The sequence below is a fragment of the Melanotaenia boesemani genome, chromosome 13 (genome assembly GCF_017639745.1).
Source record: "Melanotaenia boesemani isolate fMelBoe1 chromosome 13, fMelBoe1.pri, whole genome shotgun sequence".
NCBI classification, from domain to species: Eukaryota; Metazoa; Chordata; class Actinopteri; order Atheriniformes; family Melanotaeniidae; genus Melanotaenia; species Melanotaenia boesemani.
Window position 1 is genome coordinate 20,482,618 of NC_055694.1, and position 57,362 is coordinate 20,539,979.

The 57,362-nt window shown below is 36.9% G+C and overlaps 3 protein-coding genes across 3 annotated transcripts; 2 read left to right on the top strand and 1 right to left on the bottom strand.

The window, feature by feature from the left end:
- Nucleotides 1-1,113: 1,113 nt before the first annotated feature.
- Nucleotides 1,114-5,738, top strand: LOC121651084 (taste receptor type 1 member 1-like). The gene is made up of 6 exons (XM_042002959.1): nucleotides 1,114-1,295; nucleotides 1,429-1,726; nucleotides 1,841-2,563; nucleotides 3,272-3,478; nucleotides 3,771-3,891; nucleotides 4,320-5,738. Exons 1-6 carry the CDS (start codon nucleotides 1,114-1,116, stop codon nucleotides 5,240-5,242), a joined length of 2,454 nt encoding a protein of 817 aa, XP_041858893.1. The 3' UTR covers nucleotides 5,243-5,738.
- A 6,102-nt stretch (nucleotides 5,739-11,840) lies between these two features.
- On the top strand, nucleotides 11,841-12,887 carry her3 (hairy-related 3). Its single transcript, XM_042004629.1, has 4 exons — nucleotides 11,841-11,894; nucleotides 11,976-12,071; nucleotides 12,211-12,292; nucleotides 12,415-12,887. The coding sequence occupies exons 1-4, from the start codon at nucleotides 11,841-11,843 to the stop codon at nucleotides 12,885-12,887; spliced, it is 705 nt and encodes a 234-aa protein (XP_041860563.1).
- A 3,108-nt stretch (nucleotides 12,888-15,995) lies between these two features.
- LOC121652115 (probable G-protein coupled receptor 153) lies at nucleotides 15,996-56,361 on the bottom strand. Its single transcript, XM_042004698.1, has 6 exons — nucleotides 55,938-56,361; nucleotides 36,001-36,603; nucleotides 26,927-27,356; nucleotides 23,061-23,250; nucleotides 20,361-20,545; nucleotides 15,996-18,388 (listed from the first exon to the last, which is right to left on the bottom strand). The coding sequence occupies exons 2-6, from the start codon at nucleotides 36,372-36,374 to the stop codon at nucleotides 17,549-17,551; spliced, it is 2,019 nt and encodes a 672-aa protein (XP_041860632.1). The 5' UTR covers nucleotides 36,375-36,603; nucleotides 55,938-56,361; the 3' UTR covers nucleotides 15,996-17,548.
- Between the last annotated feature and the right edge of the window lie 1,001 nt (nucleotides 56,362-57,362).

Below are 57,362 nucleotides of genomic sequence, written 5' to 3' on the forward strand. Positions count from 1 at the left end.
GTCTAACTAAAAACTGCTTCTTTTGCACCACTTTGCTATGTAACATTGTCCAGTGGCTGCTAAATCTTTTATGTCGTTTGTAGTCAAAGACTTTCATTTATTTTTCTACCCATTCCAAAGCAGTTCTCTAAAAAGTTCCATCAGAATATGGATCCACCACAACGAAACAAATTACTGATGGAAATGATGCAGCAGACGGACCGAATGCTCCGTATCCGTCTTTTGCGAAGAGCATAAATGGGCCTTTAGTCCACCTGATTCTTTCTTTAGCATTTGTCACAGCCACTGTAAGTTTTCTTGTTTGGAAGAGGATGGAGGAATAAGAGTAATTCAGTGGGTTCATTCCTCAATGTTATTCTCTAGATTTCACTATATGCCAAAGGTTCCCATCTAATCTTTTTTACGTTTTGTTCAGGTTTTTAAATCAAAGATAGTCCATTTGAATTCTTGTGAAAGCCGTAATTCCTGAAAATCATTATAACTGCATTAAGCCAGTATTTTAGTTGTGTTGTTGTGACAAAAGGAAGAAAATCTGTAACATGCAACATGATGATACTATAAAACTTAATAGAGGCATTAATGTTGCTTGTTTGTGGTGGTTGTTGAACTTTGTGCTGCACTTAACACTTTATTGGGCAAATAACCATATTTGTACAGAGAAAATGCCCCTGCATGGTAGTCCATGAAATCACAGAACCACACCATCAAAGATCAGGCTACATCCCAACTACTTCATTAAGATCGGTCTTCAGCATCAAAAATTAGAAAAATCTTAATACTGACCAGTTACAACTGTATAACTTTTATTTTAGAGTAAAGTAGCCAAATTTTAAAGTCTTGAAATATCCTCCAAAATTAAAATAACACTCTTTTCTATTGTTGAACATTTCCAAGTATTTCAGTGAGTGCCGGATAAAGGGTTACAATGCCTTTGCATACTGATTTGTGAAAACTCTTCCAACCGTTTCTTGGTAGTATTTGTCAGGTGTCATGATTTCCCTCATGCATGGAAATGACAGAGGCTTAACCGACATTAGTGTGTCATAACTAAAAACATGCAGAGGTAATTCTCATTTGAGTACACATCAGACTGGTACAAGGGGGGCCACAACAATGAAACCCTGTCTTGCTTCTCTTTGTCTGTTAGGAGCTTCGCTTCATGCTTTGAGTCAGTGCACTGCAACAAGCTGTAAGTTTTATCTGGAGGGGGATTATTCGATAGGTGGCCTTTTTGACATTCACTACATAGAAGACCCCGTTTATCATGACAGACCCGAAGTCATCGACTGCTCCAGGTGAGTTTTATAATCGTAATGCTGCATGACAAAAGTTGCCATTTACCATTTAGTGTGACTTGTTTTTAGACTTCTTAGTTTAGACTTTTTAGTTCTTAGACTTCATCCTGTTCTTTTATCTTCCTATCTTTAGTCAACGCTTCAGTCTCTCAAACTACCGAAGGTTTGAGTTGATGAGATTCTCTGTAGAGGAAATCAATAACTCTACCAACCTGCTACCAAATGTTTCTCTTGGCTATGAGTTGTTTGACCACTGTTCAGATACACTCAGCTTCCCAGAAATTTTCAAACTCATCTCGGTCAACGGCTTGATTCATCCTTGGGCTAAACCATACAAGGATCTGTCTAAAGTGATAGCAGTGGTTGGTCCTTTCACAAGCACTCAGTCCCTGACTGTAGCCCCACTTTTCATGGTGAATCTCATTCCTGTGGTAAGTCTTCAACAGACAAGCAGTTGTATTGAGTACAGTATGTTTCATTGTCAGCAGTTTTTATTGTTGACTGTCCCTGATGGTGATGATAATCAAGAATTTCTCTGTTAACAGGTCAGTTATGGATCTTCATCTTCTGCACTTTCAGATAAAATTAAATTCCCATCTTTCTTGAGAACAGTGCATTCCAATAGAGATCTCATAGAAGTGATTGTTACTATTGTGCAACACTTCAAGTGGAATTGGGTTGCCTTCCTTAACAGTGATAATGATTATGGCAACGATGGCCGGGATTTGTTCATTAAGAGGATCAAGGACACTAAGATTTGCCTGGCATACACAACAGGACTTAGTGCCAAAACCAATTACTCTCAGGTGTTCAGAAATATAGAGCGAGATAAAATATATGTAATTATTGTTTTTGCTCCTGAACTGGCTGCTGAAACTCTCATTGGGTCAGCAATTCAACTGAATATCACCAATAAGGTGTGGATAGCAGGTGACTCATGGTCCTTAAGCAAAAGACTGCAGAAGATTAAAAGAATAAAAACTATTGGAACTGTACTTGGGGTGTCTCAGCCAATAGTGTCAATACCTGGTTTCAGTGATTTTTTGCATTCTTCTAAAAGCCACGTTCAGTGTGGCGATGATGTGGAAGGCAATTTTTGCGGTCAGGTTTGCAACTGCAGTCACTGGAGTGCTGAGGAAGTCCTTGATGCCAACCCATCTTACACTTTCGCTGTTTATTCTGCCGTATACGCCATCGCTCACGCCTTACACAGGACCATGCAATGTGGAGCAGGTGGATGTAAAAATCTTACAGTGTACCAAAACAAGGTAAATACACAATGAATAAAGATTTGTTTTAATTCACCTTAATTAGGATTTAGCTTGAAATTTTTGATTGCCTTCAGCTTGTTGGCAGCTGGAGGATTTACCTTTTCTTTTTTTTAACTTGTAGAAATAAATAGGTTTAGGGTCATTTGTTATTAAGTAGACTGGGGTAGGAGTGGCCAGTGAGGATGCAGGGCATCCAGTCATTTTATAAATAATAGGTAAATTATATTTCTGTATAATGGTCAGTCTGCAGCAACTTAACCAGGGTTTTTCCATCTCAGTCTTCTTGTTTTTTTTTTTAATTGTTCATTTTTTTCTTTAAGAAAGATGAATAATGTAAAAAAAAAATTAACAACAGAGCCATCAAACAATTATACATGAAGCAACAGGACATGGTTTAAAAAATGTATCCACCATCCATGTATGTGTTGTCTTTTTCTGTGGCAAACGTTTGTGGGTGTCTAGCCTGTTTCAAACCCTCAAAGAAACAGAATAAAAAAATAAATATGCCACATTTAGCAGACTTTAAGAAAAAAGGACAATTTGGTGTATAAATATTGTAAAACACATTTTGATTGATGTGAGATGTTACTTTTATAGAAAGAAAACATGCACTTTTGACTATACTTCAGCTGTTGTGTCATAATTATGTTTAAATCAAACTGAGACAATGAAAGTCGTAATGTAAGGTTTATGTATTTACATCAGGTTCTGGAAGAGCTGCTGAAATCCAATTTTACACTGTTGAATCAGACCATTCAGTTTGACGAGAATGGAAACATCAAGTTTGGTTTTTATACAGTCGTCTTCTGGAACCAGAGTGGTAAAGCACAGAACGTTGGATTTTATAACTTTCACCCAAAAGCCGATTTCTTCATCAACAGCACCAAAATTATGTGGTACGCAGATGGAAAAGTAAGTGTGTTTATGAGTGCCTGGTTAAACATTTTAAGACATTTACCATTTTTTATCATTTAACATTTTGTTCAGATTTTCCTGTCCCAATGAAGCATGTCTATCTGTCTATATCCATTTAAAGATACGTCTGGTTGAGTAGTTCAAATTACAGCATCAAGATATCAGTCAACCTCATAAACATTATGCTCAAAACCATAGTTTATATATATATATATATATATACATATTAAAAAAGTCACTCATTACTGCTTGCCCAGGTGTTTTTATTGTTGTCATTTGCCATGTACAGGTGCCTACTTCATTATGTTCATCAGCGTGTCCTGAAGGCTATGTAAGAAAGCAAAAAGGACTCCATGTGTGCTGCTATAATTGTGAAATCTGTCCAAGTGGAACTTATGTCAATATTACTGGTAAGTGATTATAAAGGCGTGAAAGAACTTAATGAAACCGTTCTGACCCCGAACAGAGATAAAGAATCTAAATCTACATCTCAGCTACTTAGCTAAAATGGTTTTCTGCCTAACTTTTTAAAAAAGAAAGTAGTACTGATCACTTGTACTAACCTTGTAATATCCTCCAATATTATCAGAACACTTTTTTTCTGTGATTGAAAATTTAAATATACAAGTATTTCAATGAGTGTTCGATAAAGAGTTAACAGCAAAAGAAACTGGTTTCTTGTCAGTTTTCCTTTTTGTTATTTTGCATCACAGAAAAACAAAGAATGGAGCATGTAGATTTTTTTTTTTTTTTTTTTTTTTGCTGCTGTGCTGCATCTTTTTTAGACAGAGAGGGTTTTAACTTTTCTGATTAACTTTACTGATACTTCTTCTAACAGAGAATCCCTTCAAGTGCATTAACTGTATGGACACAGAGTGGTCTACAGCGGGAAGCACATCATGCAGTCTGCGGCTGGTGGAGTACATACCATTCACAGCCACTGGTGCTATAGTGATCATGGTTGGGACTTGTGTCTTGGTGGGCCTCAGTCTGGCCGTGTCTGTTCTCTTTGCCATCAACTACAACACGCCTGTTGTCAGATCTGCTGGAGGACCAATGTGCTTCTTGATTTTAATCTGCCTCGGTGTGTGTAGTTTTAGTGTGTTTTTTTACTTTGGTCAGCCAACACCTGTTTCTTGTGTCTTGAGATATTTCCCGTTTATTTTGTTCTACACTGTTTGTCTGGCATGTTTTGTTGTGCGTTCCTTTCAAATTGTTTGCATTTTCAAAATGGCTGCAAAGATCCCCAAGTTCCACAGCTGGTGGATGAAATATCACGGACAATGGCTACTTATCGCTGGGGCATTTGTCACTCAGGCTGTCTTCCTGATTAGCATTTTTTATGATCCCCCCAAACCTTACAATGAAACTTCATGGTACCCAGAGCAAATCGTACTTTTCTGTGGCATAAATCTTGGAGCAGCTTGTGCTCTGATTTTGCCTTTGTTATTGTGCTGTCTTTGCTTTATTTTCTCTTACATGGGAAAAGATCTCCCAAAAAACTACAATGAGGCCAAAGCGATAACTTTCTGCCTCCTCTTGCTGATCTTCACCTGGATCATCTTTGTCACTGTGTTCATGCTTTATCGTGGAAAGAACATCCAAACTTTTAATGGGCTGGCTGTTCTCTCCAGTCTCTACTCCTTTCTGTTGTGGTACTTCCTGCCAAAATGTTACATCATTATTTTTCAGCCCCACAAAAACACACAGCAGTACTTCCAAGGTCTCATTCAGAATTATACCAAAACAATCAGTCAGTAGCTTCTCACACTAAAAATGTCTAGATACTGTGTTTTTCTAAATAATTTAATATTTTTGTAGATGAATAATGTTTATCTTTTCAAATCTAGCTAATATTTTAATAGGTTTCAAAAAGATTTCCTAAATATTAATATTAGGGTGGATGATGATCACACTTGTCTCATAGGGTCAGAAAAGACTGGAAAAAAGGAACATGGAAAGGGACAGCGTCTTCATTAAGCTTTTTTAAAATGCACCAAATAATGGGCTCGACAGTTAGATGAGAAACTACTGCACTTACATCAACATTAAGTTTAGAATATTGCTAGACAAAGTTTACATGTAAATCTAGTTATAGTTCTTATTTTAAAGAATATGAACCTTTAGTAACAGTAAAATGATAATGGCATGTTAAGTTATATGTGGTTTTTAATTGTGTTGTCGTTGTATTTGGCTGTCTGTGAAATATTAAAATTGAAGTTGTGTGTATTTTTATAGCCATGAAATGTGTAGTGAATTTCCACACAGTTAACTCTGTACTTATTTTGATTATTTTACTGTTCATGTAAAGCTGCTTTAAAAATAAGCGCTTCAACAATGAAAAAAGTAAAACTATAACATCGTGTTTTGTCTTTAATTTGAAGCTGCTGTAAAAACTAATCTCACCACATGATGGCATCACTTCACTGACTGCACAACATCACCTTTGGCTTTATTTGCCTGCCACGTCAATGCACAAAGGAAAGCTTGATCACACATTTCTTCTCCTTTAATTCCATATTCTGCATGGGGATGTTAAGCATTAAAATGACAAAACTGGATAATATTAAAATAAGGTCAGACACCACAGAGTAAATAAATTGTGGCATGCTGGGTAAATCCAGCTTAAATAAATATGATAAATTCAGGATAAGTTCTTGAAGAGAACCAAGAAATAGATGTCCAGTTCACCTTATTCAAGCTCTTATGATTACCATGATCTGGGTGGCTGAGAATCTATACCAACATCTTGTATATAGTCGGGATGGTGAGTGCAAGTTTTTTTGTTGTTGTTTTTTGTTCAGCTAACACAAAAGTCAGCCATTCTTTTCTGTTAACTCTATTTTGATACATTGAATTTGTCCTTTAAACATTGAGATAAGCCCAAACACGTGGTTCTGAGTGAAGATTGTAATATTATTATATTGTTAGTTATTATAACCCTTTGTCTTTGCCTGAGGTCGTTCCACGAACGCAGCTCAGCCTTATTTGATCCAGATGGATTCAAAACAGACGTGTATTGTCTTTACTTAGTGCACGCACTCACATCTAACATGCACAATGAATGAATGAAAAGATGATTAAATGAACGACACTAAAGGCTAAATTAGAGCGCTGTTCTTCTCATCAGCGGATGCAACACTGTTGATAGAGCTGTACGAAGAATGCAAACATATTTTCACCAAAAAATAGACAAAGCTGCAACTACTAAGAGAATTAGGGAGGTGGTAGACTATAACAGAAAATGCCCACAGACCAATGCATTGGGTGTGTGTGGTCCATGTTCAGGTATTTCACCCTGTAAATAACGCAGAAGTTTGGTGAGCCAACGACTAGAGAACCAATGATTCAAATCACCGGGTTGACAAAGAAGTGACTGGAGCTGTAAAATTAATATGAATTAACCTCATATTAACAACACTTAAGGAAAGTAGGCCATCGGTGTCCTGCAGGCTGTAGAAGTTTCCCTGCTACAACACACCTGACTCAGACTCAGGGTGCTGAACTACTCTTATTACTTGTTCATAGAATATATACGAAAAGGTGTGCACATCATTTCGTATATTTCCAGCAACGCGAGAGGTCAGTGCGCTGACGAAGCCTGCGTATTCGTTAATGTCATACACAAATTTGACAGTTTTGCATGGGACACCCAAATGGCTCGCAGCGGTCCTGAAGCAGCCCCAAAAATTTTTAACGTTTTCCTTCTAACAAAACATTTTTGTATGACCGACCCTGCCAGATATGATAATACACACGGTTGCCATTTTATTTAAAGGCACAAGCACGTGAGGCAGACTTCATCTGAGAAACAAAGCTTTTCATTATCAAGTGTTCAGAAGTTAAAACACAACAGAAGGGAATGCAGCCGTGAGATTACCTTGCGTTTGCAGTCACTTAATAGTAGCTATGTTTAATATGCTTTTCAAGCTTTTGTTCCGATTATTGCATATTAAATTAATCTCGTGTGCTTGAGTCGAAAGAGAGCAGCAACGGATCATTTCTCTCTCCATTTGAAAGTCAAGCTTTCACGCCGTGCACGCTCAGCAGGGTTGGTGAGCGCCAAGAAATCAAACGGAAAGAGCCTGGCAGTGGGGGGTTTGTTGTAATTCTAGAGGGTAAATTGCCATTTTGTTGAAGCCTTTCAGTTTCCAGGCAAGGGAAAAGGGAGGATGGACCGTGAAACTAGGAACGAATTGGCAAAACGTACCACTTAGCGTGGCATATGGCGCGCTTAGAGAGCGAAACGCTGACACCAACAAATTGACAATTTCATACCAATTTCAGAGTTAGATTCGCCACACACGATGTCATAAAGAGTTCATGTCCCTCTGTGGGATTTCAGGAGCTTGACGTTGTTTTCTTAAGGAAAGAAATAAACACATTATAAAGTCATAAATCTTTTAGGATTAAAAATCATGTAAATATTTAAAAAGGGCGACTTGTTAAGACTTAAATTCCAGAGAGATGTTTAGATAGTTATGTGCCTTTAAAACTCACCTTTAAAGCATGTGTCAAGTAGCCTATGTAATTCAGCTCTGCTCATGGCACACATATTTCTGTTATACAAAATATGGAGCGAGGAAAATCGGAGGAACGCCCCGCGGCTTTTCACTTGAAGCTTTTAATTTTCCACTTTGGCCAGATAAAGGGAGAACCCTGGGAAAACTTGGTCAGCAACTGGTGCATCTTTTTACATCCAAAACAAAAACAAAACTCACTTTAAATGGAGGCCATTGCGTTTGGTGGCCGTATATGATGCAATTTAAATTAGTCTCAGACCGTCGGGGTGCTGGACATAAGAAATCTGACATCCTGTTTGGTCTGTTGATCATTACTCCATTTTTAGAACTTCATAACTTTTAATTTTAATTATTCGCATTTAATTAGCGACAGGCCCCTTCATCACTTCTATGACTTATTTGTGTCTTTTCAGAAGTAATAACTTAAGATGTAATTTACTATACTATAAATGATCTAACCTGTTAACTCATAGCACTACAAATACTAAGTTAAGACAGACAACTTTCAGATCAAAAATTTGTAGTCTAAATTGACTGTAGTATTGAAAAGGGGGTAAGGGGGGAGTTGGCGAACTGCTGCCACTAAACAAAAAGTTTAGTTTTTCGTTAAATTAATGTATTTTAATCTCACTCAAACGCATAATTTCCACGTTCCAGTCATATGACTTGTTTTACGCACGACTAGTGACAGTACGACAACTGCTTCTTGGTTATTATCATTCAAATCTTGCTCTAGTCGTTCAGAATAAATGGCAGATGTTTTGTAATTCAAGGCGCATCAATAGCCATGCGCTTTCGTCTTTAACAAAGGCGCACTCCTTTTGTTAGGCTCTTGTGTCTTTCAGTCCGGTTCTCAACAAAGGCTTCATCCTCCAGCGAGTTATAAAGTTACTTTCCAGTCAGTTCATTTCGGCCCTTGAGAAAACCTTAAGCGATGTTAATGTGCGCCTCTGGTCTTTTCATGCTGTAACCCCGGCACACAGGCGAACGGCGGTCATTGTGCTGCCAAACCAAAGTAAGCAGTCTTTAAATAACCCGAGGACCAGTCTATAGAAATTCATGACACTATTTCTATTTGATGTTTGATCAGAGCTTCGCCAACACGTCCGTCGCGTGGCTTTTCACCAAATCCTGTCAATATTTCTGATGTTTTTCCTGGTGCACCTATCCACTTACCTGTTTGTTGTTACTGTGGCCTTGTTGCGCACAATGAGCGTTTTGGTCACACTAGTGCTGCCTCGGATCCAGCTGAATGGAAGGCGGTACATCGATTTGCTCCGCTCACGCTGAGCCAAATTACGGTCTAGTGTTTGCATATTTTGGCATGAAAACATAAACTGAACAACATTTATAGTGACCGAAATTAATGCAGCCTAATCTATACGCTACCATTCGTTGTTGTCCATTGTTATTGGTAGAGAAAATGTAGCCTTCATAGTGTTTTTTTCACTCTGGAAGTCAGCTGAACAGAGAATACCCGCTGTATTTCTGGCTTTATTATTTTATTTGTGTTAGGTGTTCGCCTAACCATTGGCCTGCAAATGAGTCACTTTTCTTTTAGAAGGACCAGAGTTTATTGCAGTAATTGCATAATTGCCTCACTAATCGTTGTTAACAAGTTCCCCAATAGTCCAATTATTACAGCAACATTGTTGGGACCCTCCGGTGGGAATCCATGACAAAGGCCTGGTAGTGTTAATGAATGACCTGGGGGCTGAAAAGTGAAAGTTGGGAGAAGGCGCGCTCCCTTTTTGAAACATACAGTTAACTTGTTATTTAATGGCACTTGCATTATAATGTCCATTTAAAACAAGTTCCGTGCTGCGCTATTCTTATGGATAGGTGATGGCATAAAGTTGTACGCATTCATTACGGCAGAACACATGTTGGCATTGCGCATTCAGTGTGGAAATGTCAGCTCTTGATTCCTTTGATTCCAAAGAGCCAACACTAATTGAAATTATGGCGCGTAATCAGCGGTGAAATCTCCCCTCTGTGACTCAGAATACCAAAACAGTTGTTGAGGTACGACGATTCCACGCTGAAATCAACCCTCCACGGTCTTGTGATAAAAACCAAGCGTGAAAACCCAGATAATGTGGTGGACAGATAGGACAAAAGACACCAGAAAGACCACTTACACCAGAGCATCCCGGTCAGATTTCATACCAATTAAATTCTCCTGGTTGTGGCATCATAAACATGGCAGGCAATTTTTCGGTATTTACGCAAATTGTTTCCTGACAAAAGTCTGACAATTCCGTCAACCAAGGTCTGTTGAAATTATCATTGAATTAGTTCTGGAAGCAGGATGTATTTAGTCCCAACAATAGAAAACACGATTTTACACCATTTCTCTGCTAATTAAGTAATTTAAACCGTTGCTAGTTTGAAAACCAAACATTTAGAAAAAAAACACCCCATACGAGGTCTGTGTTATTTATTCAGCAGTGGAGGGAATCTCGTGATGCCCACTGCTCACAAAGAAAATGAAGAGAAAAGATCAATGGCATTTCCATAATCTAGGCTTCTTTCATGTGCCTTCTCTCTGGCTGAACACAAAATATTCCCCCTAGCTTAGTCACTTAATGGATTGTATGGATCAGGCCAGAAAAGCAACTTAAGGATAACTTTAAAAACATTTGTCTTTAAAGATGCACAATCTAAACACTTTTCTTTTTACTGAGACGCCAAAACAAACCTGAGCACATGTAAATTATATTAATTAGATCGATTTAACACTTTTAGGTTCTCATTTCTGCGTTAAAGCTGTGGATATACGTTTAATTCACCTCTAGTTTGGCATTTTCAGATGATTATACGATTCTCAGTGGACTGCATGGAGATTGAAGTCAACGCATTGTTTCAGCTGCTATAGCTTTCCCAAGCTTTAACCCTTTTCAGGGACCAGTGTGGAAAATCGGGAGGCGAGGAACCAAGGACAGGGGGCGGCCCGCGATTCTCCTCGGTGCCTCACTGAGCTTGGTATGAAGACAAAAACTGCAAGCACAATAGATAGAGATTCCCAAAAGAGAAAATGTGCTTTTAAATGGTGTTAACATATTTGTATATTTTACACTAGTAAAGGTTTCATTTTTGGTGTATGATGTTGCACAATTTGTCATACAGAAGCTTGTTTGGTTGTTAACATGCTGGTACAAAAAAACTTTTACCATCACTGGCCACCAGAAAATCGAGATGTTGCAGGGACATGAAGGGAATTACCACGGCGCTGCCTTCAGCCTGGTGGCGTGAAACTCGCACATAAAAGGACTGAATACAGGAGTCAGTGGCGTTCATGCTGCACACAAGCAGAGCCACTATAATTATATGTTTACCATTTTTACGCTTCTGTTTAATTTTTGTACCCCCCTATGCTATGTAATTGATGTAGCCTAGGCTACACTGTGCCTGAGAGATTTGTAATCCACTTATGTTCTAAGCCTGTCGTAGAATAAATACAGTTTTATACATACCGACACACGGATTTAGTACAATCGTTGTGGCGCACTAAACTTACTAATAGCACCCCTCTGCAGTCTGCAGGGCCTACAAGCTGCTAAGAGACAATAAAAGGTTTGACAGAAATGTCACCAAAAGCCTTAAATCAAAATATTAGATTTTCTTTGGTGGAACTGCGTGTGTTTGGTTTTGGCCATTAAATCCGACCGGCGCTGCTCATTTGAGCGCAAGAAACAGGCGGTACTGTTTGCATTGAGATGTTAAGTGGGTGTGCCTATATAAATCCACTCAGGATTAACTCCCTTACTGGCGAGTGGACTGGTGAGAGCGAACGACATCAACCTGAAAGTAACCCCCCCAACAAAGGACTAAAAATGGTGGCGACGACAGAATGCGTGGAAAAAGCCAAACCCACTGCTGGGAACAAGGTATGAAGAAATTAAGAAAAAAACACTTTGAAATAGGAAAAATGTGTAGTACGAAATATTAACTTAAAATGAACTTTTCAGGTATCCAAACCACTTATGGAAAAGAAGAGAAGAGCTCGCATCAACCAGTGTTTGGACGAGTTGAAAACACTTCTGGAGAGTTTCTACAGCACCAATGTGAGTTTATACACAAACCACGTCTTAGAATATAAAGAGAAAACTTTAATTTCTAAAAGTGTTTTTCCCAAATTGTGTCAAAGTAATTATGACCACACTTGGGAGAAAATATCTAAAAACTGTCAAACTCTTTGTTCAGATACGAAAGCGCAAACTGGAAAAGGCCGACATCTTGGAACTCACTGTGAAACACCTGAGAAACCTCCAAAAGATCCAAGGCTGTAAGTGTCCATTTCATTTTATCACCCATAAGTCTCAATACTCGACTGATTCGATTTTATTTTAGGGTGCTTCAAGCGCAAATTCTTCTTCTCGCCTTGTGACGTCTTTATGTTGCTTTCAGGCTCTGCAGCATCTTCTGAGTGTCCTAATTACCACGTTGGCTTCCGCAGCTGTCTGGCAAACTTTAACCAGTATTTGCTGATGTCAGATCACTTGAACGGGAGTGATCGCTGGATGTTAATGCAGCTTTCCAACAAACTGTGCCGCTCTCGTCGGAGAGGGGAAGTCTCCAGCACCATGGACAGCGGTCTGGACCAAACCGAGACACAGAATGGGGCGCAGGAACCTCTGCTGACCACGACTGGACCTGGGGAAGGAAAAACGATCAAATCTAAAGCATTGAAACTCCACAGTGCACGCACTGCTACTTGTTTACCGAGGGAAGACGCACATCAGTCATCTGACGCTAATCATACGTCACAGATTGCGGTGCCCGCACAAAATACAAACGAAGAAAACTCCAGTCCCAAAAACTTTGACTGCGTCAGTCACGAAGTTGCAAACACACAGCACAGTATGTGGCGGCCTTGGTAGAGCTGATGAGAAGTTGTACATATCCCGAGTCATAGTATGAATGTTTATAATTGCACTATAGATTTTCACTGCATGGTTTTGTATTTTATACTGTACATGCATTATTTTATTAATAAACGTGTTAAGAGTGATTGTGTGTTTCCTTAAATAGATTTTTACCTCCCGCTTTGGTGGAAAAGGTAAAAGAGAACATGGAAAACATGTAGACTACTCCTTTGGGAAAGCTTTGTATAAAAATCAACGTGAGCCCAAAAAAACTAATACAGTCCATTAAGCCTCAGGTGTTGTTACTCTTTTTTTGTTTGTTGTGTGGTCTTCACTCAATATTATATTATATTATATTATATTATATTATATTATATTATATTATATTATATTATATTATATTATATTATATTATTAATATCAACCTAGTTTGTTTACGGTTTATTTAAAAACTTAGAACAATTAACCCAAACCAATCTTGTAGAGTCTTGTTAACAGACCAGGCATCTCGTTCTATCCCAGAACTCATAAATTAGAAGGTAATAATCCAAATAAAAAGGCAATGAGGCATAGCATGGGCAGAATAGGCTACTCTCATCAACAAAGATGCAAGAAAAAAATAACAAAAATAAGTGATACGAGTCAAAAATCAAGTAAAGTATGCATAAAACGAACAATGTGACAGAACCTTTGGACACACAAATTAGATGATTTTCATGGTAAAATGACTAAATGGATACTTTTCCTTCTTACACTGGTGCCACTAACAGTTTTTCTAGCACTCCATCTTCCCTATCATTATTTGTGGTTACTTTTTGTCCTGTCAGATACACAAAACCTCAATGTCGCCCTAGTGGGAGAAAGGAGAACCTGTTAAAATTCTATTGCAATCTCTATGTGCAGTTAAGTGAAAATTAAATGAATAAATACACAGAGTTCCAGAAAACAGTTTCACTCACCAGTATGAAGCAGTAGCGGGAAAATCAGAGGCTTGTCTGACAGCAAAATAAATTTCTATCACAGACCACAAATTACAAATGTTCTGAGACCATGGTCTCAGAACATGCATGCTTGTCTTGTTAACATCAAGATATAAAGGTTAGTTAGACTGTTTTTTTTATATATATACTAGCTCCGGTAAATAAAAATACAATGCGAAATATTGAGTTTAAACAGTTTTGCGTTTTTCTTATTTTTCAGTTCAATAGAGCGCATCTGTTGCACACGTGTGTTTTATTGCAGTAAACATATAGTACTACACTGACTGTGGGGTAGGCCACAGATCTATTCCTGGTTGGCTCTTTTAAAGTGCCCTTTAGTTTTCTTCCGCGGCTACTTTGGCAGGGATGTCATAAAGTGTCTCCATTCTTGAGCCCCAGCCCTGGGAAGGATGGCACCTTGCAGCGAGGAGAATTGCTGAAACGCCCATAACTCTTTCACGTACTGAAAAGATACTGTTGGCTCTTAGAATGGTGTTCCTGCGCACGATGCACAAAAAGTTTCTAAGCTTTCCAAGTCAAAGAGAAGATCTAAACGTATGGAAAACGCCTCGCGAGTATACATTATTCCATTTTTTTCTTTTAGTTTAGTTGGCTCGGCTTAGCTCCTAAACCCTGTCTGTAAATCTTCCCAATGCACAAAGTCAAAGCCGCTCTTTTAATAACAACTAAGGCTCTAGCAACAAGATGAGTTTGTTTAATGCAAGAAAGGAAACGTCACGTGACGACCATACTGAATGGCCTCACACTTGGCTAAAATTTTCTATGAACTCTTCACTACATTGTTTCAGTGACTAAGTTTGGTCTTCTATAATAGCGAGGCATATAAGAGTTAAGAAGAGAAGGGAGGAGCAGAATCCTTTATTTGCATGAGACTGGGTCCAGTCAAGCGCACTTAACAGAGCAGACGTGGATGAAGTACGCTGCAGACGCCTCCCCTCTCTTTTCTGTGCCAGTTTTGGTGATAAATGTGTCTTTGTAGGCCAGGTTCAACACTGCCACAGAGCGCTGTGACTTGATGATTTGGGAAATTAAAACATACAGTATGTAACTGACCCATACAACAATAAGTGTGAACCGTCCACAATAGACACCTTTAGTTCAAAGCTGTCTCCAAGTAGACCACCAGGACACCGTGGAATTAGCTTTTAACTAAAAACAACCATGTCCATGCTCACTGTTGTGGGCAAGTCTTTCATTAGACAGCTTCTCTACATGTGTGCAGACATAATATGAGCACAATCATATGATTGGACACAGCTGCATAAAAAAAAAACTTTACTTACTTGAGAATAATTGTACTCACTGGTCAAAAGTTGAGAAAAGATGTGCCACTGAAAACAAGTCATCTGTGTTACATGACTAAGATTGGTTCATATACCTTGATAACATGGATGCAAAACCAGATTCCAAAGTGAAGATGGATTTAAATCTGGGATATTTTGAATGTTTTCTTCAGCCAAACTTTATATTAACATATACCACAAGACTAATCAGAATGTTTTAAAAGTATACATGCAAAACAGACAATAGTAAATTATTGTTCTTTTTTTTATAAAAGCATATTGGAGGAAATGATGAATGATGGAGGGCTAAATCAGTCATATTGTGCAACAAGGTGCTTCTGTAGTAAAAATTCTAAACACAAACTTTTAATCATCTTTTCGTGGATTTAATGAGTCATATTTTTAACAAAGTCATCAGCTCAACAAGAAAATCATAACATTTAACATCCTTCATATTTGAGTCATAAATATTTGAATATGTTACAAAACTATATTTGAATATTGTAAACACAACAAAATGGAAAAGATCTATGACATAGCTAAATTTAACAGAGGGGGGTGTTATGTTTCCAAAGAAACATACATTTCAGCCAACATGTCCAATGAGTAGCTTAAAATAAGTGAGAGGAACACAAGCACATGAGAATTAAACAAAACTTTTAAATGATGGCAGATGACTGAATATGTGGATGTCTAACATGTGCAACTTTTTTTAGATGGTAATAGCAAAAATGTTCTATAGCTAATAAGGCTATCAAGGGGGATAATTATATTTTATATCATCCTCATACTTCAGTTTCTTTCAAAACTTGCACCTCATTGGTGCAAATACATTCACATTAGCAGTAAGTGTCCACAAGAGGTCCAAGCTCCAAGGTGCTTCAGCTTTTTATTTATTTTTTTGGCAGTAGTTTTCACTCGCTGTTACATAGGTGAGAAGTTGTTTATTAATCTAACCTTTTGCTTTATGCAGTCAGCTGCACACCAAGAGTTTGTTTTTGAATGAGTGTGCTAAGTGGGAATGTCTCAAATTATGGTGTTTTTATCTAATATTCTGTTATGATGTTAAATGATCCCATCCTCTCCTCAAATACACCCATATGTCCTACATGAACCTTTATTGAGGCTTTGGGGATTTTTGCATTTAATATAAGATATTTCATGGAGCTTAAATTAATTAGTTGTTTTAAAGGTCACATCCGACTCTGAAAACCTCCCAGGATAGGTCCATGAGTAGGCTTTTTATATTAGGAGATGATGTGAAATACTCCTGTTTTTTCTGCAACATGCGACTTAATATAAGTTTTTTTCTTTGCAACCAAACTTATTTTATAGATGTAAAGTTTCAATTTGTAACTACATAACAACATTTTGAGTTACAATCTGAAGACTGTGATTTTTAAACTTTTGGACATTATTAAAATCATTAACAAATTACTGAAAGAAATAAACAGTGATATCAGCTGATGATGATAAAGCACCATTTGCATATTAGTCTCGTGATCTGATCTGTGATCTGCAAAGTCAAAAAAGTAACAAGATTTGGAAGGAAATGTTCTAAGCAAAACAGAAAACACCAAAAAACACAAGTCCAATATCCTTCATATATACATAATATCTCAATTATCTTTTAAAAATGACCTCACATTGCCATTAAGGATTAAGGGGTCTTCACGTTGTATCTCAATATCTCACACAGACACTTATTGGGCTCATTATAGCTTGGGATTACCACTCATTTCACTTCAAAATATGGTGTTCAAAGAAAGCTTTTCATACGCTGTGAATAATAATGTAGATTAGAAAAATTATATGTCATGATCATAATTAAATATGTAAAATGCATCACGCCCTTAAGTCAAGCTCAAGGAAAATGTGCAGTATTAATGAAAGCTTGTGGTCCATATTACAAAACACACACTAATTACAGGCCAATTAAAACACAAATTAAGTTCAAGTTTTAAGTGAAAAAACAAAAAAAAAAAAAAATAGAAAGAAAATATCCTGACCAATACATCTGAAAATCCTTTCATTAGAAACAATATCAAACAGCAAAAACAAGGCTGAGGAATGTTCACACTGTTTAAAAAGAGTTTCTTTGTGTCAGTGGGAGAAAAGTATTCTTCAGTGGATATTTTGTGATGTAAAAGCTGGACCTGCTCGTATACAGTCACCAGCCCACACACTAAATAAAGGCCCATTCAGAAAATGTTATGTTTAAAACTCCTAAGGCCATTTAGCATAATAGATGTTGATTTGTGTAATGCAATAAAAATGGACAGTGGCATTATTAAAAAGGCTGCTGGATTTCTGCATGTCACTTTTCTTTAAACACTGATATCCCAGAGGTTTTCTTTATAATAATGTTGATAGTAACAAAGGGACTTTGCTTTCAGGTGGTGGAGCCTACAGAATCAGAGTGAAAGGTGATGTATCCCAAGGACGATGCTGAGGATGTGCTTACAAAACTGTTTGTGCTTCCTTTACTTTCAGCCCTGCTCAGGAACTTCTGCTTCCCCAAGTCAGCTCCAGCCCCAGACCCAGCACCCCCACCGGTCCTTTGCCTACTGGAAGAGTGCCCAGGAGTCTGCTGGTGGCGCCCAGGTGAGCCCACTTCATCCTGCTGTTTCCCATCTCTTGTGCGTTCTCTGCAGCCTTTTCCTGAACCACCAGCCCCATGGCTTTTCTTTCCAGAAGGTCTATCTGGTTTGGGTGAACCATCAGGTGAGCTGCCTCTACTACTGCTCCTTTTGTGTTCTGTAGGTCGCCTGAGTGCTTGAGGTTCACGTTCAAAGTCTGTGAGGGGGAAGTGAGGAAGAAGAACTGTGTGCTGTTCGTACACATTGGGGATTAGGGCGATAACAGATGAGCGCCGTGGGCTCTTCCTTGGGCTCGGCAACGGCGTCTCATCTATAAAGTTGATCACCTCGTCGCGGCTGAAACAACGCAGTTCGTCTTCATAGCGCTCCCCACCACATACCACGCGGGGCAGGTGCTTAAGGGAGTGCATGCTATCCTCAGAGCGTCGCCGCTTTCGGTGAGGGTGATGGTGGCTCTCCTCGTGGTAGGAGACCAGGCTGCTCCTGCGCCTCTCTCGGCGCGGTAAGGTGGAGCTGTAATGGGCACTCACTATCATGTCCTCGGTGGAGCCCCAACGGTGCAGGTATGAGGGGATCCGGTCGCTGGTCCACATGTCGGTTTCGTCGTGGGAGTATCTTCTTGTAGGGGGCACCTGGAGGAAAGACACAGATAAAACACTCCAGTTAATAAGAAACTTTGACATTAATTTAAATTCTAAAGTCATTAAAATTAAAGCTCCTCAAATTAGATAAGAAACATGCTGAGGAACATCATTGATTTTATTTCCAGTATCAATTACAAAGCATAATACATGTAGGATTCATAAAAGTAATGTAAAGTACATTGTAGGTTTTTCATATCACACAGATTTCTCAAAGTATTCCTCATAAAGTTTTGGATTGATCACTGAAGTATTTGACAAAATCCCACATGTAGTACATGTTCAAGACATTAAGCATTTTAACTTTAAATGTATAATTAATCCCTCAGGACACATCTAAACTTTAACACAGATCAAAAAGATTACAGTTGCATTCATCTTCTTTATGTAGAGATGAAAACTGTAAGGATCTATAGTTGCCTACATGTTATACTCACATTCTGCTCTGACAACTATGCAAGAGACAGAGGGTTTGTCAAGGTGACGTCAAGAGCCTCAAGATTGATTTCAGCCTGCCCCCCTGTGGTGGCTTTCAGTAAATGCAGAGAAATTAAACAGCAGATGATACAGTAGCGTTGAATGTCTTAAGTGGGAGAGCTGAACAGTAGAGGGCAGCACAAGCTTTAGAATGACTAGAAATGCAGGACAGACTTGAAAGGATGGATAAAAGGGAGCCAATAAAGCTAAAGAAGCTTTATTCTGCAATCAGACCACTTGAGAGGCACATAACAATTCTGTGACGGAAGAACTACAAAAAAGTTTGGCTAATTCATGCTCTACTACAATAACCCATTTAGGTGCAAAAGGAATAAGGCGACTGGATCACAGTTCAGTCAGTCGTCCTGTAACAAACCAAAATTTAACTTTATTTCACAATCACACACTTACAAGGGGTGAGACAGCTGGATATTAATCTGTTGTATTGTGAGTCTGGCACAGAGACAATGGATGGAGGAATGATTTGTTTAAATGGAGTGAAGGCTACTGTACACATCTCTGTTTCAAGACTTTAAAAAAAGCCAAATTGAATAGATAGATCTCCATAGGAGCATTTGTGTTTGAAATGTCCATTGTAATGCTGGACATCTGGGATGCTGGACCAATTTAAATTGTTTTTTTGTTTTCTAATAAAGTTACATATAAAGACTTGGGCCTCAGGGTGCCCTTGTCAAAATGTTTAGTACAAAGATGACACAGTATTACTGCATGATGCTTTATAAAAGTTAATATTGTGTGGGTTGCATTGACTGGTTCTGAAGTTAAATTTCCTCACCACAGTCTTCCAGGCCAAGTCAGGTAATTAAGAATCTCTCCTTTTTTAGCTATTTGATTTATAATGGACCAGAACTTTTAGTTTAGAGAATTAGGTCAGTATTAGAATAAAACAGAAATTAAGTTGGTTTTGTAGAATTGTCCTAGAAGGCTGCATGTTAGTTCAAGCTTTGTTGTTAATGCAGGCTGAAAATGAGCATTTTGCAACACTGCATCTGACTGGGATGGATGCTGGATCCAATGGACACAATGCTTTTGGGCAGAACATGAGCAGATGTTTTTATTGCTTTCCAGAAGCCTTGAGGGATTCCTGAAATGTAGAAGGTAAGTCAGTTACTACACTCTTACCCTCTTACACAATAACAATATATTCAGTTGCTAGTAGGTCCATGACTAGGCCACACTATTTGATAAACAAAGCACATCTAATGTGTTGATGGAACTGCTGATGGTCATATTTACCAAACATTAGTCAGCCTGAGTGTGTTTTGGATTCATGTTAAAAACAGAGTCCCCAAAAAATCTGTGGCAAATCAGAGAAATAGCATCACAAATTGTCTAATGATTCCAGAAAATTCAACCAAGATGCTGTTAGAGGCACAAAAGGCCATTTCATGCACATTAGCAATAAAGTCAAATTAAATCAAATGATCAAATAAAAGAAATGAAGAAAACCAATAAAAAAATATACCTGCAAATACTGCATTTTATCTTCCTGTTGTTCCCTCACTGGATACCCTTGCAGAACCCCCCTTTCTAAGGTTGAGAACTCATACTTGGCATTACGGTCTACCGTCACGATTTCAGGCGCCGAGCTATAGTCATATGGTCTGTCATATATTAAGTCGGCATGAATTCCTCCATCTTGGCTGTTTTCTGCAAAGTGCAGAAAAGCACGAGCGTCAGGGTTAGAGAGCCACGGACTCCATACACAAGACAGACAGACAGACAGACGAAAAAGATAAGAAAGACAAGTTCAATCGTTCTCTGATTTGTGGATTTTTCCTATGTGTCTGCTCAGGAAAACAAACTTTAGATAAAAAAGGAAAGATCATTTTGCCACAAAAATTGCCAAGAATTTATATTAAATGTTTTTAAACGAGTTAAAAAAAAAAGGACTCCAACTGGCTCTGAATTTAGAAACCATGTTAAATGGTTGCATCAAGAATCTCAGGGATTACATTTTTTTTAACAAAAGAAAGATTGTTGCTTTTAATGACCCATCTACTGAGATATTTCCCAATTACTGCATTTATGTTCATTACAGATCAGTTGGAAATGGGTGTAAAATGCTGATCTTGAGGAAAGTGCTGGCCAAAAGGATGAAAGATGAGAGCAGCTATTTGCACAGGCAGCTTTGCATGCAAGTCGGTAGCTTCGGAACAACAGGAAACAATCTTTATACATACAACTGTGATGGGTTATACATGGCAAGCCCTCTGGAAAAAAAAGCAGAGAACTGGCAGTGTTAATTATCACACAGAATATGGACTGCCTTGTGTTATTTTATGGCCCTGTTGGACAATAAGCATTTCTGAGGAAGGGTGTCAAAAGAGGGAGAGGATCAAAAGGTGTAGAGGGTTAGAAGAAGGTGAGAAGGGGTTCAGATTGGGTTGAGTTTAAACAGTGCCAATACTTTGAAAGATGTCATTACAGTCATCCCTGTGCAAGAAGTGTAGAAATCATGGACCCAGTTAACGAGTCTATCTAAGATTATCATGTGACCTAATTTTGGGACCGGATTTTGTTGAAGTGTCTGTGTTTCTGGTGAAATTTTTCACTCTCAGCCCCTACATGTGTATTTATGTGATAAAAGATGTAAGTCCTATTTTTCATGTCTATTCAACTGATATTAACTAGGCTCTGTTTAATCAGTACTTCAGCCTTTAGATTACTATAACCTCAAAGTGGCCAACATCCCACCAATAACAAAAAAGTAAAACAAACAAATTAAAATAAAATAAAATAAACATATACACAAAAAATCACCCATTTTATATGTATTTTAAATTTGGATCCAGGAAAAAAAATCTTGAGTATATCCTTTTCTGACTTGAGGGAAATATGACCATCATAATGACATGAAAGTGCTTTTCAGCTTATCACATTTGTTCCAGTTTCACTCTGGAGTCTATGAAATAAATAGGAAACCACTTATTCTATCGTCCTCTCATGTAAGAGCATTCCAGGGGGAGATTGCCTAGTTTAAAAGTCAAAAGTGCTACGGGGTAAATATGTCCTTTGTCCAACAACATTTCTCTTTTTTGTCACAAAGCATAACAAAGTAGACACCATGTATATATACACAGAAGATCCTTTTCTGTGGAGCTATATTGCACAGACACTTGTCCTTTCAGTTTTAATCTCCTTACAACAAAGGTCACATAATAGGTCACATGATAACATTTGACCACCTGCTGCAACAAAAGACACAAAATTTACAACTATCAGTACACGATATTACTGAATAATTATTGCAATTTTAAACAAAAATAAATGTTGTGACATTGCATATGCTATCTAAACTACATGACGATGAATGAATAATCAAAGATAAAAGTGGCTCAACAAAATATTTGCGTTAAACTTTTCTTTTGGCCAGGCAGTGTTTCAACAGAGACCAAAATCATACTTACAGTTCTAAAAATGTGTTGACAACATCCCTCGAAAGTGTAATGATAACTTGCTTTACTTTTTCAGTGAAGACCATTTTGACCCCTAGCCAAAAAATAACCAAGGGTTGTTCAAATTGTGCTAAACAAGGATAAACACAACGCATCAGGTAGAAATATTTCACCTTAACTGGTTGATTTTAGAGGTCTATTATATTATGAGCTTATTTTTATACAGTTAGATTCACAAAAGTGGATTCTTTGTTATAAATCACTAAAAAAAGAAAAGATATTATGATGTTGTGCCTCAACTACTAATCCATACATGAATGCAAACAAATTGATGAGATCACACTGCAAGTCATGCTGCCAGCACTAATTTATGTTCCCTTCTTGCAGAATTTAAAAATCCCCTGTTTTCCAATTCCATCTATTTCCTTGTCTTATAGACATAAAGTCTTCAGGACCAAAGCTACTCCAAACTAACTAAAGTTACTCCAGAACTTAATACAGGCAGTTTTATTCAAAGACTCATCTTCAGTTTTAAAACTATCATTTTAGGTTTGTAAACATATTTTCTGTGTTTTTATCTGAAGATGCTTTACAGTTTGGAGCAAAGCTCTTTGAAACTAGTGAGGTCAAATCACAGAGCACTTAAACTCTACTGTTCATACAGACCACACAGGGGAATTAGTAATCAATATGGATGATCAAATCATTGGGTGAAAAGGTGGGGAAAATGAGGCAGGACAGAAGGGGGATGTCTAACAGGAGCTTACCCTCATCCACATCATCGTTAGACATGATGGCGACACACTTCTCCCACACCATGCGGATATCAGCCCGATACCGATCACAGGCCCAGAGAAACATGGGTAGCAGAATGGACTGAGCAATGGAGCACCATAGCACACACAACACCATCCAGTTGTAGGAGCGGTCAAACTTCAGACTGGCAAAGCTTACCACCTGTACAAGGTCAACAAAGAGGTAAAAAAAAGTAGCCATCACAACTTGGGTTTATAATGCTCAAATCAGTTTAGCAACATTAGACAGTATAAGAAAGCTGCTCTTTAGACTAGAGCTCAGTTAATACACTGACTAATACTCTAGGTCAGGACCCAAATGCTTACAGCATTGCTTTCCAAGCTGCTTGCTTCAAAGTAACCAATAATGAGTCTTGCCAGTGCCTTAGAGGACATAAGGTCCCTTTTTTAGAATCACTAAGCTGCATAATTCACTGGGTTAAATAAGTAAAGTGAGCGTGTGCAGGCACATCACTTAGCCTATTAAATGGGCATCACCTCGTTCCTGGTGTCAACATAAACAAGTTAATGTGCCAGCTCATACACACAAACGCACCATATCAACAGCTATGAAACCAAGCTATATTAAGGTTCTGAAATATTATGACACACTCTATGTTGAGCCATCCAAGGGGTTTCCATTTCAGTTTCTTTTACGTTGATTTTTCGTTTTTTTTATCCTTGTTGAAAATCATATATAAACAATTGTGAAATCCACAGAGTTGATCCTGGCTCTGGACAACAGCTCCATTTGCCTTGGAATAAATTGCTCACTAGTACTATGTACACATAGTTGAAAAACAAATATATATTTGTGTTTTCATGCATTTAAATTGCTCATTAGATCAGATTGTACAGACAGCTATCAGATCTGTTGTTTATGTCCGTTTTGCATACACTTGAAGAAACCTCACATTTACTATAATTTTAATTAACTTTGAGACAAAAAAATCTGCTATCAAACCATCAAGCCTCAGTATTTTTCCTTTTTTTCATAAATCACTTTAACAACTTCAGCCCTGAACAAAATGATTAAATATTTAATGATTTTCAGGACTTTAACCATTTAAATTGTTCCATAATTTAAAATGGTAGGTGGGTGGGGCATGAGTGATTAGAATCTTGCATATGTCATAGATTAGCATCAAAATTTAATTTATTGCAGTATTTTCTTTGTGGTGTCCAATAATCTCCAAGGACACCTCAGTTGCAAAAGATGACTTATTGACCTTTTATTTTTAATCTCACTGCCATTACAGTTTAAAATGATTTGTTTTTTATGCCAGCACTTCATTTGGAAGAACATTTGAACATTCTACTGTTTCCACCAGATTCAACTGTTTTCCCCATTTCATGCATGGGACACTAGAGTTAATGCATGAAATTCTTGTATTTTTGCCATGTGACTACTTTTCACAATAAATATTGGAATAACTTAAATAATTAAACTGACACTTAACATCACTTAAACACTGACACGTCCACATGTGCAATCAATAAAAACAATTGCAGGCCCAGCAAGCACACCTGTTGCTGCTGCACCTTTCATTTTAACATTTAGGTAAAAAAAAATTCATAAAGGTACAAGTAAGAGCATGACCCGATAACATTAATCTGAGGCCAGTGAACCATTAAATCCATTCTAAACAATGTGGTTTTACTGGCTCTATTTATTATTAAATGTGGTTATAGCTGTTGCTGCTTCAGTAATGTTAATATTTATTGGAGCTGTACCTATTGGATCTAAATAAAATCTTGATTAAATTCTTAAAAGTTTAATATTCCTATTTTCTGTACTCATTTCAGTCATTCAAGCTTCTTCTTCTGTTTTTTTTTATTATTATTATAATTGAGATTTTTCTGATGCACTAATGTATAGCATATTGGCTCTTCCCTCTACATAAAATGGGCTATAAACTACAGTATTACTTTAGTGAAGTTCTCTGTGGGTCCAGATGGATTTTGGTTCACATTAAAAACTCTTGGTTAAGTTGTATGTTAAAAGCATATTTACTAAATTGAATAACAATCCATGTATATAAAAAATATTTTAGCCAAATTCAGTAAAGCAAATAATTTGGCTAGGGGAGCGAGACAGAGCATTTGTCAGTTTAGGCACAAGATCAGTGTTGTTACAAAATGCTATGACATGTACAATAGTTTAAAACACATATAAGAATAAAAGACTGCATTTAAAAAATCTGACTAAAAAGAAGAGTTCTTGCAAAAATTCATGTCACAAGCTGTCACACAGACAGATTGATCACAAAATCAAAAAGAGAAAAAAAAGTTGTACAAAAATGCCAGAGGAGTAACGATTTTTAAGGGTTTAAAAAAAAAGAGAAGTACAAATATGTGATAATGTAAATAGTATTACAAATGAAATATCATTACTCTTTCTCTGAAATTCTGTAATCTATAAAAAGAAACTGCAAAATAAACTCTAAAAGTAGTCTCTCCAGATGATGACACCAGCATATAAAAAATATGTCTAGTAGACACAGCTGCCAACAGCCTTAAAATATTTTAGCTGATTAAGCAAGAGATCTTTGTTTTATTGGAGCAGTGGTTTGTAAAGCAAAGGTTTGTTGCTCATGGCGAGCAAAGACTGGCACATCGCTGCAGACTGAGATAGCTGCAAATTAAACCCTAATTTTAGAAGATTTGTCATTAGTGTCCTTATAGGAAAAAAATCTGATAGAAAATTCATAGATAAGAGAAAAGACCATATGGATAGATTATATCGTTTTGTACTATGTCAAACCCCATTTACCACAACACCTACAGGTTTCTCTAGTGCAGACTAGGTGGCCTGAAAACAAGCAGAGGTTATATGCTTTACCAACATCAAATACTGTCCCAAGATAATTTACTTTATGGAGAAAGCTGTACTGAGATGACTTGCTTTTATAAAACTGAGCTGGTTGGTTTTGCCACATCACAAACAATAAGCCTTGAGCTTTCTGCAGGCTCCTAAATCCACAGAAACCCTGAACTAACATGTTAAAAAATAAATGGGAACCCTAGGGTGAAACTTGCAAACCAAATGGCAACACTGTGAAACAGTACTTAATCTCTAATTCAAGATTCCAGATTGAATTTATTTATTGTTACACAATGCAAGATTGCATAATGAAAGTAAAGACACGGCCCCTCAAGTCACTAAAACAAAACTTTTTAACTCTAAATATGACAATAAATTGGTCAGTGAAGTAGGAAGGGATGGTTCAGGCAAAAGAAAATGATGTAGGTGGGTTTGGTCATGGAAGGAATGTCCTGGGTTGAAGTTTGTGCTTAAAATTCCCATATACAATAAAATCTCATCCAGTTATTTTGCCATGTAACTGCTGATGATTTCTAAGAATTCCTTTAGCAAACTTGCATCAGCAAGTAAACCTGTCCTAAACTGGTTCAGTTACCCTTGCTACTTTTCAGCAGACAGGTTGGATACAGATAAATAAACAAAAGAATGACCCTTTTTGTCTTCTCCTCAGCACTTTTCTTTGACCTCAGTAGGAGGGATGTAGAAGCAAATCCACTGCAAATAACATTTACAAAAAGCTCTGATGTGGAGTTGGTGAAGATGGGAAAATGACCTCACTTAATACAGTCTTTTAGTTTCAGGGAGACTGTCATATACAAATACAGATAATTATACAATAAGAGATCATAGAAAGCATTTAGTATGGTCAGTGATTAAAAAAAGCAAAGGAAAATAGGTCCATATTTTTTTTAACATATCCTTATATTTATTTACATTAACTAATATGATTGACTACATCAAAATAAGCAATCGTCATTCCTTCTTTAACAATAATCCTGTTTGGTTATAAACTCACCAGTATGGGGAAGCCTGTCAGGAAGTCATAGATGAAGACAATGCCACTGATCAGGTAAGTGATCTGCAGAGACGTCTTGAGAGGTTCTGATCCATCGATGGATGATCTACGCTTCCCCTGAGCATCCTCCACCACTATGGTGGGGACATTGAACTTGTTCTTGTCAGCTTTGTGGCCCGCCTGAATGGAGAAGGTCTGGAAGAGAGCAATCCCGATGCAGATGACACCCATGGTCACACTGCCACCGATAAGCAGCAGAAAACATACACCAAAGCCCAGGCCGATCTCTGTCACAATGAATCTGCAGTCGGAGGTGTAGAAGCGGTCAATTGTGTCATGCCAGCCCACTGCTGGGAGTGTGGACAGGATAAAGGACACCATCCAGATGCCCATCACGGTGTGCACTGCCTGCTTCTTGGTGTTACTCAACCTGGAAGCACAATGAAAGATTTTTGTATCTTGTCAGTTGAACTGTTACATTGATTTTGGCCTTATTTTCTGTTATGTAGGTCCTACAGCTCAGCTCAATTAAAAACAATGTCTAGACCTTGACTTGTATATAAGACAAAACTTGAAGCCTGTGTGTTATATTTTTCCATTAAACATAAGAGAAAAAGAGAAAGAATAATTTAGTGCATGTATGAGAAGCTATAATACACTGTCCCATATCACTCAAAGTGTGTTGCATAGAATAATTACAAATACAGCATTAATAGGTAAGTCTTTGAGTTTTTTATATAAAGGACACAGATGGTAAGTGGTTTTGTAAGCAGATGTAAACTTTATAAAACTAGACCTAACTTTAAACAGATCTGTGCAAGAACGCTGAAAAAGTGCTATTCTATATAGTCATCGCCTGGATAAACTGGAGATGAATGTGGAAAGAAATCAATTCTTTGCTAATAGCGAAAGATTGCTCCTCACATCCCTCGGTCTATTTGTCATCTAGGTCTATTTCAGTGTGAAGGGATTTCCATTTCCTCTCACCTCCAAGTAACTGTTACAATGAAGAATTTGCTCAATTTGTTTGTGTCCTCCAGTGGTATGGCACTTTGCAGCAACAGCACAAATGCAGTATTTCTGAAAATATGGGGGGTAGTGATTGGTGTTCTCATTTCCAAGACTTCTTGAAAGACTGTGCTATCCTGCCAAGACATTTGCAAGTAAAGTAGCGCTGAGCTGCTTAAGGCATCAGCAACAAATCATATGTAAAGACCAATCCTTTTGAGCATCTGGAGTAAGGTTAGCTGGAAGAAAAAACCTGGAAACTGAGAGTGATTGCTTGTGGTGTTTAATAAACTCACAAGAGTGCAATTACAGCATTGAGCTTGTGCTTCTTTAAAATTCTGACATAGATGAAAATTAGATCACACCGTATGAGTAACAAAATCTTATTCATATAATTCATATAATGAAGATTATCAATTGGCTTTGGAAATTTTTAAATTTCATTGTCATTTTAGTTCACCGCATATTCTTTTCCTTAAAAAAAAGGGTCTAACAATAGATTGTCATATGGACTGGCACAGATAAAGTGTTTCTTCTGCTTCATTTGTGTTGCTAAAGAGTGCTCTGTTAATCCTATGCTTAGTGTCAGTTGTCCTTGAGCAATTTAACAGGATACCCAATCTGCCTACCCAAACGAATCAAAGCACATGTCGCCTTTCTTCCTAAACCTCTCATAAGAATCCTCTGGAGGAGCAATGGTTAGATGAAGTACATATTTCTTTATATGCAAAAATGAGTCAAAATATATTTAAAAAATTCTTTTCAAATTTTCAAGTATTTGGTTACATATACTGATAGAGTATGAATGGCACACAGGGGGCAGTAGTTGCCTCTATCTTTGCACTATGGCTTTCTGCAAAGACAAGTAGGTCTTGTTGTCACAGTGAGTAATAATGCTAGCCTTTCCTGAATGTGCCTGAGGTACATGGGGAGGTTACGTCACCAAGCTGCATGAATCTATTACCAGCGAGAGAGAGCATTGCGAAGGAAATAACTCCTACGAGAAAGTGAATGCAGGGTGATGAGAACAGCTGCCTAAGTACAAGGCTGGAATTCATAATTCAGGACTTCAGTATATGTTAATGTCAGAGACAAGGCAGCCATGCTAGCTCAGCAGGGTAAATGTGAAGTGATTTAAATGAAAGATGAACAGCAATTACATGGAATACCACCTGAGCTTTACTTCCACCATATCATTGGTACAAGTGACTTAAAAACAAAAGGACAAGCCACAAAGGGTAAAGTTAATGCTTCCAGACAGAAGATGAAAGAATATATAGTTTGATGAGCAAGGGAACAAAAGAGAAAGATAAGAAGCATTTCAGTAAAGGCTGATATCTCTGTGGGTATCAGCCAACAGTGGCAGCTGCACAGGCACTGTAGATAGCAAGCCTGGGCATAGATTTAAAAGGAAGTTTGCATATCTTATTTGAACGTCGGCTTATCTGTAAAATTGGCCATGCTGACTGAACATCTGTAGGCCTGATGCCACAGGCAGTACAATCACTCTTGTTTTTCAGCAGAGGAGAGAAGATGTAGGCAACAGAATACTGATCTTCACTGTATACACCACAACTTTGCTTTTGGCAAAATTTCAGGAACCCATATGGTAACCTGTATGTATTCTGGAGATATAAACGCTGATTTTACGTATTCTTGCTCTATTTGCTGCATCGTTTGTTTTAGAAATGCATTCAACTGAAAATTATTGTTCTGTGTCTTGTGGTCAAAAGAGAGACACCTGCAAAGCCAAGAATAACAGCTGAACTGCAACACAGACCTCAGAAGTGTTGGGTGTTATTTGCCTGCATAAATGACAAAAGTTCAAACTGATCATTGTATGTGGTCAAAACGCATTTATTAAATAATGACTGTTTCTTAATTATCATCAGCAGATCTTAATTATTATCAGCAGGTCTTATTATCATCAGCACTGGCACATTTCTGAATGTAAATACAGCATCAAAATTATAGGATGCAGCAATGCTACTTGGAACATCTGATTCTGTGTGAACAGCAGATGTCCTGGTGGTCTGATAAGACCAAAACTGTGTTAGTGTTGTTAATGTGTGGTGAACCTGATTTGTATGATTCAGCATTCACATGAAGGTTTAAGTTGGCAGATGTTCCTTCCAGTTAATTTGTCCTGGTGTTACTGTAAATAACTGCAACTAGCAGATGTGCAGGCAGGAGACATTTCAACTTCCCACTTAAAAACTGCAAAAGCCCTGACAGCTGTTACATGTCTTAACCCCACCCCACCCCCATCATATCATAGGAATCTGATTAAATTTGTAGCCTAAACAACAAACTAACACAATTTACTATAAATATTTAGTTCAGCAAAAAAAAAGTACAATAGTGTAAGGATGGTTTTCAGCATCTGATTCTGAACAATATTTCTTAATAGAGACATGTGTTACTTTTCTGTGCTCTTTGTTGAAATGTGAGACAAAAAATGTGCAGCATCATAAACAGTTAAACCTTAAAATACAAAATTATGCATATGTTCTCACTTCCCTCACACCTAGTCTAAAGATAATCCAAAGAAGATAGAGTTTTCATAACCATTTGTTTGGCAGAGCAGCAACAAGCCAATTTTAATATTGTAAGCACTGCAAGCAAAAACTGGAGACAACAGAAATCAGCATAAAGCAGATAAGTAAAAAACTGACTTAACTATTGCGCCCTCCTCAAATTTTCTAACCTTTGAACACCTTCATATGTGCAAAAATCTACCAATTAATCATCATATATCAATATTTGTTCAGCTTTGTGCACCATTAATAACAAACAACTACTACAGTTTATCTGAATTATTCTATCTATAAAAAAAAAGTCACATAGTAAAACATAGTAAAAAGTTTTATGGGGGCATTGATGGTGATTGGAGTTTTGAATATGTCAAAGATATGTGTGTATACAGAAAACACATTTGCCTCTTGACCAGTTGTCTGAAAAGTTCCATCTCCCCAAATCCCATTTTTTTCCAATATCTAGAGGTTAGACACTTCATTAAGAACTCTAGCTTACATTTGCCCAACAAACCCTCCCATGCTATAATTGATATATAATACTTTTTAACCCAACAAAAAAGGGTGCTATTTCATTTGATGTTACGGGAAATTGCTGCTTTAAATTCTGTTTCCAGTTCCAAAATTAAATATGCATGGGAGCTCGATCATGGGAGAATAACTCGAGAAGAATATGTGGGCCAGTATCTTTGGGAGAGCACACGCTTCATCTATATGCGCTCGACCTTCATTAATCCAATACAAAATAAAACATCGAGTGCATTTGTGCAAATACAACTTAGCCAAAATCTATTCAAAAAACAGTCCAATCTGCAGTAGATGTTAGATAACCGAATCAACTTTGATTCACATGTTTTGGCACTGTTAGATTGAAGGGCTATTGGAAGACACTTTTTAGTACATATAGTTTTGAGGGTTAAAATAGATCCAAATCCTTTGATATCAATGTTTGGAATAGTTCCTGAAAGGTTGCAGCTACCAGTAGGGGGCCATAAAACCATAGCTTTCAGCACTCTTTCAGCCAGTGTTGTTTTTGGCAGGCAACTCAGTTTTAGTCTTAGTTTTAGTCACATTTTAGTCATTTCTAAGTTTGATAGTTTTAGGCCAGTTTTAGTCAACAAACTCAAAAAGGTTTTAGTCTAGTTTTAGTCAAATAAAAAAAGTATTAGTCTTTTAACAAATTAATTTAGGTCAATAATACGTATTAAAAAGTGGAATCAAGGTTGACAGGTTATAACAAGTATTGCAATTCATAAAACAAGTTAATCGTAATGCTTTTGCATAATAACCAGATCCTTTACCAGATTGATAGCTTTAGCTGAGACTTTCCCATCAACAGGGATGCACTGCTGTCGTGCTATACTTGATTGCTGTTGGGCAGAAACCTTTTATTTCTATATTTCAACTGTTTTCATGAATTGATGCCCTACTTCATCATACAAAAATGTCACACAAGAAAATAGCAGATCTATAAGTTCAACATATAGCAACACACCGTGAGCTTGTTGTTTGGTTATTTTCATCAATAATTACAAAATGAAAAGTAATGGTTTTAGACTTAGAAGGTTTCCCAACCAACAGCAAATACTTTCTGATCTACTTAAGGTTAAGCATTGCACAGTTAAAGTCCTAACTGTGGAATCTGTGGAATCCAAAAAGCAAAGAGCAACAGCATCCTTCCTTTGGTAACTGGCTTTATTTCTGAGAATTTTCTGAAGTGCAATAATCCACCCTGAACATACACATGCCCAAAATATGAGCAATGGATAAGGAACACATGCTCAACTTGACCTGGTCTGCCAGTGAAATTATGATGGATTATAGTTAAAACATGTCCATATATCGTTTCGTCACTTCCAACTGCCAAACCCCTTCGTCGACACTGCTGCCATAATTCATCTATGAATGAATAAACTGCTTGTCTGTGTGAGCGCTGCACGTCTGGTGATGGGCGTGGCCAAGGTGCAGCTGACTGACAGATTGAGCTCACAATAGGCAGAAATGTCTGCATTTTTAATGTCAGACAATCAGCCCTTGAACATTTTCGTCTCGTCAACAAAATCTCACAAATGTCTCGTCATGCTTTCGTCATCAGAGAGCCATTTTTAGCTTGTCACCGTCTTGTTATCATCATGAAAAAAGGGTTCGCCAATTAAATAAATTCGTCATCATTTACGAAAACAGCACTGCTTTCAGCACACCGCCTGATTTGTTTTAGGTGGGAAAGATGCTGCTCCACCCTTATTTTCTCACTGGATAAAAGATGTAATGTCTAATATGAAATTAGAGAAAATCAGATATACAATTAATGGATCAGAAGGGAAGTTTGTGAACGTGTGAAACCCTTGAACACTGCTGGATGACCACTCATTCCAGATACAAGACAAGTAAGGAATTTATTTATTTCATTTTTCAGGACTTGACAAAGTAAAGCGGGTCAATCTGTAGATTTTTTGCCTGTGTTCTATGAGCTGGTTGTATAATGTCATATGTGATGGCAAGGTTTGGGGTGGGTATGTTGGTAGAAAAGGAGGATGTATTTGATGTTGTATTATTGTTTGTATAGGCATATATCTTCATACTATATGAAAAAGTCAATAAAGATATGTGAAACATGAAAGATACTCTGAGTGGAGCAACTCTGAGTTTTGGTAGCAGAGTAAATGATTTGAACTGGTTCAGGCACCTGCATGAACCACAATAAAAAGACATCATCAATGTAGCTTCCTACCCCTCCTGTGGGGGTGCTCGGGGGGTATGGTGTACCAGTCCTTCTAGAATGAGCTGTCGGGTCCCTGCATAACCAGTGTCAGAGCTGGGTCTGCATTGTAGTAAGTTGGATTTGTTTCCGGTGAGAGTTGGACTACAGCAAGACTGCATTTGTCACTGATTCTGTTCATAACTTTTATGGACAGAATTTTTAGGTGCAGTCGATGTGTTGAGGGAATACAGTTTGGTGGTCTCAGGATTGGGTCTCTGCTTTTTGTATATGATGTGGTTCTGTTGGCCTCATCAGGCCGTGATCTCCAACTCTCCCTTTAGTGATTCACAACTGAGTGTGAAGCGACTTAGATGAAAATCGACAACCTTAAATCTGAGGCCGTGGTCCTAAGATAACCTTCCCCAAGTGGGGGAGTTCAAGTGTCTTGGGATCTTAGGATGCGGCATCAGTAGTGATGCAGACTCTACATTGGTCTGTTGTGGTGAAGAAGGAGCTAAGCCCAAAGGCAAAGCTCTCGGTTTACCAGTTGATCTACATTCCTACCCTCAGCTATGGCCACAAGCTGTCGGCAGTGACTGAAAGAATGAGATCATGAATACAAGCAGCCAAAATGAGTTTCTTCCGCAGGGTGGCTAGGCTCTCCCTAAGGGATAAGGTGAGGAGCTCAGTCAGCCGAAAGGGGCTCAGAGTGGTCCTGCTGCTCCTCCACATCCAGAGGAGCCAGGTGAGGTGGCTCGGTCATCTGCTCAGGATGCCTCCTGGACACCTCCCTGGGGAGTTTTTCTAGGGCACGTCCCACCAGTAAGAGACCCTGGGGAAGACCCAGGTTACACTGGAGGGACTACAAGGTCAATTTAGATAAGGGAATACTCTAGTCCACTGACTTAATATTTATTTAACTTTATGAAAACAGTAGCGTCGGTGTAAAACAATGACAAACAATAAAATCCATTGTAGGAAATTGAAGATAAAATATAAAAACATTTCAGAAGGTAAGATTGTTTGGCTATGACTGGACATCTCTTATTTCTGTCTCACACTGGCTAACATACAACGTAATCAGTGAACATTTCTACATTAGTAAAATCTTGCTGTAGCATCACCCCAAAATTCCCAGTATGTGATGTTTTCTTTTGTATTGTTTTCTTTTGTTGTTGTTATTGTTTTTTATGTTCAATATGTTTGGCCAGAGAATTTGGCTGTCTGTAAAACTGTACTGTTTGACGACTGGTCAAGAAAAGATAGTGCAGCTATTCGAGTTCTGAAAATCCTCTTCCAACATAAAGCACTGTGTATTAATTTAGCTTCTAAATTTATGGGATCGTGTTGGTACCAACAACCCATGTTTGACCGGGTGCTTCAAGTGGGAAGAAAAAGCTGGAAACTGAGGGTTTCTTTATAGTAAACCTGCCAGTGAGTAGATTTACAGAGCCAGTTACTATGGTGACAGACTCAGGGTTAGACTTACCTCTCTTTCTGGAATGGAAAACAGTGAGTTTACCTTAACTCAGGATTAACATACACAACGTTTAAACATAACCCACTTTCTAGAACATGCCCCAGGTGCTCTTTACAAATGCACCTGTTGCACTTTCTGCAGGTGGTAGAAGGCCTCTTTTCTTAGGGACAACCACCAAGCTTGCGGGAGCACTGGCAAGCCGTATTTTTATCTTTGACTGTGAAAGCCATCAAGTACACATTAACAGCTGTTTTTTTTTTTTTTTTTGAGTAGAGCAAAGGCAGTAGGAATTAGCATATCAATACTCTGTCAGTGCTTTAATACTTGTCAGTCAAAATATCAGATTTGATACTTTTTGAATATTAAGATACCACTTTGCTGATACAAAATTTGCCATTTGGTTTCACTTCTAAGTGTTTTCAGTGTCACATGATAATGGTAGCCTATCAGATGTCATGATGATGCTAATACTATTAGTGATATTAAGTTTTGTTTTGATATTTTACTGGTTTAATGCAATTTATTGCACATTATGTTTTATTTTTTATATTAATTTTAAATAAAAAAATTATATTTTTCATTTAATAAATGTGAATAATCTTATATTAATCTGTAGTTTAATTGTTTTATTATTTAAAAAATGTATTTTATCTTTTTTTAGTTTAATTTATTATTCAGTATAATTTATTATTGTTTTAAAACTATTTCTTTCAAGTATTGCTGATCTTGAGTTAAATTTATATTTCATATTGCCCTTGATTTAAGAATATTAATGCCCAATTTAAGACTGGGATTTTCCTTTAATGGGGAAGAAGTATAGATATCAGAATCAGTTAAAAAGTACAATAAACCAATGGTATCATATTGACAGGAAAAATTTTGGCATCAACCATCTCTAAAAATCAGGTGGCCATATTTTGACTCAAACACCTCTTCAAAGACACACAGAACACATCCCTCAAAAAGTGAAACTATAACACAGCCAAAAAGATTACCAAAAAATTTTCAATTATCTTGTGTGGCTGGATAGCTCGGTTGGCATGCGGGAGACCAGAGTTTGATTCCCCCAGGGTATGAATAATAATACCTTCCAGTGAGGTCCTTAGTCAAGACCCTTAATGCTACTGCCTGACCACTGTAAGCTGCTTTGGATAAAAGTGTCTGCTAAAGTAATGTAATCTTGTCTTTAAAATCTGGTTTAACAGTGCAAATGTTGCAATTTGGCTAAAATGCTAAAATCAAAATCCTTTACAAATCACCTGATCTAAATTACGAACACAACATATACATAACATATGGTTCCCTAAATAAGATCATTTTGCTGTATCAAACCCAAACCCAAATATCATACCTGTAGTTTACAGGCCAGCGGACCATCCACATGCGGTGATAGGAGAGTGAAGTGACAGAGAAGCAGGTGACCAGTGTGAGGGTATAGAAGGTAGAGACAAACACCTTACACAGACCCTCATTCCACTCGTAGTTGGAGTGCTGGCGCCGCAGCGTTATGACGCAGTACATGGTGATGGGGATGGCCATGTTGAGTATGTGTGTGCCTGCCAGGGTGCAGATGAGGAACTCCAGTGGCTTCCACTTTTTCTGTTTGGCACTGACACTAAGGATGCTCCAAGTGTTGGCCAGGATGGACACTCCTGAGCAGACCAGCCAAGCCAGCGTATTGGCATTGATGACGTCATCCTTCATGGTGGTTACCTCATCCACCATATTGTAGTGGGGCAGTGCAGAGCCTGGCAGACTGCAAGGAACTGTTGGCAAGAGCAGGTACACGCAAGGAAAAGGAGGTGGTGGTAATGGACAGGAGGGGACGCAAGGCGTTGAGCAAGGCAGGCATCCTATCTGGGTGGCCGTGTTCTCTCCATAGGGTTGTGGTGCAACAGTGGGATGTTCGAAGGGAAAGAAAGCAGGGCTGAATCAGTTCCCTTATGGAGTGAAGCTGCAGAGGAAGAAATAGAAAAAACGGAAGCACTGAGGTCAGAGTCAGAGGAGTAACAATATAATAAAAATGTCAATTGTCAATTCAAATATAATCCCTAACCATACATAATCCCTCATTAGTAAAATGAGGTTGAGTAAATGAAAATAGTTTCTGTGTTACGCTTTATGCACTAAGTCATTTATTCTGTCTAGAAGGACCTATTTAAGGAATGCTGCACAACCTACAGTCACAGAGCAGAATAAAAAAGAGGGGGTTAAAAAATCAACACAAAAATGGAAGTATATATATACTATCAAGGATATGAAGATAAGAAATTATAAAAAAGCAATCTAAAATATCAAATTACAGAAATAAACACCAGTAATGATACAGAATATGTCAAATAGTTGAGTGGATGTTTGCAATACTTTTTCCTTGAAGCCCCTAAACTGATGTCAACATGTAAACTGCCCATGAAACAGTAATGTTGAAAACACATCAGAGCGGTATTACAACCTTTTCAAAAACAACCACTTTTATTTCCTTTCTATGAAACACAGCTCACATACTCCCAAATAGAGATGAGATGTCAGGTATGCTTGTAAGACTGTTACAAGCATGCTGCTGTTACAGACTTCAGTTTTTAATTGTTACAGTGGTAATACAGGCTGGTTTGGCAAGGATTAGACAAAGCTGAATGGGCGAATATAACCCTTAAAACTGAGTTTAACCAGTCTGGGTTCAGTAATGTGTCAATCAAAAATGTTGATTATATGTTGTTCTAGAAAATAATTCTTTGAAATTTAATAAGCATGAAGGTGAGAAAACCCATTTTCATGGCTGAAATATTCCATACACTTGAAACTGGGAATAAAAAGAACCTTCATTATGATTCCTTTTATAAGTACAAATGTGTCACTGTTGATGAAACAGGACTTAATTTCCTCCAGAAAAAGGTTCTGTGATACATAAGCACACATCCACAGTACCTATTGAACATTTTATTTGTATTGGAAGTTGTTGGAGCTACCTTTCTGAGATTTTTACCTCCAACTCTGCACTCAAATTTGTGAACAAAGTCATATAAAGACCATCTTTTAACTGCATGTTGTGTGATTCAATAGCCACTTGTGGGACTTATTGTTGATAGTGTTAAATGTGTCTGCCAGGTGTAGTCTTGTAACAACTGACTGTCATAATGATCACATTTTAGTGGACAATTACTTTCACACAAACTGCAACTATGTTTATTTGCCTTTCTCCGTTCATTATGCCGTCACAGTGCAAGCCTACAAAAAATACAATTCTCAGAAAAACGTCATAGACTACAAGCTATTTATTGAAAATAAATAAGTAAATTAAAAAAAACTACAGTCAGGTTCATGTTTTTCTTTGTGTTGCTGATGTTTTTTTCTTACAGCTTGTCATTTTATAGGTGCTTCTGATAACTGTCTGGTTTTGTTTTCTTGCAGATGTTGCAGGTGTTTTTTTTTGTTTCCTTACAGGTGTAGCAGCTGAGTTTTTTTTTGTTGTTGTTGTTTTTTTGTCTGCTAAGATTGAACAGCTGATGCTGTTCCTTTATGTCTGGTGTATCCTTCTCTCTTTTTTCTTCTCTTCACTCTCTTTTTCTCTTTCGTTTACTTTCTTTGATTACTTTCAAGGTTTTAAAAATTAAGTAGAACAACTAAACTATTAAATACATTTCAATGATCAGGAATTTTGAAACTCAACAGTGCATAAATGCAATCAGTCAGTATTAATGAATAGCAGTGATATTTTGTCTTGCTTAGCAGATCACTTTCAAATGCAATAAAAAACTAAAGCAATCGTGTTATGAGCATCAATCAAAAGAACATAAAAAATACTATGCGACAGATTAAGGATAATTTCCAACATCTTACAACATAAATGGGGCAATCATCATGAGAGAATAAGTTTGGTTCCCCCACTGTGTAGTGAAAAAAGCTTGGCACAGAAGACTGTGTTGTCACATCTATTTCCCATCTTTTGGTTTGTCCAAACAGTTATTTTCTGTAAGCAGGATCCCTATAAATACAAAGAGAATAATCTTTTTTTTTGTTTTTCCGGCACTACCAAAGCTACTTATATAATGTACAGAGCAGCACATATTTTCCTTCATTATATAAAACAGCTGCAGATCAATAACCATACTGAATCAGTGGGAGACAGAGGGACAATGGGAGACAGCGACAGAGCAGCATTTCCAGTGAAATTGGTGGTTGGCTATTCCCAAAAAAGCTGGTACAGCTTTACAGAAAATTCTGTGTTCAGTTTCATCACAGCCCACAATCTTGAATTTATGTCATTATGGAATAATTTCCATTTAACATTAAATGCTTATATCAAGTTTGCTGGGTTTTTTTTTTTTGTTGTTGTCGTTGTTTGTTTTAGATGTCTTTACAAGTAAACCTTGAAGAAAATGGCAGTCTAGAAAAAAACATAAAAACTATTAGCATTTTAATCTTGTTCATATTGACTTGTTTAAAAAAATGGAAAACGTCAATGCTGCATTTTGTAAAATTGTTCATAAATCAAATTGTTTTCGAAGAAAGTATAAATAGGTTTTGCATTGTTATTAATTTATTTTCTTTTGTATAATTATCGAACAGACACTTGGTATCAGCTGATACTTAGTTTAAACTGTCTCCGACTGGTATCAGGAAAATATCACATATTGATTCTCCGCATAAGGTTTACCCTGAATGCAGAAACAAGCTACAACCAGCTTTTTTTTTCATAGAGCTCTTTTTTTCAGCTACTTCTTGCACTTCCAGTTAAAAAAAAATATGAAAGACCAGATTATATCATACACCTTCCAACAGTCATAGTGCAACTTCTTTGAAATGCCCGCAGGAAGCCCTCCACATTGCACTGTCTGCTCTTTTCTGTCAGACAGAAGTACTAAGAGGACACATACCCTTAAGCAACTATTTCTATTGCTCAAGCTACTGTACACGACATGCATCTGATTTTTGTCTTACAGGTTTTGCAGTTTAAATCTAAACAAAATAAAAAACTGATTAAAAAGGAAATGAATAATTTCACATATTGGGCCATCCTATGACCAAGTAGTCATGGTGCATTGCATGAACAAAAATGTTCTCAGCATGTGAGTCCAGGGGCAGTGTAACTCTTGTGTCTGTCTCTACTAGAACTACAATATTTTACCATGAAGAGGATCAAGGAAAACACAGTGTTCACACTCTTACACACTTACACACAAATATTAAACTAGTCTGGGATATAAAAAGAATGACTCATAGCTTCATAGATCCAGGAATCCCCAGGCTTCTGAACAGAAACCACAGCTGAATCAAACAATAAACATTGCTGCAGTGTGGCACCTTGACCCAAATCATCCCACTCTTCCCAGTCCAACAGTTCCCATGAGGTGAAAAACAGGGAAATACAGTAAAGCTGTTATGATTTGAAAATCAACAAAGACAAATGAAGCAAGGGCACAAAAGTCAGAGCAATACAATGAACACACGGATACCTTAATGGAGGTTGTGGTGAAGACCATTTCAGACAAAAGATAACAACAAATCTGTCTCACAGCCCGTTGTTTGATTTATCAAATGTGATTATATAATTAAGGACATTTAAACATTTTAATCTCACATGGCTTCTGCTGATATTGCTGCACTTGATTTTTCTCTGTTGATTACCTCAACCTTCCTCTCCACCTTCCGTTTAACTGTGTCACCCTGACCCTTTCTCTTAAATATGCATACTGTGTAACTGCTGCCCAGGACACCAGAGTTGGTGAAATGACTTTACTTATCCCTGTTCTCCAGCTGCAGTGTCAAGGGGATGTAACCCTATAATGCCATATCATATTTGATACATACAGTTTCTGAGACACACACACACACACACACACACACACACTGGGACCTCAGCATTATTCAAGCAGTGTGGGGTCATCTTGACAGAGCACAGAACAAAAGGCAGCCAAAATTTTAAAAAATGTTCTTCAAGAAGCCTGGCGAACTATTCCTGTAGACATCTTATTAAATGACAAGAAAACTTGCCTAAAAGGTATCAAGTTGTCTTGAAGAATAAAGGTGTTCAAACTACTAGAGCTGCATTTCCTTGTAATGTATAAAGAAATAAGGGATGGCTCAAGATGTTATACCGTACTGTGTGTTAGATTCAGGAACCATTTACAAAATAGGAATGACATTCGAGCTCTGATGTTGACATGTCAGAGAGAAAATAAAAACCGTCCCATTTCTTCAACCCAAAATTACCTGCTTCATCAAGTTTGAGACACCTCATCAAAGAGTTCATGAATGACGGACAATTGAAATTATTAAGTAAAAGAAATTAATTATACTGAATCTTGTACATTCAAACAATTATTTGTCATGGTTTTAGATGTGTGCATTAAGGTTAGCTACAGTCTTTATACAAATGACTTAATTTTTTATGAATTTGCAAAAATATGATTTTAGGTTCTTGTGCCATTCTTACATTTACAGAGTTATCTGGTAATAATACAAAGCACTTCAATCACAGTAAAGGAACAGATCACCTAGCTTGTTTGTTCCAGATTATTTTTATCTTTTTAAGAAAAAACTTTAGGAAAGGCCATATCAAATGGCTGCAGCGGTATTGTGGTCCTTAAAGTAGTGGTACAACAGCAACAGCAGTGGTAGTAGTTGTAGCATTGGTTCTATTTAAACGCTTGACTGACGGGCCTCCTAACTACAGCAGCGCTAACAGCTCGATCACACACAATCCCATGGGCCTCCAAGCCAAATCTGTCCTCTACACAAGGGAAATCAGTCCTGGCAATTTCACATACACACACTGTAGACTTTCTCTCTTTAATACCAAGATCCTGAATGTTAAATGAGTGGCACAGATTCACTGTGGCTCTGATACAAGGAGGCTTGTGAAGCAAAAATGGGTTATATTTTTAAACAATAACTCATTTTACACTTTTGTTGACCTTCATAAATTCACATTTCCTCACAAAGCAAATGTGAGGAATACTTAGGTATTGTTAATGCTGCAGCTAAATTTACCTAGCACACAGTTTCAGGGCACTACCCCATTATACACCATATTCTTGTTGGAGAAAACCTTTAGCAACCTCATGAAAATAATAATAAATAAATAAAAAAAAGATGACAGTTACAGGCTGTTACAAATATAACATCTAACATCTTAGCTTTGGTCAGAGGTATACAAGCTCAAGATGTCATTAGACATTTGATTGTTTGGGAAAGAGGTAACAACAAAGCATTGAATATTAATCAGTTTTTACAATTAAAACTGGGGGAGGAAATTTAGAGAAAGAGCATGCAGTGTATGTTTATGAAGGCCTAAATCTAACCACAATTACAAACAAAACCAACTCGATTTTAAAGTGCTTTAGGTCCTTGGAAACCAGACATGTAAAAAACTTTTTTTTAATAAGGAGTTGGTGTTTCATACAGAAAACCCTTTATCAGAAGAGCTAATCAATCCCTTGACACATTTAGGTGCAACAAGCTGTGATGGCAAAAGAGCAGTCTTCTAGGTGCTTTGGTTTTTTTCTTTTGTTTTATTAAGATTTGACATCACAGCAAAACTATGCAGACGAACCTTTGCTAAATATATTTAGCAATGAAATAAAGAAATGCATCAGCCAAATAACCTGAAATATCAAGCATTATTTAAGCTCAATTTTTCTCCCTTTTGCAGGCACCTTATAGCTAACTTAAATAAAAAAACTATCCACAATATGATCAATTCTACATCTTTTTAAGGAAAATGTTGAACATACTGAATAGCTACAGAAATGGCCAAGAAATAGCACTTTTTATTGTCAACATGCATGTTGTACATGTTTAAAGAGTGGTGCAACATTAATTAATCAAATTTTAGGTAAATATATAAAATATACAATTACAAAAAATGTTCCTGATTCATGTAAAGCTCCACAGAAATGAAGAAAGACTAAATAAAAGCTCAGATTCACTCAGAACATCAGTGTTTGACAAAAACAATTATATATATATATATATAACATATATATAACAATAAAAAACCATATATAACGAGGAAGTGTCTCTGAAAAACAAAAAACAAACTACCATCAGCACTGTGGAAGTCTTGTGGAAACAGCTGCATAGATAACTGGGATTTTTGTTTGTTTGAATACATGATTGAGTTAAGCTATCATTTTCTGCATGTTTCACATTTTGGATGCTGATGAAAGGGATCAAACACTTCACCTCAAATTAGTCTGCTGAGACATAGAAAGGTGAATGAAGGCAGATTTATCTGCTAAAACAGGTTAAAATTATATGTGAACAAGATCAAACCAGTAAAAAAACATCTGTTGTGAGGGTCATGATGATATGTATAGTATCAGCACAGTCATTGTCAGGATAATGTGGCACACAGTGAAAGCTGACATAAATGTGCATTGCAAACCCACATCTCTTAGCTTCAATCTAGTAGGCCTTGGAGTTTACCACTTTTATAAGCTTCCCACTGACATGTGTGATGCATGGGGCCTTGTTGCCCAAGCAGCCACTCACCTCTGGAGCTGTCAAAGAGAAATACACCAGACTCTGGGAGGCACTGCTTTCCCCACAGAACAGTTTCAGTATTTGAGATTACATCCCTGATGCTTACACAGGACAGATAATTTCCTTTGATAGTATTTAGCAGGAATGTCTTTGTAAAACATCCTTATGTTCTATTTTTTATAGCTTTTGTAAAGAGATATTCTAAGCAGAAATTCAACTCTTTATCCTACTTAAAATCAGTTCTATCTAAACCCCTATTGGACATATGTTTGAAAAGTTGTGTGCTTTGCAGGTTCAGTCATGTGAAAAACAACACCCTTTTTCAATTCGGGTTCACGTAGTAAAAATAATAATAATCTGGTTATTGCCTAGTAAAGTACAGCATTTGATATAGATCTCTATGTGCCTATTTATTTAACAAAACCTAGCCAGGGACTGAAATTAATTTTGAAAATATGGATCAGACGATATGCTTATCTGACTAAATCTATCTTATTACATTTTGTTGCCTTCAACTTGTTTTAACTACTTTTGGTTTATTTATCTATTGTTATTTACATTTGTGTTTATTCTGCTGTAAAATAAGCATTTCAAATAAGTAGCTGGGCAAACAAAACAAAGACATATGCTTTGGTGTTTTCTAAAACATAGGGCCAGAGATTATATTTTCTTAAAAAAAAAAAAAAAAAAACACACACAAATATTTATCATCATTTGGCTACCATTTATGGGTTACTTTCTCAGTTAACACTGCTTTGATGTCTGATGTCAGTATGAGTGAAGAAACAAGACAGAAATGACACGTGCATATTTCAATGAAGAAAAATAATAATTATCGTATGGTATATTTTTTCATTTAATAATTTTGCACATTGCATTTGTGCACATTTCTAGATTAAGACTGGATGCCATGTTTTTGTCAATAAAAGCCCAAGTGTAACATTATAGGTTTTCTTTCTTTCATTATTATTATTATTATTATTATTATTATTATTATTATTAATAATAATAATAATAATAATAAAAAATTGAGACAACTTAACCCAAGTGCTAGTTTAATAACCAAGATTTGGGGTTTTCTTTTTAATACACTTTTGGGTAGCTTTAACAGTACAGCTTTGTCATTTTAACCCATCTAACCCTAACCCAATATGCAGGGTCAAACCCATAAACCAACCCTGCTGGGACTGAAACGATGGCCAGTTCAGTCCATATTTGTCCCACCAACTGAGTAGCACAACAACCTGACTGGGTTATTTTTAACCAGTATATTTTGAGTGAAAATCTGTTAATTTTCTATAAATATTCAGTAATCATTTACAAAATTTCATCGAAATTTGAATGAATACAACAAAAAATTTCCCATGAGTTTAAATGGATGTAAAGTATTTTCCTTAAGATATTTTGTGAATTTTAGGAAAAAGTTTTCAGTGAGCTGAAAGTATTTTGTGCAAAGACTATAAATATTAAGAAATGTTTCTTATGAAGTTTTTAGCTCATGCTGTTACTAAATCCAACACATTTTTACTATTCCGTTTATTAACATCTTAATTTTTAAAGTACAAATTACATTCAAATAAAATATATCTGATAATTACATTGTTCAACATGGTAAGGAACTAGCTGAACAAATATGAAAGCAAACCAGGAGACTTTATAAGGATAAAATATGATTGCAATGGCTTCAAACAAAGAGTAATATCACCAGTAATGCAAGGTGCTGCAAACAGTCATCACAATTAAAAATGCATACAACTTTGAACTGAAAAATAAGTATTCATGCTTCTGACTTGGCACAACACTTATCCTGACTTAAATGGTGTTTCAGTGACAGCTTACAAATGTCACAAAAAGATAAAATAAACCCTCAAAAATAAAAGATTCATTAATACCAATTCTTTTGGTCATGGTTTTTAATTTAATACAGCATGTTATTTTGTTGAGTGTATATACTGATGTTTTTCATCTGACCTTTATTTGATTTATGTACAAGCAACAAGAATTAATCACTCAACAAACCTAAAGTAGCAGATCATTCATTTTGACTTATAGTTTTTATTTCTTTTAAATTATGAATGTATTCAAGTAGTTACTAATGTAAAGGGTCCAGTAAGATCACTTTAAAGGTATGTAAGAAATCTATAAAATAAAAGCACAGAAAAATACTATTTTCATGAGTGCATAGTGACATTTAGTCCGCTTAATAAAACCCCACAAACTTCATACTTCTTTTTAAGTTTTGGACAGCACTTGGACTGAAAAAAAACAAACGTATTTCAGACTTTCAAATGTCAAAAATCAAACAGATAAAAATGGAAAGCAGAGACAGAATCAGGAGCAGAACAAATGAACAGCAGGCAGTTTAATAAAGAGCACTTTTGACATCACTCAGACTGCAGACAGCAGGAATCTTTGACCACCAGCTGCTGTAAAGTTAAATTGCTTTGCTTGGAAATGTTAATATTCAGCTTTTCAAGTTTCAAGATGACCAGAGGCTCTTTCTTTTGGAAATGTAATGTTGGCTAAAAACTTTTCTGTTAAAAATGGCTTGTCTTAGTAGTTAAACTGACATTTTTTTTTACCCAATTCATTCATGTAAAATTTCAGGGTAAAAATCCACCACACTTCTTCCTCTCTGTCAACATGGAAACTCAGAAAACAGATTACTTGCAGGTTGTCTGGGCTTATTTTGTTGTAATGCTGGCACAATGTGCTGTTTAAAGTAGTGACAAACCTGGAAAACCAGGCAAAATATGTTCATAACCATAACAGTCCAATGACTTAAATAATGATTAGCATGAAATATAATATTAAACTCATCATATCATACTTTTGCATTTTGTTTTAAAGTTTAAGCAGTTAATGTTCAAGGTGCACTTAGTCATTTATAAGAAGAGATATCCTTCGGCACATATGGGAATTAAGTTGACCTTCAAATGCTAAAACACTATCAATCTTACTAATCTACATTGAGAACTCATTATCTAGTTATCAATGAGTGGCCCAGACAGATTCCTTTCATGTGACAAATCATCAGCAGGACCAACGTCATTCTATTAGTTTACTAAGTAAAAAAGAGGAAAACCAGGAAAACTGGGGCTGTCAGCTCTGCTGCATCTTTGAATTCAATAGAGGGTTTTACTGTAGTTACATCATTACAAACATGGTCACATGAGCAAAAAGAAAAACATACATTTTTCATGCATACTGGGAGAATGTCTTTTCCTGTTTTACTGAGTGAGTCATTAACAGAAATACTTACTCATTACAACCTTATTTTAAAGTATCTGAGTCCACGTATAATAACTAAAACTATGTACATAAATCCCCAAATTAAAAGCCCTGTTTTTCTCCCCTTTTTGGTTTTAGAAAGACAGGGTCCTAGATATTTATGCAGTAGCAGTAGGAGAGACGTTTCTCATCATTGTATTTGTAGTTGTATTTCACATTTCTGTGAAATACAACTGATCACTTACAGGAATCCTCACATGCATTGGCCATGCTCTCCATAGAAAAGGAACTAGTCAGGAACATACCTGACTTCAGTCAGAGGGTTACTGTTTGCTGCTTTGAAAGATAAGACTAGCAAAGTTTGAGTGCAAGTGATGCAGATTAGTAAATCTGGTCCTTCACTTACAATCAGACACAGATTAGTTGGTGGGAAGACATGATGCACTGACCACACCACCTATGGAAATTCATACATAAGTCTCGTTTCTATCAACTGATGAGGGTCAGGACAGGACAGGACAGTTAGGGTGCGGATCTGGTTTTTAAACTGTAATCTCGTTGCATTTCCACAGCCAACCGTTCCAGAGGCAGACTATCAGTCAGATAGCAATAGATGCCTCAGCGGCGTAATAGCATGATACCATCACATCGAAGCACCTTCCTTATATTATAACCAAACCATGACTCAGAAACAAAGGAGAAGAATGGTGGTCTTCCTACAGTTTGTGCTCTTTCTTCTTAGCGGTGCTTCATAATGCCATTTTAAAAGTAGACTTAGTCAACAAAAAGAAAATATGTTGCTCTAAACATGGAGACATTCCTGCTTTGTTTTTATGCCAGGTCATACATGAAGTTATTTTTTTCAATCAATCAATGGATTACAGTGTCAAACTACACCCTTTTGGGTCAGGTCGGTTAGATTGGTACCCCAACGGAAGGGTCCCAACAACATAGGACGGGTCGGATTGAATATTAGGGTACCCTTCCCAGCTTTTGTGTGTGGAAACACAAAAAAGATGCGTCCCGACCAGCACCCGTCAGTGGAAACGGGACTTTAGTTCTGCTTTTGAAACAGTGAATACATTTTCTGATGATTTGTTGAGAAGTAACAACTTGGAAGATGTAAAGATTGACTTATCTTTTTGCTACTGGATTCTCTTAATTCTATATAGTTTGTTGTGGAATGTGTGCACTTTAATTTGCACTTGGGGATAATTAAGCTTCTGATCAGACAATCTGTACAAATAAACCAGCAATACTTTTTGTTGCAGCCTTAAGGTTTTGACTACATGTGTATAGAGTACTTCTTACCACTGAATTTATGTACACTATTGTTTTGCACTTAATGTACAAATTTTAACAGCCAAAAAATACTAGTATAAAAAAATTCTTGTTTTTAAATTACATGCAGTTCCAGTGTTATTTGTGGTAAAGAATTTTTCTCTCCATGTTTGAGGGTAAACTAGGTAAACAGATGGCATTTATGCTAATAACCAGAATGAATTAATCATTCGGTGATGAGACTGAACAACTGTGTCCATTAACACTCCATACGCTGCCCATGACTTAAAAGAGTTAAAGGGAAAATCTTAGTTCAAGTTGATGAAGTAACCTATGCCATCATAATACATGAAACAAATATTTGCGTTTCCTACTGCAATCCATAAGACGACAGCTCATTTACATGACAGCCAGAGGGCTTATTGTGTCACCTATGACTGGAATGCCCTTATCATGCCTTTATGAGATAATCTATTGGTAAACCACATTAGGCACTCTGCTTCACTGCACTGGAAGCAGACCGAATCTCTTATTGTGTATGTTGCATAGTAAATGCATCATTCTTTCAGAAAACATTCATCTCAAAGAGACAAAATTATGACTGCAAACATACACGATTCCTTTATGACTAGAGGTTTTAAATTTTTAATTAAACTTCTCTTTGTGAAATATTGATTCCACACAGCTACACTGCACAACCAACGCTATACTGTTCTGCAAGCTCTCTTTCGTGATTAGAGATAAGCTGTGTCCAATGTCATCCCCTGGTTCACTAATTCACTATCCCCTAAATATTACTGTCCAACATTGTGCAATTATGAATTAATCCTATTAAGAGGAAGTCCTGCACTACAGTTGAGCAATTTGCTTTAAGGCATTGTGGACATATAGTTCATATAATCTGGAGTTATGCAATGAAATGGATAAATATACAAAAAATAAATAAATAAAAATAAATAAATATATATATATATTAAAACTGAGTAAAAAACAAGTTTTCCTCTTTTGAGGCTATATACTATACCTTCAGAGATAAACAAGGTAGACGAAAGGAGTTGAGGCTCTGTCCGAACATTAGAAGTTTTGTCATCAATTTACAGTCAGCTTTTTCGTTTTTGAAGCAATCTGATCTCATTGATTTCATATAATTTGTATTCAAACATAACAATGTGCATTTAACTAAATGCTGAACTTTGCACCATGATCCTTTGTGAGATACAGCTTTAGAAATGTTCTGTCAGTCTTATGGTAACATGACTAAAAATAATTTTTCACTTCCTGACTGTTTAAACAAAAACGTTACCCTAGTTGAGCTAGAAAAAGACTGTGATTTGAGCTAAAATACATTATTCCAACAAGACTGTCACTGTCATGTACAGTTTTACAGATTGTGATGGTTACATGTATACACAAAACACTGAAATAAAACTTTGTAATGCCCTAGCTGGCTTTATGCTGTAGCGTCATTTGGTAAGGGACTGGAAAGTGATCATGATAAGGGCTAAAATACATTCTTTTTACAACCTGGCTCTTACCATAAGAGACTGTTTTAATCCTTTATACACAGTTGCTCTAACAACCACTAAAGTTTGCATATTCTTTAAACATAATTATTCTCCAATGTGCCTGCATGCACAAACGTTAGATGGGCACATTTGACACAGGAAGCTAGGCTCCTATAGGAGAATTGGGCAAAGCAAGACAATGTTATTTAAAGAAACTTAACTCCATCAGTCGGTCAATTCAGTTAAACTAACCAGTAAAATTGTAGAAAACCACATGAAATATAGCACTTCCATTTCAACCTGTCATTTTTTAAACAAGAAAAGAAGACAGTTATACAGATCATGCAAAATGATCAAGATTATCTCAAATAATTGGAATTATACTATTATATACTGGGTACTGTGACAGACCAACTGGAATGTTGATCAAATGTGTCTGAAAAACTGGTCTAGAAGAGCCATTTATTTGAGCAAGATGGGACTATGAATTTAGATGAGAGGTGACAAGACTGCATATTGCATAATGATCTTCTCATAGAGAGGAACTCTCCTTAGGTGCTGTCATTGTAAAGTATACACTTACAGCAGATGACAACAGACAGCAAAAGCGCAAGTGAGCACACTCAATGTCTCAAACAACAACAATAACATGTTGTGAGCACATGCCCCTTCCGTTTAATCACAGCATTTCACTAATGCACAGCAGGAAGGCAGAGTAAGTTGGCAGCCCACTTCCTAACCAGTTTCAAGCCCCGGTGTCAGCCCTTCTCTGCAGAAGTCTCTAAATCAAGTGATATTTTACTAGCTCCATTTATCACTAAACCTCATGACAAGACAAGTAGTCTAAAGCTTTTCCAGTATTATCACTACTTTAATTTCTTTCTGAAGTAATGTTGCTAGGGAGAAAATAATTCAATCTTAATTCAAGATTTGAATCTATTTTTAAAATGTCAGTAATGACCATGTTTTAAAAAAGGATAATGCCAGAATTTCTAAACAGGTGAAAAAGCCCAAACCCTAACTGCATGAATTTAAGTATATATGATCAGTATAAGTACTAATTCTAAATCTCTGATTTACACAGTACAATTGAAACACTATTGACTACTCATGTACCACTGCTGAGTGACCAGTTTGATTCATGACTGGGTAGAACTTTTCTTAGTAATTCCTCAGATCTTTTTTTTCCCACATTTCCTGTCCTTGTGAAAGATGCAGTTTAACAGTGTGACACAAGACACACAAAATCAGCTTAAGCTAGGTACTCAAATTAAGATTATCAGGCTGTTTTTGTCCTGATTTTTCCCCTTCCCGATCAGGGACAACAAACGCCAGATTATCTTAAGTTTTATAAGATTTTCCTATAACATTATCATTTGTGTTTAGACCGGATTCGTCCCGACAATCGGCTCTGAAACGGGTCGTGGTCGACAACGGGAAGTACCGAACATAGGGCTGGGTATCGTCACTAATTTCCTGATTCAATTCAATTCAATTCCCAACAGCCTATTTCAATTCAATTTCGATTAAATCCGATTGGATATCGATTCATTTACAGCTACCTATTTTTCTTGAATATTAAAGACATTCTCAGATAACTTTTTTAAACACTGAGTGCATTTACTTGACAATCAAAATCAGATATCTGGAAGTTCTCAGATTACTGTTATAATCTGATCTAACACATCTACATTAATTTCTGAAGTACAATAACAATACAGTGTTTCCCAAAGATTCAGAGCAAGAAATGCTGTGATGGAAAAATAAAATAAAATAAAATAAAATAAAAAGTCCACAGGATAGAAAAAAGTTAAAAATTTTAAATGTCCTAAATAAAACCGTTTCATTCAGTGAAGTCGCTGTAAATATTTTAAAAGTTCAGATCTCAGATAACAAATTGATTTTAATAAAACCTACAAAGAATATTTGATCCATTTAAAGCTGTAATATGACTCAGAAATTCCTTCAATGATGTAGATTCAGCTTGTTCAGATGTGTGCGTTGCCATGACGACCATGACACTATGGACACCGGAGCAGGAGAAATACTCCATCTGCTCCTCACTGGAGCAAGATACTTCCATCTTTACCTGCCTGAGAGAATTTAGAATAAACATATTTTTGTCCCATTTTCAGCTGGTTGACGTGTTTTCCAACACGTGCACTCTGTCCTCTGACACGCATGTGCACGCATGTGTCTGTGTGTGTGCTCACTGTCGTGGACACAGACAGCAGGCACAGCTATGACATGCCATCCTTTCAATCAGATAAATAGCATCAGACTGTTTACTGTTTGATAAAATGACAAAGTGTAAACCTGTTCTAGAAGACGTTTTTACTTTATTTAATTTAAACTATAAGTGTGGTGACATCGCTTCCTGTTGTTGAATGTGAAGGCGCTTGTTAGCATTAGCTGCTAATATGAGTTCTGCAGTCTTAGCATTAGTTGATAATGTGGGTGGTAATATGCTGCAAAACACTTTATAGATAGATGTAATGTGATTAAATTGTTAGACCACACCACACACAGTATGATCAAAACTGTTAAATGCTTTCATGTGCGAGGTCTCTAACAGATAAAAAAAAAATCTTCAGATATAAAAAATCCTTATGTATGTACCAGACTTTATCTAATATAGTTTAACTGAGACCATTATGGTTTTCTATCCACAATGGACAGTGAAAACTTAAAAGACATGCTTTATGCACATCAAAACACAATTAACATTCAGATCATCTTACTTAATTGAAGCCCTTTTCAAACATGAAATATATAACAATCAGCAATCTGTTAAAACAATAGGCCAGGGGTGGCCAACGTCAGTCCTCCCTGCTCCAGCACACCTGACTCAAATTAAATAGATCCAACAGCCTATAAGGATGTACACAATGACTCATTAGTTTAATTCAGGTGTGTTGGAGCAGGGAAACATGGAAAACCTGCAGGATTGTGGTTCTCGAGGACCGACATTGGCCACCCCTGCAATAGGCAAACAGTTCTTCAGACATGGGTGCCACTCACGTCTCTGTGGGTGCATTCATACCAGCCTTTTTAATTTGAATCATAGTCAGATTGCTCGGAAAGTGCATGTCATTGTGCAAACAAATTCTGATTCGAATCAAAGAAGTGGACTTTACCTACAAATGCAGGTCTTGGTCTGTTTCAAGCGGACCAAATACAAGGACTACAAAACAAAGTGCATTGTGGGTTCAGCACACGACATCCTCGGCAAACACAACTAAAACATAAGCATCTGTGGGCCAATAGGCAACGCTGGATGAGAGAAATGGTTAACGGGCAGATGTGGAAGAGTTTAGAAAAAGTTCTGATAGAATTATGATCAACCCAAGACTGCTAGGATCTGATGCAGCTCCATATTTAGCAGTTGCATTATCACAGTCTGGAAAAATATTGCATCCCCCAACTGATTCAGATATTGCATCAGTTGGGGGATGTACAGTAAGGACTATCCTGGTGTGAATGCACCCTATATAGATAAGACCAGAAACATACATAAGGTACGTGCATTGAGATAAAATTAAGTTTTCTAGATTTGTCATACTACCATAACAATTCATTTTAGTATGATAAACATGCTGGGATTAACATACCCACAGCTGACTGGATCTGCTGAAACCACACCTTTCCAACATGTTTGCTTATTGAACAATTTGTGTCATAAAGAACTCTGATTGTCTTGTCAATTAGCAGGATTTTGCTGCACTACAACGTCAAGCATAGTTGTCATCACCTAGAGGAAAACAAGACCTTCAACTTCACCTGGGGACTCTCACCAGTGTCATTTGTTCTGTGTGATAAAAGGAGCTACAGCACAACCCAAAACTCTGCAAGTCCTTACATAGTCAATGTATTTGCACAATAAAGTATCATATAGCCATAAAAATATCAGCCTAATAGATGTGATCATTTTTAACATAGTGGCAGTTGATGGGATGAGATGAAAATATTGCTTTTCCATGTTTACACTTGAAAACAGGTGTTAAAAGGCTCAATAGCTTCTTACTTGCAATGGTTTTATCACACATTGTAACAACAAGCGTGGTTAACTCTACATCAGAAACTATTGGTCCAGTTAAACATGGTTGCAAACAGAAGGATGGTTTTGTCTTGTTTACTTGTACATGATGTAGTGACTAAATAGTTAGAAGCTGTCATTATCAGAGGGGCTGAAAGCTTGACTAAGCCATTACATACTTGACATGATCTATTATTTTCCTCTGAAAAACCAGATTAAACAGTATGTGAAATTAAGACCTTCTAATAATGTGTGTGCCAATCTGTTAATATGACGGCGCTCAGGTCAGACTTGTGCTGGCTAACAGTGATATATAATTGTTACCAGTTGGAAAACTAGTATAATTTCTGCCACAAAATGTTCCATTAAAGAATCGGGGTCTGCATTCAGACATGACGCCTACATGTTCAGTTCCCTTCAGATAACGAAAAGCAATGGAAACAGACTCAAAAAAGGACTTCAAATATAGACTTAATCGTATCTCATTTTGTTGGGATTGTTTACTGGCTTTGATGCCAAGCTTCACAAAATTTTCTCAATTACTTTGTACTGTTATTAGAAACAGCACACTTCCAGCACTGATATATCATGTGATTTCCAAAATGCTCTTATCATACATTTTCTAGTGCTTCAAAGTAGCAACAGCTATCTATGAGCTGTGTTGGTGCACTCAGTAAACAGACGATGACTGATTACAAATCTACTTAAAAAGTAAAAGGTAAAAAACAATCATGAACCAGAATCCAACATTCTGTTTGTTGTTCTTGGCAAAACTTGTGCTTTTCTTAGCTGCATGACCAGCTTGTCACAGACAGAGTGGCTAAATTTTCCATCACAAAAGTAACCCTAGAGGCTTTCTTCCTGTTTATGTTAAGCTACCTCCAGTTATTACTCTAGCTGGATCACTGACCACAATGTAGCAGAAGAATTTTAGTCTGTCTTAGAAGCTGAGGTATACGTAAGATGTAGTTTTTAACTTGTGTAAGGGGAACGAACTGATCCAGAAATGATGATGATTTAGGATCATTTTAATAAACCACTGCCAAATGAGACAAATGCCATGTAGATGATGGCGGTCAATGTGCTTTTGATGAGTGAAAAATAGAGTAGTGTGAACACAGGCTAACACAGTCACAAAATGACAAGAGCCTAACGTGTGACAAACAAAATGTCACACATGCCCTGCAAAACACTGAGATCTGCGGTGAGGCTTTGTGGTGTAGCAGCAACTGTCACATGCAGGCCCCAGCACTTTCTCTGAGCAGTGAAAGGGATCACTGGCTTGCACAGCCACTTCCTGACCTGAGACTACATGTTATCCACCCTCTCCACTATACGTGCCGTTGCTTTTTGGGTAGGAACTGTATTAAATCTAATATGATGATGAACTGCCTGCTAATACTCTGTAATTATACTGTGAAAAGATGATGAAATGAAGCTGTTGTCACTGGTGCACAAGTAACACACAATATACTTAGTAATATAAAGCACAGCATTGCCTTCACTGAAGCTTTGGGATGATACGTCATCAAAAGCAAATGAAGAGTTCTGTATGAATATTTCTGAGATATACACTGTATGAAACATGCACATTCTCAGATTTATTTAATTACGTTGCATATATTGAAATAAGACACAACACAGACAAGTAAAGCACAACACAAACTGTTTACATCACATAAAATTAAGTTTGCATGTCTCACTTGTTTGGTAACTACTATGAATAGAGTAGGATGTTCTTTGTAATGATAATAAGTACACTAATGTATCTAGGTTATTTGTTTGTCGTACTAGGGAGTGCTCTGTCAATCACCACTAGTATTCAATGTGTAATTACGAGTCTTACAGAAGGCTACATATATCCTTATATACATATAAGGATACATGTATATGAGGCTACATATATCCTGACACACACACACACACACACATACATATTAGGGCTGGGCAATATATCGAGATTTTCAAATATATCAAAACTTTATCAGACGCAATATAGAAGGAGGAAATATCGTTTATATTGAGATAGCTTATTTTGAGTTAAAAGCATCTTTTCTTTTGGATTTTGCACAGCTGTATTTTTGTTATGGTCATTAAAAAGTATATTTCATTCATTTTGTTTTAGGAGCATTTAATTTAATATAAAGCTATTTTAATTTCAGTCAACTGCTTTAATGCACATGTGCTGCCAATCCTTAATAAAATTGTATTTAGCACTGAAGGCTGTAAATTAGAACTGTCTCTTTGGTTACTTGACCAAAAAAATATATATATATCGAGATATATATATTGTATATCATGATTCAGGTAAAAAAAAATCGAGATATAAGATTTGGTTCATATTGCCCAACCCTAATATGTGTGTGTATATATATATATATATATATATATATATATATATATATATATATATATATATATATATTCCTTTACAAAAGTCTACAAAAGAAATATGTCATTCATTTATTTTAATTGGGCTACTTCTCTTTAAGCTGTTCCCTTTTTTTCTCATTTGATTATAATGCAGTCCTCAATATAGGTCAAGTCTGCAACCTAGGTTCACTAGAATGCCACATTTTAATTGACATTTTTGTATTTATCTACTTTCCCCCTCATTAACTGAGCTGTTTGTGCTGCAGGACACCACCTGTTTGGATGAAGTCCTGTTAGGTTTACATCTTTAATAAATTAGCTGGATAAACGTCACAGATTATGACATTATTATAGGAGGCTGCGCGAGTCTTATCTTACCTTTCCACGGGATGTTTAGGCTCCTATTGGCTCAATTATCCGTGGAAAAAAAGACGTTCGTTTGGTCACGTCAGTTTAAGTCCATTAAAGTGGCTTTCCTCTATTTAAATCCGCAAACTGTGCTCCGAAGAGTGTCGACAGCATCAAGTTAAGGAAATGACCTGCGAAATGAAGGGTGAGCCCTCAAACGCCACACCGCCACAGCTGTAGCTACTCCTCTAGTATATTACTGCCCTCTTTTGTGTCAGTCTTGTGGGTAAAATTAGAAATTCTTGAGCAATTTGGTTTAGAGTAAACGTTTGTTTCCCTTTCTAGGAACCGGGCAGTCGCGCGACAGTACGACCGTTTAGCTAATTGAAAATAAAATACGAAATTCTTCTTCTATCCTCCGACGCAAGCGAGGCGGGCGATGGATGAGGCATGATTGCTGCGCGCTCTCGACAGATCAGGCGCGCTCTCGATTCAGACAATCGTGGCCGTGAGTGAACAGCGAAAAGGAACAATTCATCAGAAAAAAAGGTTGCCTTTTGGAAAGAGCTACAGCTGCTACAACATGTTTCATTCTTGCTCTGAATTAATAAGTAAATATATAAAAACAGACCTAATTTGTTATAATTGATTGATGTCTCTAAATCTACATTGTATTATGCCCATTCATGATTTTAAAAAGGAGTATTGCATTGAACCTCATCATAAAGTAGCCTATCGATCGCCTTGATGCGCGTAACTTCCTCGTGTTATTCATGCGCCTTTAAATGGGCCTTTTCATTGACATTATACGACTTGTTATGTAACACTCCATCCCTGGATGATTCAGTTAGAGCGATTTTCTTCCCACAGGGCTTAGATTGTACCCTGTGAAAAAAAAACAAAAAACGAATAGGCCCTTCATGTGAGGAAAGACACAGATCGGCCCCTGGTGCCTTGGTTTTTGTCACAATTAGAAGGATTATTTCATTTATTTGTTGGATGGTCAGCGCTCAGTCTCCTTTTTCCCATTCATTGAAAAAGATGATGCCCTTTACCACACCTGGGAGTTTCCTATGCAGCACAGGGACAGGCTGCTCAGTATGAGATGAAACGAGGAAAAAAAGAGATACTGAAGCTGAACAGGAGATTCATATCTGATGTAATGAATACATTCAGCACCTACAGCTACTGCAAATCCTCAGAACTGAACTTACATGAAGCTGCAATAGAAACAATAGATTTTCTGAACATGTTAAATGCGTTTTCATACCAACAACAACAAAAAAACCTGTGATGGAGTTCTGTTTTCTGAACTATAGTTGAAGCAACATTTAAGTGGACAGAGAACAAATAGAGGGTAAGTTTAAATAACTTAAGAATGGTTGAAGCTGTACCTCTTTCTGAAGACTTTATTGCATTCCTTGACCTCTACTGCAAAATTGAGAAAGGAAGTAA

Bases quoted from the DNA above. Each gene is read 5' to 3' on its own strand.
- LOC121652115 (XM_042004698.1), bottom strand. From the start codon at position 36,374: ATGGTGGATGAGGTAACCACCATGAAGGATGACGTCATCAATGCCAAT. The intron at 27,357-36,000 runs GTATGATATTTG...TTGTGCTTCCAG, and splicing joins CGCTGGCCTGTAAACTACAG to GTTGAGTAACACCAAGAAGC. The intron at 20,546-23,060 runs GTAAGCTCCTGT...TGCACTTTGCAG, and splicing joins TAACGATGATGTGGATGAGG to AAAACAGCCAAGATGGAGGA.
- LOC121651084 (XM_042002959.1), top strand. From the start codon at position 1,114: ATGAAACCCTGTCTTGCTTCTCTTTGTCTGTTAGGAGCTTCGCTTCAT. The intron at 2,564-3,271 runs GTAAATACACAA...TATTTACATCAG, and splicing joins TTACAGTGTACCAAAACAAG to GTTCTGGAAGAGCTGCTGAA. The intron at 3,892-4,319 runs GTAAGTGATTAT...TTCTTCTAACAG, and splicing joins AACTTATGTCAATATTACTG to AGAATCCCTTCAAGTGCATT.
- her3 (XM_042004629.1), top strand. From the start codon at position 11,841: ATGGTGGCGACGACAGAATGCGTGGAAAAAGCCAAACCCACTGCTGGG. The intron at 12,072-12,210 runs GTGAGTTTATAC...CTCTTTGTTCAG, and splicing joins AGAGTTTCTACAGCACCAAT to ATACGAAAGCGCAAACTGGA. The intron at 12,293-12,414 runs GTAAGTGTCCAT...TGTTGCTTTCAG, and splicing joins CCTCCAAAAGATCCAAGGCT to GCTCTGCAGCATCTTCTGAG.